This window comes from Phaseolus vulgaris, chromosome 2, assembly GCF_051622355.1.
Source record: "Phaseolus vulgaris cultivar YP4 chromosome 2, ASM5162235v1, whole genome shotgun sequence".
Classification (NCBI taxonomy): domain Eukaryota; kingdom Viridiplantae; phylum Streptophyta; class Magnoliopsida; order Fabales; family Fabaceae; genus Phaseolus; species Phaseolus vulgaris.
The window spans coordinates 19715203-19787291 of NC_143499.1; the positions used below are offsets into that span (position 1 = coordinate 19715203).

Here is a 72089-nt window from a genome sequence, read left to right on the forward strand (position 1 = left end):
ACAATGGAATCTCTGCATCGCTTGACATACTTCCATATCCATGTGCTTCTGCAAAAGACCGAGCTCCCACATCACAAATCATGTCCTCCAATCGATCATCATCTACATCATCATGTACTTCATCATCCATGGTGGACTCTACATATTCTTCAGTTACGGAAACACGTGGTAAATTTAACAATTCATCATGCCATGTCCATGTTTTATACGATCGAAGAAACCCATCACATAGAAGGTGCTCCCTCATTATCTTAACATCTAATATCCTTCCATTTAAACAGTTAACGCACAGACACCTGATCTTTGCTCCATCATGACCACTATTAATCGTGTTACGTTGTGCAAATTGTATAAATTCTTCTACTCCTCTTTCGTACTCATCACTTATGCGAAGAGAATTAATCCAATTTCAATCGATTATATTCTGAAATAGTCATTCAGGTGTTTTCTAATCAGTGTTCTATCTCACACGTTTGCCGAGGGTCGAATACCCCTGGACTCAATACCAACGAGTATCAATTGTCGAGGATGGAACACCCTCAGACTCAATACAAACACGATAATTCTATTCTAAACTAACAACTAACATAATATAAATATAAATTATAAAAAATACTAAGTAATATAAATTTAAAAAAAGTACAAATTATAATACATAAAAAAAAAAACCAAATACATAAAATTAAAAAGAATTCAAAAAATTTAAAACATCACCAACCTTATGTGTGAAGGCAACGTTGGCCAAGAGTGGCACGACAGCGGCAACGGACGCGGCGGTGGACGCGAAAGCAACGAAGGAGCAAACCAGAAACTAAAGAAGAACCCACAAAGGCAATGCAACAATACTTCAAGTGTAACAAACAAAACAAAGTAAGATAAAGGAAAAACATTTATATACATTGGTGAAGAAGAAAGAGAGCTCGAAGAAACTTACAGAGGCATGAAAACAAAATCAATGAAGTTGTAGAAGAAGAGATGAACACTAAGCGCAAATGCGAGCAGGAGTGCAAACGCGAAACACAAAAAGGAGAAAGAAAATAAGAAAGCGTAAGTGGTGCGCTTCAAAAATTAGGGTAAAAATGATTTAAGAATGTGACTATTTGTAATAGCCGCTGATCCTGCCTGTTGACCGGAGCGCTGGAGAATGCCTCGTCAAAGGATCGACGTGCGCGCCGCTTCTCACTTCCGTTCCTCCTCTGGATCTATCTCAAGAACCTGCAAAGAAACGATACGGCGCTGCTGCGGCCGATCGCACTCCGACGCTCAAGTCAGTGACGGTATCACCAAATACTAAGAACTAGAACCGTGCAAAAACTCTCTCTCACAACAGCTCTGTCACCCGCAAGCGTAAAGTGTATGAACTGAACGTGCGTACCTCAGAAAGTCTGTTAAGAACTCTTATATACCTGGTGGTTTTCTCTCTCCTGGCAGTTACAAACTTGGACACGTGGCTCGCATCCAACTGTACACGTGCCATCATCTGGAGGCTCCCTGACTTGGCGCTGCTTCTACTCTTATTTTGGCTAAGTTACTTATGCATGGTACTGCCCAGTGCATAGCTAACTTAGGAGTGCGATCTCTACTGAAACTGGCGAGTTAGGGCCTTCATACACCTTCCCTGTGGTCTCGCCGGCCGCCTTCATAATCTGCTTCTCCTTCGTCTTCGGCGATGTGCTTATTCTGGCGATCTCCGACTGCTTGGTCGCCTGAGTCTACATCTGGCGACTTCATCTTCAACCTGGCGATCGCCTATTCTGGTAAACTGGAAATCGGAACACGCCAACTTAATAATCGGCGACCACGCGTGCCTCCCGACTTCCTTCCTATCTACCAACCTGGCGCCTTGTCAACACGCCTATACTGTAGCAGGATGCCACGTCATCACACCCGTCCACCAGGGTGGTACACAAGCCCCCCAGTCTTAAGCGAGGACTTGTCTAGCGAAAAGACTGAAAGAGCCCTCGTCAACACCGATCTACGTGGCACTGACGCAGAATTCCAAGCGATCGTACTTTCTGCTGCTCTGACGCTCCACCAAACCCTTCACCGATCGCTCGACACGTGGCTTCATCAACGGCTCTCTTCATCTGCCGTTAGCGCTTCCAAAACTTATTTCGAAAACCCTTAAACCCCTTACGCTCCTACTGTTCCATCACTTTCTTCACACTTGCATACGCTCTCAGTTCCTTCTGCGAAAGCTCTCGACGTTCCTCGACGCTCTAGATCACCACCTCCCTTCAACGTTCTCCTGATCATCGAAAGGTAACTACTTTCCTTCATCTGCTGGGTTTCCTTGCATTTTCACCGATTTGCATCATCCTGTAACTGTCTGGTGCATACGCTGTGGGCTGTTTTTCCATTTCTTCTTCTGCGTAACTTAGGGCTTTGTCGATCGTCGCAACGAACTCGCATTCGTTCGTCTTTCACCTTCCTTCTATGATCGAGTCAGCCTTTGTAACCCTCCTGATTATTATTTTTTTCTCTTTCTTCTTCCTTTGCAGTTGCTACCATGACTCGCACCAAGATTACCCCGAACCCCCCTCCATCAGCGCGAAACCCTCCTTCACAAGCACACGACTCGACACAAGTTCGTGGTGCTCCCTCTTCGCAGGCTGTGAGGCCTGCATCTTCCCAAACTGCCCTGGCTCGGGCGACTCCATCTAACGCTGGAGGAGCCCCCATCCCTCTGCCAGACTTCAAGACTTTATACCCATGGGCTAACCCAACCCTCTTAAAGGAGACCTCGTCGGTGAACACTGCGGGAGCGGTTCTGCGATTGACCAATGGGGACGAGGCCCACCAATCGTTTCACAAGGAGCACGATGAGAGAATGATGGTGTTGCCTTGCCCCGCCGCTCTGCCAGTGTGCGCCGATGACAAAGTGAGCGCCGATGGGCCCTTCTGCTTCGTCTACACAACTTTTTTCAAGAAGGTCAAGCTCAGGTTCCCTCTCACTCGATTTGAGAGGGAACTCTTAACCGAGCTCAACATCGCTGCCGCCCAGCTTCACCCCAACAGCTGGGCGTTTGTCCGAGCCTTCGAGATAACGTGCGCCCACCTGGGGTTGCCCGCGTCAGTGGACGTGTTCTTATTCCTGTTTGAGGCCAAACACCCAGGAGATCGCCTGTGGGTAAGCCTGAATGCCATTGCTGGGAGATCCATTTTCACCATCTTCCAGCAGTCGTACAAGGATTGGAAGGGGAAGTTCATCCAGGTTCGCGCAAACGATAAAGACACTTCCCTTCTCGACGGTTTCCCCTTGTACTGGGTGGACAAGGGGAAAAAGGAGTCCAAGAGCTGCTTCAGGAGGCCCAGAAGTCCTGATAGCATGGGAGCTTTGGACCGAGACCTTTGCCTATTCTGGAAGAGGGTGGCAGATGCCAACATAACATTCTTGACCCCCACCCTGATCTCCTTCGAGTTCTTTGAGGACCAGTTGGAATTCCAAATAGGTTAGGACGCTACACTCTTGTCTTGATATTGCTTCTGATACTGTTTCTAGGCGTCTTGTGCGACACGCACAAGACTTTGGTTTTATCTTTTCTGCATATGCCTGTTTTTGCTGTCTCATTGCCTTGTACACTTTTCCTTTTTCCCCTTTGAGATAACTCATGCACTTTCGTTTCACGCAGCTGGAATTGCCCCTTGACCAGCTGAGGCCCTATGGAGGGTGCTTATATGGATTCGCTGGTGACCAGGTGGAGGTCAAGGGGTACATTGAGCTGAGAACCACGTTTACAGATGAGGCTGGGTCGAGGACGGAGAAAATCAAGTACCTCATCGTAAACGCCCCTTCAGCATATAACATCCTGTTGGGAAGGCCCACTCTTAACAGGATAGGTGCCATCCCGTCGACACGGCACATGAAGGTGAAGTTGCCATCGATGGAAGGGGTGGTGATCACGATAAAGTTTGATCAGAAAGAAGCGAAAAGGTGCTATGAGAATAGCCTGAAGAGTAAAAGATGCACTTTGATTTACAAGTGCGGCTATAGGTGAAGCCACATTCGTAAATCAAGCGCTTTGATTTACAAATGCAACTGTTTATGATCAGTTTTAGTCTGTAGTACTCAGAAACCCTATACCTTTTCCTGGGGACTCAAGCCCCTTTTATAGATATCCCTTCAACAACATTCACTAGCGAGAATATAATCTCAACATAAAGCATTTAATCATAACAGAAAAACCACCTGTTCACGTGGACCTCTTATCTTCGGGTGCTAACAACAGGAACATATTTTGTTTTACATGTGCACCATCACTCTCGGGTGCTAACAATTTTATTCCCAACAACTTTGACTTACATTTAATTAAAAACTTATATATTCATTAATGTATATTCAACTAACAACTTTTATATTCACATATATATTTAACTAACAACTTTATATTCACATATATATTTAACTAAAAGATTTATATTCACATATATACTTAACTAACATCTTTATATTCACATATATACTTAACTAACAACTTTATATTGACATATATACTTAACTAACCACTTTATATTCACATATATACTTAACTAACACATGCCTTATAGCCAAACTTAATATTTTCTGCTTTTTTATGAGCTTACCATTAAAACTGGGCTGAGCCCATGTGATGTGAGTTGATTTTTAGATGTTTTCATTTAAGGTGACACTTTACTTTAAGATTGAGATTTTAGAGGTAAAATGGTGATGACCTTAGAAAAATTCCCATTGGACACTAACTTAACCAAGTGGTTATGTAGGTGTGAAGGTGCATTTCACAAAGGCAAAGATAAAAGACATTGTATGGTGAGAATGTATACAAATTGAGGAAATAAAGAAGAAAGCTAGGAAAAATCAATGGAAAGGAAACATGAAGGAAATAGAAGAAGAAACTTATGAAGATGGTGGTGGGTGGTCACGCCACTTGGTGGGTGGAAACCACCAAGATAAGTGTTAGGCCACCACTTGAGAGTTTCATTCTCTTCAAGATAAGACCAAAAGGAAGAAGAGACAATACTCACTCAAACTCTCACAATATTTGTGCATAGTAACTTTTCTATTCAATTTAAACATCTAAAATATAATGGGTAGGCCTCCTATTTATAGGTGAAGGAGCCTTGGAAAACAAGCAAGAAGGGTAGGATGGGAAAAGGGAAAAAATGGGCAGCCTTTGAAAGTTGGGTTTCAACCTTGATGGCAAGGTGAACCAATTTTTGTAAAGATGAATACTCATAAAGTTCCACCACATCTTGGATTTCCCTTCTTAGTCCACTTACAAATCTAGCCATTTTAGATTCCTCACTTTCATGCATATCAATTTTGGTTAAAGTCGTTTCAAGCTCTTTAAAATAATCATCAACACTTTTTGTTCCTTGTTGAAGTCATTGGAGCTTCAACAAGAGTTCCTTCCTATAGTGAGGAGGAACAAACCTAGCACGCATGCATAACTTTAAATCATCCCAAGAGACCACAAATGGCCTTTTGTTAAGTTCAATGTCCATTACAGTTTTATGCCACCACTGCATGGCATAGTCTAAAAATTCTAAGGAGGCTAACTTGACTTTTTGGTCTTCTTGGACCTCATGTACATTAAAAATTTGTTCAACTTTAGTCTCCCATCCTAGGTAAATGTTGGGATCACCTTCCCCACTAAAACTAGAAATTTTTACATATATAAGGCAAAGAAATTTTAGGAGCATGGTGCGGATGTTGGCGCCTCTCCTTAAAGTGGTTCAACCTCCAATCTTCTTCTTCCTCATGGCTACCATATTGAGTTAAACTCCTTGTAGCTCTTCTATGCTCCCATCTCCTTGGTTGTCTTCCATGAGCCAATTCAAGCCTTTGGAGCCTCTCCTCCATTTGTCTCATTTCTTCATCCTTTTGTGTTAGGGACCTTTTTGTCGCTACTAACTTACCCATAAGGAATGCCTTTTGGGGGGATTGCGGTTTTGATGACTCCCCTGAAGAAAGATGAGCCATAATTCACAAGTGAACAAACAATTAGTGAAATAGAAGTTAGAAAATACCCTCTCAAGTTTGCATCACTTTTGGTGAAAAGAAAAATCGAGAGGAGCACACTCAAAAAGAATTTTATCCTCTCACAAAGGTCTATCTTGAGGTTGAAAACTCTCAAATGAAAAAGTTTAAAGCCTTAAACACTTGATCTTAATGGAAACCGCAACAAAACTTAAGGAAGAAATACAAAAGACAATCAAGAAAAGCTTAAGCAAGAAAAGCTAAACCAAATTTGAGAAAGAGAGTATGACAAAACTTGAAAAGGAAGACAAGCAAGAAAAAGACACACAAAAAGACTCTAAGATACTTACTAAACTTTTAACAATGAAACTTTTTCTTTATGAATTGTTAAAGCAAAAGGATAAAATTTCCACAATGGTTGAAATCAATTTGCCAATCAAGTTGAACCCCAAATTTTGAAATGTTTTTCTTTAAGAAAATGGAACCCCAAATTTGCGTTTCACACCTTTTTTTTTATACTAGTTTTTGAATTGTGGAAATGAAATGTCCATTGTTTTGATCATGCATATTTTCCAATAGCTCCAATTTTCACAAAAAAATTTGGGATTCAAAATAATTGATCACTTGAAATCTTTTGTTTGGAACTTAAATCTACTTCTACTAAAACAAGTTTCTAATTACTTCTTAAAATTTCAAAATTAAAAGCAAAGTAAATAGAATCAAAGTAAGGACTCCTAGAACACTAATGAACATATGACTCAAAGCAAAAGGCAAGAACACAATAAGACACAAAATAACAATCCAAAAGCGAAACAAAGCTATGGAAAAGTAAAATGGCCGAATGAAATTGCAAGAAAAATAAAGGGCTGAAAATTAAATTGAAAGAATGTAAAAACAAGAATTTAAAGGTACTTGAATGTAAAGATAAGGAATTAAAGATGCAAGAAAGTAAAGTGCCAATCAACTAAGATAAGCTCAAAAACCAAAGCTCTGAATACCACATGATGTGAGTTGATTTGTAGATGTTTTCATTTAAGGTGACACTTTACTTTAAGATTGAGATTTTAGGGGTTAATTGTGATGACCTTAGGAAAATTCTCACTGGACACTAACTTAATCAAGTGGTTAAGTAGGTGTGAAGGTGCATTTCACAAAGGCAAAGATAAAAGACATAGTATGGTGAGAATGTATGCAAATTGTGAAAATAAAGAAGAAAGCTAGGAAACATCAATGGAAAGGAAACATGAAGGAAATGGAAGAAGAAACTTATGGAGATGGTGGTGGGTGGTCATGCCACTTGGTGGGTGGAAACCACCAAGATAAGTGCTAGGCCGCCACTTGAGAGATTCATTATCTTCAAGATAAGACCAAAAGGAAGAGCAGACAATACTCACTTAAGCTCTCACAATATTTGTGCATAGTAACTTTCTATTCAATTTCAACATCTAAAATAAAATGGGTAGGCCTCCTATTTATAGGTGAAGGAGCCTTGGAAAACAAGCAAGAGGGGTAGGGTGAGAAAAGGGAAAAAATGGGTAGCCTTAGGGTTTGACTAAGTCAAACCCGCATCCTACGCTTGTCCTTTTAGAAACTAGGTCAAATTTCCTTAGCTAAACTGATACCTACACCCCTATTATGCTAAAGGCACCTTATTCTAGCCTATCTTTGCTATTTGGACCCTAAAGTGAGCCTAATTTATTTACAACTTGTTTTATTCTTTAAGAAAACTAACATGAAAAACATTAGATGCTCTGGTTTGTGTCAATTTCTTCCTCTGGTGAGGTCTGCTAAATCTTTGGTGAGGTCTTCACTTTGTTGAACCAAGTGGTGTTCAATATTTTTGAAGAATCCAAATCCTTTGAAGGATGTTGAAGCCTCTGCTTTGCTTGATGTTGCTGTGCTGGTTTAAGCTTTGTTCTGGGGTAGTTATATGTTGTAATCCACCCTTTGATTAAATCTCAAGCAATTAGCATCTCAATCTTTATGAAAGTAAAATGTTTTTTCAAACTAAGTTGAAACAACCGATTGTTTTGTTGAAACAACCGATTGTTTATACTTAGGTGTTTTGAGAAAGATTGAAAACTGTTTTTGAATGGTTGAAACTGTTAAGTACCAAAACAACCGATTGATTCGAGGAAAAAACCGATTGTTTATTTTGGAATCATAACAAAAAAATTGTTTTATGTTTGACTGAGCTTTAAATGCTTTAACTGTATACGCTCCAGTCATTAAATGTTTTGACCAATCTTTTAATGCAATTTAAGAGTTTGTTAAGATTTGATAACAAACTACATCTTTGAATATATTAAGAAAAACAGATTTGAGAATTAAGAATCTTTTGACAAAATTTTGTAAAGAGTTTTTCAAAGAGCTGAGATTGCTAAGAGTTTGTGATTGATCAAGGTGCTGGAATAGGATTCTACTTGTATTGATTTCAGATATTCATCTGTAACAAGTGTAATCTTTGTACTCTGTTGAACAATTTTGTTTCCGTGTTTGCTGAGATTGGCTGTGTGTTCTTGAGGTGTTCAAGATAAGCAATCTTAGTGTTGGCCAAGGAGAGCGTGTTTCTTGAGGTGTTCAAGGTCATTCTCTTGGTTGTTGTGTAAGTGATCAAGGTGTGGTTGCTTAGTGGATATCCTCAAGGTTTCTGAGAAGACTGGATGTAGCTCTGGTTTGGAGTGAACCAGTATAAACAACTGTGTACAATCTCTCTATCTCTAACTCTTTAAATTCAGTTTATTTGTTGTTTGCTGGTATAAACAACCGATTGTTTCTACGAAACAACCGATTGTTTTTCTGGTACTACAACTTTTGCTTGCTGTTTTGGCTAACTAAATTGTTGAATCAATTGGTTTCTAAGATAAATTCATTCTAGTTTTTGAAAAGTTTGCGAAAACCCTTTTAAACTATTCACCCCCCTCTAGTTTAAAGCCATCTTTTCTAACACACTTGATTGTTGAGATGACTTCTCATAGTGTGCATCCTTTGTCATCTCCTTGTTGTCTTGGTTTGCATCACCATCACCCGCTTTTAGGCCCAAAGTCGACCTAACCACAGCCAAAAGCTTGGATCGAGGTCTCGAGCATTCCTGTTAAGTACAACTACCTACTACTTTTATCTCGCTTCTTACTATTCTTGGAAGGTCCAGTGCTAGTATTCCGGTGTTGTTGGTTTCAATCACAACTTCAACCCGAGAGATAGGTTCAACAAGTTCAATCTTTGTTTCGTGTTGAACTTCCCTTTCAAGTTGAGGGGTCAAACCACCAATTTTGGTGAATAGTTTTGAAAAGTAAGCTCGCCCTTTCGGATTGGTAGCAGCCATCAAACCTAAAACCCTACAAAAAATTTAGCAAAGTTAAATTTCTCTTGCTTGAAAAAGAAAAAACTCAAAAAAAGCACACACTGATAAAATCCTTTTGTGGTTTACGAGAGGTGTATAATCGTAGAAAAATGCGAGTAGGAATTTTTCGGGATAAGTGATCAAGCACCGAAAGAACATGTCAGTCTTCTACACTCATTGAATGATATGACCATGAGTTAAACTTCAAAGGGGATCGCGTATGGAAATTTTGGGATGTCGCCATCATAGAAATAATTTTTTTCGACTTTTTCAATAAGAATTTTGACAAAACCGTAGGAGAAAGAAGACAAGTTTTTGACTGACTAATCAAAGAAAACCAACTTGGTCGCTTACCGAGCCGAGAACTATAAAATTAAAGAAAAACTCCCGGACTAGGAGACAATGAAAATAATTTACATAAAATACTAAAAGCTTGCATAGAAGCCCAACTATTAGGGTGAAGTTGAGTAGGGGCAACATTGAGAAGGCGAAGAACACCCATTTGAAATTCATCTAATGGAAACCGAATATGAATGTCTGTAGAAAGACATTCATAAAAATATAAGAAATCACAAGTCTCGCCTTCAAGACCATGACAAACATTGTCAATAGCTCGGACTCGCCGAAAATAAACGATTTCTTCAGTGGTATCAGGAGAATGATTTTAAGTTTTAGAAAGAAAACTACGAAGGGATGAAGAATAGAGATACCGAGAGAAGTATTCTCGAACTTTAGGGTTAACCCAATCATAGCTAAGACAAAGATGCCTGTTCTCTTCTTCTCTCTCGGTTCTTTCTTCAACCTCAAGGTCAACTTCTCTAGTTAAAGTACAAATTTTATTTTTCACAAAAGAAATGGTAGCAGATGAAGCAGACGAATGAATATCTTTATTGGTCTCAATCACTCTCCAGTAGCCTCGTTACTCGCGCTCGAAAACCCCAAAAATTCGTCAGAAATGAAACAGAGCTTGAGGAAGACATAATACCTTCTAAGAATATTTGTCTAAATCTCTCAGATGCAAGAATACAAAAGTAGCAAAAGCAGTAGGGTTTACCATTTGAAACCAAATATTTATAGTGTTCCTAAAATCATTACACGTGAAACGTCATAACATCGTGATCGTTGAATTGAAATACATCCAAAGATCGAGGATTAATGAGCTTTCACATCAAACGGCACAATAAAAGTGACACACGTGAAACGATGCAATCTATTCGTACGAAAACGCATTTAATATGCAAAATCTCATCAATGTCAAAATCAAAGTCATTTCCAAAAAATCTCTAGTGTCTAGGCGGAAAGGTTGACCAAAAGGTTGACCGGAAGGTGAAAATCAAATAAAAGATAAGAAACGAATAAATAAATAGTTACGGTAGCAAAGCCCATTAAAGGGTCCAAAACATAAAGAGTGTGTTTAAAGAAGATTAGTTGCAAAGAGTAAAGCCCAACTGGGTTGAAGGCCCAATAACAAAGTGGTATAAATAGGTGATCAACCCAAGAGGTAAGGAGAGTGAATTTTATCTGATCATTAATTAAAACCAATTCTAACTTTATCATCGAAGCTCCTTGCAAGTACACACAACCATTCGTGAGAGGACATTGAGATAAAAAACTAAGAGATTAAGTTGACCAGTCCAGTGAGCAAGAGTCTACAAACCAAACCCAAGCCCAAATCAAAGAAATAACAAACCCAAAACCTAAACTGAAAAAAAAATCGAGAAATCGATAGGTTCAGAAGAAGAAAGAAAAAGTTTATTTCTGAACCCTAAGAATAATAAGAAAATCCATATAAACAATTTAGTAAATATGTGTTCAAAATTTTAAAACTAAAGATAAAAAGGAATCCATTTTCTTTAGAATTAAATAAAATATAAAAAAGAACACACGGAATAAAAAAAATAGTATAATGAATCATGTTCCACAAATTTCTAATCAGATTACTAATCATTAGTCGTTTTTTACGTACTCATAATCAATCAATCATTCTTTATGAACACATCACATTCACAAATCTTTAGTAGAGCATTATGAACCCATACTTTTGATGGAATACTTTATCTTCTGAATTTCTAAGCTAAGCCCAGTTTTTTCAAAATAATTCAACTCATATATCTTAGCACACATATAACCTGAGAATAAAATCCTTCAAAAGAGTGACAAGAAATTATACATTTTATTTCGAGGTTAGGGACTTGTCAAACACCGTTATGTAATTCTATATGTAAGGCAAATTTTTAAAAATTATTTATATTTGTTTATGTTCTCGCCAGCTGATCTTGGTCGGACTTGGAAAAGGCTGAAGTGACTTTGCTTGATGTGTTGTCGAGATGAAAATGCTTTGTGACGAAGGGGGCTCCACCGTTAGAGCATTCAAACTATAAATTTATATTAGTGTAGGGTTCAAAAAAGCTTATCTTTACTCAAGATTTTAAACCCCTTTTATAGACATTCCTTCAATAATTTTCACCAACTAGAATATTATTTTAACAACAAGAATATAATTTCAACAACAAAAATATAATTTCAAGAGTATGAATATTTTGTTAATGTGTATTTTTATATTTCAGGTACAATACCACATCATTCCTAACAACTTTTATTTGTATTTAAAATATATATACACTTTCATTAATTCAACTACTTCCATTTGATTTTACTTTTAATAATTTGTTTCCTATGGACTGCCAAATATTTGAATCGACCTTGTGACACGACATTGGATCCATACCTGTCCCAGGTCAAACTAGGTATTTCTCACATGACTCGTCTAACTGAGCTACTACACTTAAATGTTTGGAATGAGAATCCAAACACGTCCGACTAGTAGAATTTTTTTATTTTTAAATAAAATTTTATGTTATATATATATATATATATATATATATATATTACACTATACTTAATTACTTTACAATAAATACTATATTAAAGTAAAATAAATTATTTTTTCTTTTATAAGAAACCGGACTAACACATATTAACTAATTAGGTGAAAAACAATCGACTGAAAATGGTAAAGTCACGGGTGTTAATAAATTTAAATATATATTCTCTTAAATATTTATATCGAAAGTAGAATATGGCACTGTAATAAATGATTGACTCTTAAACACTATTAAACATTAATCAAATAAAAAATGTAAGAATGACCATATAATGCATGAGTTGAAATCAATATTTAATTTTTTTTAATAATATTTGTTACATGACAGATATGTTAATTGACGGTTTCCTAACAACAATCCAATTTTTAATATCGAGTTTTTGACTTCTTATGAGATCTTTTTCTAAGAACATATGTCTAACAGATCAAACTTCCATATATTTTATACAACTTGACTTTGTAGACCGAGTGATGCAACACCAATTAAACAAATTAATTTTGAAATAATATTCACCTAAATCATTGAACCAATGAAGATCACTGACTCTCTGACTATATATATATATATATATATATACTGTTGCTATTAATTCCTCCCAGAATTTCTATCTTCCTACTTTTGTATACGTTTTCTTCTCTCTTAAAGCAAGCTCTGTGTTTTTATTTATTTATTTTTCTTGAAAATCATTGGCACATTCCATTACTTGTCCTAGTTGTTCATCAGATGTGATTTTAAATATTTTTTTATTTCAATGTCAAAACTTTCAACAACTAAAAAATAACCCACCTTCGTACTTGGAAATAATATGGAAAGTTCACATAAACAAACAATTCAGTAGAAAATATCTGACAAAAGATACAAAATCACTGCAAGAATTAACATGCATAAAATAATTTACTTTACGGAGCTTTTCACGAAACACTACATCAAGTTGTGCATCAAGAGTATTGTCGCACAGAATCTTTCCATTATTATGAGAAGCCAACATCACCCCCCACCAGAATAATAAATATATAAGCAACAACACAACTACTTATAAAAATAAATTTAACATATCTTGTAGAAAATTTTGACTCCGATTAAGTGAGTTACTGCGATTTGTTTTTCTCCTAGAAGGAGCAGCGTTGCTAACGGATTACCGACTGTTTTGAGTAACCTCTGGAAGATCATTTTGGATACGAGGGGTTTTGAAAACTCCCGGTATTGTTAGGGGTTTTCAAAACCCCCGCTATTTTTAGGGGTTTTCAAAACCTCCGGTATGGTTAGAGTTTAGAAACTAAAGTATTATCCGGAGTTTTTTAACCTCCAGTATTTATAAAAATCTTGGTAAATATTTTCTATCCTTTCTACATTAGATTTTGTACTTAGTTATGTCTATGCAGCAATGCCATTGGGACACTGCATATTAGGTGGCTTTTTATAATGAAGAACAAGATCATTCGCCTTCACATTTAAAGTTTTTCTTGTTAATCTTTGCAAAAGATAAAGCCCAAGCCCAAGAAGGCCAAAGCCCACAAAAGTCCAAAGACCATCCCATGAAGGGCAAAGCCAAGTTTTAAATAAATATTGTTTAGAAAGGTGCTTAGAGGGAAACATTAGAAACCTCTATTGTTAAAACATCTTTTAGTCTTTAGTTAAGAGTCTTAGGGGGGGGGGGGGTGTTAGTAGATAGGTGTAGGAGTAAATAAGGAGGTGCCAAAGTGAGAGAAGGGATCACACCTTCCTCATGCTTTGTTTTAGGCGCAAATTCTAGAAGCTTTTTAGGAGGGAGTTTTTTTTAAATTTGTGTAGCTTACTTTTCAGCACCTTAGGCTATAAATAGAGGTGCTCTCTTTGTAAAAATTCAGATTGGAATTAATCTAAGAAAACTCTACTCAAATTTTGAGTGACCTTTGGAGAGCTTTTGGAGCCTTCTTCTCTAGTCTTATCTTGATGGATCAATGGAGTCCTCAAGTGGCGGCATCACTCTCATCTAGGAGCATTCCACACTTCTAGTGGCGAGATCATCCATCCTCCTTCCATCTTCATGAGCATTCTCTTCTCCTTCCTTTCTTCTTCTTCAATTGTTCATGTTGCTTTGTGTTCTTGAGTTTTTCAGTTTCGGTTTTTCTATTTTCCAGCACTTGTTCTGTTTTGTTGTTTAATTCTGTTCGGTCATTCCAGTTTTCATATCTTTGTTGATTCAATTTGACAATATTTGGTTCATCCAAATGAGTTTGGGATTTGGTGCTAGTTATTGGTGAGTTCTTGTCTTAGAACCATGATCCAACTCTAAGAAAAGTGCCTCTATATTTTCCAGCTCAAGGTGATTCCTAAAAATGTCAAGAATCTTGTTCTATGTGGCTATTGGAATCACATCAACAAGTGTAGTAAAAAAAAATTTTAACATTTAATTTTTCAATCATAAGTAATTAAGGTAAAGAAGATTCATAGTAATGCTTCTTTCTTATAGTGAAATTAAATGATGGAAAAACTTAATTCAATTTGTCTCTTCCATAAGGTAGCTTGTGTGTAGGAATAATGTAAAAGTTAAGAAAGGGTTGAAATTAATATCTTCATGAATGACAAATGGAGTAATAGTTTAAATATAAGTTAAAATTAATATACTTTTAATTTATTTTTAAATTTTTTCTAAAAAAATAAGGTTTTGTTTTCCTAAGAAAAGCCTGTTCCAAACAATGCATCATTTATAACCATTCAAATTCAACATTTCTAAAGGCATGCATTAACTCAATTGGATAAAACTCTTGACCTCCTCTTAAAACACCTTTAATATTCCCCTATTCGTTTTTAAATGTCATTTAAGATTATCTTTAGAAAATAAAAATCAAGAAATACAATACTTTTTATTTTAATATTTTTTTTTCATTTCTACATCATCGTAAGTAAACTAATTATATATCAGGTAAAAATACAATGATGTAAATAATAGAAGAGTAACTAATTGCATTTGCAGTAATCAAGTATGCCTAGTTACTATTCTTAGAAGATATATAAAAAGGCCAACTAATCAGAAATTAGGTAACTATAATCAACAAACTTTACATAAACTCATTATAAATTTATTCAAAAATATGGAAAACATGCTAGTTGCATATTCATACCAATAATTTATAATCATCATCATGGAAATATTGTAACAACCAAAAAATAAGCATTTTAATGGTTAAACAAAGGAGTCAAAATTTAGATATATCACAATTCAAAAGAAAGATGCATATATAGAGGTTATAAAATACATAACAAACTCCGACAACAAATAGAATAATAATAGTCAAACAAACTATAGTATATTTGAAATCAAATCCTACCTTAGATATCTAGAGGGCATATTTTTTACCTATCATTATATGACTTCCAATCATTCTTTGCCACAGTAACAAAATAAGCATCAAAAGTTATTTTAAAAATAAACTATATTACTTGCAATGTTAAAACACTAGAATGGTTCTTAATCTGGATCATTTGTTTCATCATTAGGAACACTTCCTTGATCAGATGCCTAATATATAAAAAATAGTCATAATTAGTAGCATTTCAATTATAATATAAAATATATATTAATTTAATCAAGATTTAAATATTATCGGTGATGTGTGAAACATAACAAAATCACAACCAATTCTCCTTGATAGTTTTGCACCAAAACAAATCATCATTGCCTTCATTTCATTAACTTGTGATGTTAATGAAGAAACCTAGTTTAGAACACAAACTTCATTTCATTAACATATTTAATAAGAATTAAAATAAGTTCTAAATATAAAGTTTAAACATAAATAATATATGGATACACAATTAAACAAGTAAAAACAATATGATAAAGTAAAAGTAAAAAATTATTAACCAGATTTTGTAAATGTGTATAGGAAGGAAAACTTGAAGATGTTCCACTATATGAATGAGCACCGTAACCAAACACTTTAGGTGGGCAAGGACCCAAACCTAAACCCCTAACACGTCCACAATGTTCTCGGCTTCCGAAAACATAAACTAAGGAATCAATATTTGATATTTCTTTTGATGTGAATGGTGATGAGGTTAATTCATATGCTTGAACTTTTTACTAGAAAGAGCACAAGAAGAAACTACTTAATATTACATTAAATGTGGTTGAAAATTATATAATTTATTATAATTGAACTTACACCAATTTCCCTTGCTTCATCACTCACAAATGCTCCATTAGCATGTTTATGTGTAGCTATCCATACATCTCCTCTACTAACCTTGTGGCCACACTCTTTTTCCTATTAAAAGGAAGAAAAATTATGACACAATGTAAGAGAGATTAAAACATAAATTTGACATGAACATTGTCCCGATCAGGGAAAGCTGCATGCATGGCACATGAATGCTTAGGGAACCCACAAAGCATATGGCGCTAGAGATTAGGTGCACAAGTTGGTACCCAAGCGACCACTCTGTTATTCGTTGCACTCCAGTTAAGGGAAGTTCATGTGCCAGATACGCTAAGATTATGTAAATAGCGGCGCAAGGACATTCCCCAAGGAACCCTAGATAAGGGTAACAACACAAAGGTAAACCCTAGTTTCAACCTATATAAAGGGTCCAAGAACCCTAGCAAGGTACATAGTTTCTAAGATTGAAGTTAATATACACTCTTGGTGTTTCTTTGCCCTTATACTGACTTGAGCGTCAGAGTGCAAACGACCATCAAGGTGCCCCTTTATCATTGTAGGTGAGAGCTTCTTTGATAAAGGAAGTACGATTCTCAGGCGGAGATAGAAGGGCCAAAAGCTCTTGTTCGAGTGAACCGGCGAAGCGAGTCAATCGACAAGAACATTTGGCGCCCACCATGGGGCCCGTTAAAGAAAGGTCCCACTCACAATCGTGTTAGGAATCTTTACGTGTTAAGAATCTTTACCAGCAATATGAGGAGTACGAGGCAAGGACATACTGCACCCACAGGAGTTGTACCCCGTGGAGGGGACAACGTTACTACACAACAAATCTTGGAGACTATGAGTGCCCTCCAAGCAGAGGTGGTGGCATCCAGGGTTGTAATTGTCGCATCACGAGTGAACAACGAAGAACTGCATAGAGCCAATGAGGAACTGCGCAGGGATTTGCAACAAGTAGGGGAACGCGCGGTGGACGAACGTGCCCCACCTGTGCCACTCAGGGCACGTCCCATGCTGTTCTCATAGGCGATCATGGATACAGCGTTACCGACCACGTCTCTGGGCCCGAAGGTCACCTTCACAGGAGTAGAGTACCCAGATGCCCACACACAGATGATGCTTACAGGAAGATCTGACGTTGTGTACTGCAAGTTGTTCATGAGCACGTTGGCAGGCGCGGCGTTGGAATGGTTCGTTAGCCTTCCCAACGAACATATCACCACCACCTTTGACCAGTTTGCGACGCTGTTCAGGGAACAGTACCTTGTCAACAAAGCCCCCACTCGGCTTTCTTATGATTTCTTCGATATTAAACAATATTAGGGGGAGTCCATGAAGGACTACTTGAACAGATTTGAGGTCCAGGAGGTGAGGTTGAAACCCACGGATGAGGCCATGACGGTGCATGCCTTTGTCAAGGGAATCTTTCCAGGAGCTTTCAGCGAATCGCTGCTAAGGTTATACCCGAAGACGTTCACCGAAATCAGACGTCGAGCGTTGGCACACATCGCTGCAGATGATCGAGTAACGGAGAAACAGGGTTTGGTCGGTCCTATCCGACCTCGAGCAGCAGGACGACCTCAGCCCATGAGGGTGCATGAGGCGACCAAGAGAAGAAGGGAGCAGGAAAACCCTACAAACGGTTCCAGGCGAGGACGCGCACACGGAGGGACCCGCCCCCGAAGCATAATTTTCGAGTGGAGCTCAAGGAGTTCATCACTATCCCAAATATAGCAGCAAGGCTTTAGGTGCCCGCATAGAATATATGGCCTTAAACGAGAGAGGGGTGAATTGTTTAAGAAGAATTTTCGTAAACTTTTAAGCCTAGAATGAAAAATACTTCAAGAAAACCTTGATTAAGAATTCACTTTTTCAAAACATAAAGCAAAAGCACAATATTGCAAAAACAATCGGTTGTTTTACCGAAAGAATCGGTTGTTTATACCAGTTTTTAATTGACAAAACTGAATTTAAAGAGATAGGGATAGAGAAATTGTACACAGTTGTTTATACTGGTTCACTCCAAATCCAGAGCTACATCCAGTCTTCTCAAAAACCCTGAGGATATCCACTGAGCAATCACCACTTGATCACTTACACAACAACCAAGAGAATTACCTTGAACACTTCAAGAAACACACTCTCCTTGGCCAACATTAAGATTGCTGATCTTGAACACCTCAAGAACACACAACCAATCTTAGTAAACACAGAAACGAAATTGTTCAACAGAGTACAGGGATTACACTTGTTACAGAAGATAATCTGAAATCAATACAAGCAGAATCCTATTCCAGCACTTTGATCAATCACAAACAACTTAGCAATCTCAACACTTTGAAAAAATCTCTTATAAAAACTTTGTCAAAGATTCTTAATTCTTCAATCTGTTTTTCTGAATATATTCAAAGATGTAGTTTGTTATCAAATCTTAACAAACTCTTAAATTGCATTAAAAGAGTGGTCAAAGCATTTAATGACTGGAGCGTAAGCAGTTAAATCATTTAAAGCTCAATCAAAGAAAACAGTTTTTATGTTATGGTCCCAAAACAAACAATCGGTTGTTTTCTCGAATCAATCGGTTTTTTTGGTACTTAATAGTTTAACCATTCAAAACAGTTTTCAAACTTTTTCTCAAAACACCTAAGTACAAACAATTGGTTGTTTCGACAAAACAATCGGTTGTTTTTACTTAGTTTGAAATTATTTTATTTTCACAAAGTTTGAGAATGCTAATGCTTTAGATTTAATCATAGGGTGGATTACAACATATAAACTACCCCAGAACAAAGCTTAAACCAACACAGCAACATCAAGCACAATAAAGGCTTCAACATCCTTCAAAGGATTTGGATTCTTCAAAGCTTGAACACCACTTGGTTCAACAAGTTTCACTGAGCAAATGGCCACAACATACACAATTGCTTGGTCCATCTTCCTATCGGTTCTTAAAGAACGGGTTCTTAAAGGATTATCTTCAAGAGCCACAGAACGATCAAGCGTTGGTAATTGCAGGGGCAGACCAGGGGCACGAGGTGCCCATTCACGAGGAGATCAACACGATCTCAGGAGGATTTTCAGGAGGAGAGTGCACCGCCTCCCAGCGAAAGAAGTATGCGTGAGAGGTAATGGCGGTGGAGTTGCAGTAGGTAGATCAAACTCCTGACGTCGACCTCGTCTTCACCAAGGCTGACCTCCAGGATGTTATACCTCATGACAATGGCCCGGTAGTGATTTCGCTAGTCACAGCAGGAAGGAAGGTGCACCGCGTCCTCGTGGATCAAGGAAGTTCGGCCGATGTGATGTTCTGGTCGACCTTCAACAAGTTACAGCTATCCCCAGACCAGTTAAGGCCCTATACCAGATGTTTGTATGGTTTCGCTAGAGACCAGGTGGAGGTGCGTGGGCATATAGAGCTGAAGAGAATCTTCACGGATGGCGCGACTTCACGCACTACCAACATCAGGTATCTCGTTGTTAATTCTCCGTTGGCCTACAATATACTGTTAGGTAGACCAGCTTTAAACAGGATTGGAGCAGTTGCCTCCACGAGGCATATGAAGATGAAGCTTCCTTCCCTTGAGGGTATGGTGATAACCATCAAGTTTGACCAAAAAGAGGCTAAGAGTGCTACGAAAATAGCCTCAAGACAAAGAGAGGGTTGTTCGCTGTTACAACCCAGCCTCCAAGGGAAGAAGGGATCACACGTGCAGAGATCGCCCAGGAGAAACAACCCGAACCCGCCAGAAACGTAGTAGAAAGAAAGATCGGTGGGAAGATGTTTAAGCTTGGCCAATCTTTGAGCCAAGAGTTGCAGGATCATGTTGCCGAGGTCATAGCGTGGCACCTTCACGCCTTCGCGTGGTCTGCCTCTGACATGCCTGGCATAGACTCTGACTCCCTTTGTCATCGCCTCACCATGGACCCTTCGGTCTGACCTGTTTGCCAGAGAAGACGAAAGTTCAACGAGGAGAGGCGTCAGGTTGTTCGCGAAGAAACAGAGAAATTGCTAAAGGCTGGCCACATAAGGGAGATTCAGTACCCCGAATGGCTAGCCAATGTGGTGTTAGTGAAGAAGGCTAGCGAGAAGTGGAGGATGTGCATTGACTTCACAGATCTCAACAAGGTCTGTCCGAAGGACTCGTACCCGCTGCCCAGTATTGATGCCTTGGTGGACAACGCGTCTGGGTGCAGATTACTCAGCTTCCTGGGTGCCTTCTTTGGCTACAACCAGATCATGATGCACCCACGGACAAGTCCAAGACAACATTTATGATAGAGATGTCTTGTTATTGCTACAAGGTAATGCCCTTTGGACTAAAGAACGCAGGTGCCACCTACCAGAGGTTGATGGACAGAGTGCTAGCGCCCATGTTAGGGCGAAATGTCCAAGCATATGTGGATGACATGGTGGTCACCTCCTGGCAGAAGGAGCAGCACGTAGTAGACCCGGAAGAGCTATTCACCATGATAGCAAAGTACAGGTTGAAGCTGAACCCAGAGAAGTGCGTGTTCGGGGTTGATACAGGCAAGTTCTTAGGTTTCCTACTCACTGAACGTGGGACAAAGGTGAATCCTGATAAATGTGCTGCGATAATAGCCATGAGGAGCCCGATCTTGGTGAAAGAGGTGTAGCAGTTGACAGGGCGCATGGCCGCTCTGTCCAGATTCGTATCGGTAGGAGGAGACAAGGGGCACCCTTATTTCCAGTGCTTGGAGAGAAACAACAGGTTTGTATGGACCCGGGAGTGCGAAGAGGCGTTTGTGAATCTAAAGGAGTACCTAGCTAGTCCACCAATGTTGTGCAAGCCAAAATTAGGTACCCCACTCCACCTATACTTCGCAGTTACAGAAAAGGCGATTAGTACGGTTCTGCTCCAAGAACAAGACCAAGTGCAGAAGGCGACCTACTTCATCAGCAAAGTACTGCAAGGGCCAGAGGTGAGATACCAGGCCCTAGAGAAAGCAGCTCTGGCGTTAGTATTCTCAGCGCGAAGGCTTCGCCACTACTTCCAGAGCTTCACCGTGATAGTAATGACCGACTTTCCAATTTGCAAGGTCTTACAAAAGACAAATGTGGCAGGGAGAATGGTAAGGTGGGCAGTAGAGCTGTCCAAGTTTTGCGTACAGTATGAGCCTAGAGGTCCCATTAAAGGTTAGGTTTACGCTGACTTCGTAGTAGAGCTCTCTTCGGTAGCCACGCACCAAGAAGGAGCATGTTTCAGATGGGTGCTCTCTATGGATGGTTCCTCAAACCAACAAGGCAGCGAGGCTGGTGTCATCTTGGAAGGACCAGATGGGTTGCTCATTGAGCAGGTCCTACGGTTCGCTTTCAAGGCCAGTAACAACCAAGCAGAATATGAGGTCGTAATCGCTGGAATGCTGCTGGCCAAGGAGATGGGATCGAAAGGTTTGCTGGCAAAGAGTGATTCTTTGTTAGTCACAGGTCAGGTCACGGGGGAATACCAAGTTAAGGATCCTCAAATGGCTGCATAACAAGAGTACGTCCAAGTTCTGAAGGAAACGTTTAAGGTGTTCGAGTTAGTCCACGTACCCAGAAAACAGAATGCCCGAGCAGACTTGCTAGCAAAGCTCGCCAGTTTGGGCAAGGGGGGGCAAGCAGATGACAGTGATTCAGGAGACCCCAAAGACACCTCGAACTACCGCGGAAAACTTGGCAGAAGTCCAACAAATTAGCACATTGGAAGGGGTGAGGAAGAGTCATCAGTCGTTAACATAGGAGACGGTGAAAACGCACAGAATAAGCATGTACCCGGTTGTTGGGGAGATGTCGTCGCAAGTTTACCAAGTTGAATCAGGAGAAACTTGGATGACACCCTACCAACGCTATTTGGCTGATGAAGTACTCCCACTAGAACACACAGAAGCCAGAAAAATCAAGAAAAAATCAAACAAGTACACCTTGATCTACGGGAAGTTATTCAGGCACGGGTTCACCCACCCTATCCTGGTGTGTGTAAGTGGCGAGCAATGCACGCGCATTATGGCAGAACTACATGAGGGGATATGCGGTAGCCATGAAGGCCATTCGTGCAGGGTATTACTGGCCAATCATGAGAGAAGATTGCACGAGGTACGCCCAGCGGTGTAAACAATGCCAACAACATGCTGACTGGCACAAGGCTCCTCCAGAGGAGCTGAGGTCGATCTACAACCCATGACCATTTCATACTTGGGGGATCAACATTTTGGGGCCCTTCCCTTTGGCAGTACGACAGATGAAGTACCTCGTGGTTGCCATAGAATATTTAACAAATTGGATCGAGGTTGAGCCAGTGGCACAGATCACAGCCCATAAGGTCTAGTACTTCGTGTGGAAGAACATAGTGTGCCGCTTTGGAATTCCGAAGAGGTTGGTATCTGACAACAGTACCCAGTTTGCAAGCCAGCAATTGGGTAAGTTATGTACAGAGCTGGGAGTGAAACAGGTGTTCGCGTCAGTAGAATACCCCTAGACAAACGGGCAGGTCGAGTCTGCCAACCGAGTTCTGCTCAGAGGTCTGAAGAGAAGGCTAGACAAAGCCAAGGGAACCTAGGCGGAAGAAGTTCCTAGAATTGTGTGGGCCTACCACACTACTCCCCAGTCCACAACTAGGGAAATACCCTTCAGCTTGGTGTATGGTTCGGACACCATGATTCCAGTAGAAATCCAAGAGAACTCGTCGCGTTTCCAGAACTTCGTGGTCGAGGAGTCCAATGAAGAGAGAAAGGTGAACCTGGACCTACTAGATGAAGTAAGGGAGGAAGCAAGGATTAAGGCTGAAGCCTTGAAAAGGAGGGTGAAGTATAAGTACAGCTCCAAGCTGAGACCTCAGCAGTTCCAGGTCACCGACCTGGTGATGCGGAAGGCCCACCCGTACCAGTTGGAAAACAAGCTATCTCCTAAGTGGACCAGCCCTTTCAGAGTAACGGAGGCCCTTGGGAATGGAGCATACAGACTCGAAACGTTAGAGGGTGGAGCGATCCCTCGTACTTGGAACGCGACCAATCTTAAGTTTTATTTTAGTTAAAAATATTTTTCATTGTACACGTTTTAAGGGGACACTCTTTTTCCCTCATAAGGGTTTTTTTAACGAGGTCACCCAAATAAAATTTCAGTTATTCAGTTGAGAAATATGTGTGCATTGTAGTTAATGAACCTCTCCCTTGAAGTGATACACTAAGAGCAGAGGTAGTGTGGTTTCCCCAATAAGCCCATCTTGTGTAAGTTCACCAAGGTGAAGAATAGTATGGTTCTCCAGTTATTGAACCTCCCCCTTGAAGTAATGCGCCAAGATCGGGAATAGTATGGTTCGATGGTGAACCTCCCTCTTGCACAAGTTTACCAAGGCTGAGAACAGTATTGTTCAAACGTTAAAGGCTTGCCCCTTGACTTTTTATAGCAAGGTCTTGGTCAGTTATTCAGACTTGTCCCTTGACTTTGTACAGCAAGGATGAGGTCGCTAAGAGTCGTTCACTCGAGTTAGAAACACCAAGATGAGGGAAGTGTGGTTCCTTAGGGGGGCCTCCCTCTTGCGTAGTAACTCCAGGGTCGAATAGCATGGCTCACTAGTTAAGGTCACCCCTGCCTTCGCATTGCAAGACCAAGATCAAAAGGAAATGCTTCCCCCTTGTTTACAAGCCAAGGTTTTAGGCGGTATGGTTCCCCAGTATTACCAGCAAGACATTCCCGTCAATCTAAGGAAGGTAGGGACGGGATCAACAAAGTCGCCTTACTTCACAAGAAGAAGATCAAGAACAGCGAGAGGAGTTTACCCTCAGACAAAGATCGAGTCAGTTAAGGGATTCGCGCACACATGATAAAGCATACGAAGTTAAAACGTGCTACCAAAAGGGCGAACCTAGGTCGAAAGCGTTGTTAGTAGAAGTCAAGGCAGAAAAACGCAAGCTAAAGCAGCTAAAACAAACAGTTAAACAAAAGATAAATATTCATAAAGTTATATGTACAAGGGGTAAATTGTCCTTCAAAAAGACAGAGTTACAGAATGGTCACTCTCGCAACATGAGTTGCTCATCAACGACGCACTTAGACTAACTGAAAGGGGAAAGATCCACCTCAGAATGCACACAGGCAAACTGAGCGATGACATCTTGGAACCCCTCATCGTAAGTATCAGCAACATCTTTGGTGAGCTCCCCCTCCGTCTTCTTGAAGAGCTCAACCCTTTCGTCCAGCTCCCCTTCAACCTTCCTCAGCAGGACCTCGCATTGGGTGGCCCTCTCTTCCAGCTTGGCCATCTTCGCTTTCATCTCCTCGACCTTCTTCTCCAGGTCGACCACGTTGTTGCGAAGAGGCAAGATCCGCTTCCAGTTGGACGGCCTCGTGGCTCTTGTCAAGACGTGGTTGGCAAAGGCCTTGGTCTTGAGGGATAGTTCTTCCTCCAGCTCCGCCATCCTGGCCTTGAGTTCTTCTGCTTCTTGGGCCCTACTTAGCGCAAGGCTGAATGCGATTAGGAAGTCCCCGAGGCCGTGGGCCACATGATCATCGAAGAGATTACCGCTCAAGCTCTCCAATACTTCCTTGACTTGGAAGCACTTGAGGATTTGCTGAAGCAGCATGGGGAGCTCGGGAGTGGAAGGCATTTGCTGACCTTCAGGGGCGCTCTCCCGCTCACCTTCGTGAATAATAAGGTGGTGCGGGGAGGAGGCGCTCAGAGGATTATCTCTGAAAGCTGGAGTTAGCCCACTAGATGCAGAGGGAGAAGGCACCACGACTTCGCCCACCCTCTTCCTTTTGAAGACAAAGCCCGTGCACGTGTCCTTGTCGTCCGAGTCAATGACCACCACCCCTTTCTACCTATCGTCGACAGGGGCTGGTACGTTTGTGTTGGGGGCAGAGGTAGCTGAAGTTGGAGGAGTTCTGGGCGTTGAAGTGCCCACACCGATAGCGGCCGCTTTGCGCTTGGCAAGCAGGTCAGCCAATTTCTTCTTCTTATCCTTGTTAAAGCCCATATATGCATGAAAACAACAAGTCAACATAGGTAATAATGATAAGGCAAGTCAAGTGCAGGAAAGGGTAAGAAAGGAATGAGAAGAGTACCAATGTATTTCTTAAGGTTCTTGGGGTTGAACTCATGTTTGAGCAGCTCCTGCGGAAGAAGGTTCTCGAGACTCCGGGGCCTCTGGAGGTTGGGTTTCTCCGCCCAATATAGGAGGAACCCATCAAAAAGGGCGGGATCCCTCCGGTTGCTTCATACCTTGAAGAAGTTCTTCTTGAACCCCTTGTAGGATTGCTGGAAGAGCGTTAGAAGCACCCTCTCAGTGACGTTGTTGAAGCTAACCCACAACTTCTTGTCGGGACTTTTCGCTTCGAAGAAGAAGAGGAAAACATCCACCGATGGCATATGACCAAGACAGTGGCATAGGATGGAAAAGGCACTTACGAACGCCCAACTGTCGGGGTGCAGTTGGGCGGGGGCGACATTCACCTTTGTTAGGAGCGCTCCCTCGAAGGGGGTGATGGGTAGTCGAAGCCCAAGCCTTCGATAAACGGTGGAGTAAATAAAGCAGAAGGGGCTTTCGGGGTCCGAGGATTTGTCAGCGCACACCGACTTTCCTTCCCGACAAGTCACTCTCCTCACAAACTTGTCGTGGTCTTTGCCAAAGACGCGCGATTTATGAAAGCTTTGTTTTTTTTCCTATAAGCGGCTATGCTCTCGAGGGAGGTAAAACTAGAAGTCTCCTCTAGAAGAGCAGTCGACGCCCAGCGGTACAAGGACCTATAGAAGGAGGCGGAAGGAGGAAGGATCGGTGACGTAGATGGAACAGGGGATGAAGACAAAACAGAGTTAGAATCTGAAGGAAGAGCTGAAGTGGGTTCTTGTTGGGTCATCTTAGATAAAGAAGCTAAAAAAGAGAAACTTTAGAGGAAGAAGATGGCGCAACTCGACAGAACTAGGAAAAACCAGAAAATAGAGACTCAAAGCGTAAAACAGAGAAAATGAATGCACAGAGAAATGCAGAAATCATAAACAGTCTCAGACAGTTATAAGCATGTTACAAGCAGTTGAATCATAAATCGCGAAGCAATCGGTGAATAAAAATCATACCTTTGAATATTGAGGTTCGAAGGTTTGGAGTTTTAGAAGAGAGAAGAGAAAGCGTTTTCGCATATATGCTCAAGAGAAAGTTCGCATAAGTGAAAGTAATGAAACAATGAAGGAGAGCGTAAAGGGTTAAAGGTTTGAACAGTGCACGAAGAAGTTCGAGCGCCAACAAGTCCCCATCGTTGACCTTGCCACGTGTACACTGATTTGAAAAAGTTGGTGAGACGTCGCTTTGGCGTACTGTTCACGACCCGCTACCTAGTGCCACGTAGGTCGCCCAACGCAATCACTTAGTCCTTTCACTGGAACAAGTTACAACTCGAGACTGGGGGGCTTGTGTCCCGACCAATCCTCGGTCATCGACCCAGTGACTGACCTCAGACATCACACACCGGTGCTTGGTAATGGAAGGGGGGCACGTAAGGTGGGCCCTAGACGCACCTACCAGAGGATTGGTTAGTCTTCAGACATTGGTATCATAGACCTCGATGTTGGAGATGGATATCGGACATCGACGGACTGAACAATGTAGTAGGCCACGTAAGGTGGGTCCTAGAGTTATGCTAAGTTAACAGTTAAGACATGAGATATGTGGGAAGCCTAAATCACGAAGGATCCATGCACGTGGTGTGTATAACGCATGCAGGCGCGACACGAGAGAATAATCCTGGGAGGCGCTAAGGCCCATTAGGGTTAGGGTTTCCAGAAAAAGCTGCATGCATGGCACGTGAATGCTTAGGGCACCCACAAAGAAGATGGCGCAAGAGATTAGGTGCACAAGTTGGTACCCAAGCGACCACTCTGTTATTCGTTGCACTCCAGTTAAGGGAAGTTCATATGCCAGATACGCTAAGATTATGTAAATAGCGACGCAAGGACGTTCCCCAAGGAACCCTAGATAAGGGTAACAACATAAAGGTAAACCCTAGTTTCAACCTATATAAAGGGTGCCAAGAACCCTAACAAGGTACACAGTTTCTAAGACTGAAGCTAATATACACTCTTGGTGTTTCTTTGCCCATATACTGACTTTAGCGTCGGAGTGCAAACGGCCGTCAAGGCGCCCCTTTGTCTTTGCAGGTGAGAGCTTCTTTGATCATGGAAGTAGATTCTCAGGCGGAGATAGAAGGGCCAAAAGCTGACGTTCGAGTGAACCGACAAGAACAAACATATGTATAGATATCACCATTTCATCTCTTTTCCTTGAAATGCTCTTAGATCCACCTGTGTGAGCAATGGTTTGCTTTGTCCTATTCTCTTTATTTTTTAGGGAATTTTCCTAATCATCAACATATAAAAATTAATAAGTTTGAATGTAAATGTCTAAAAAATATTTCAGTTATACCTTTTTTTTAATTTAGACGATAATCCACAAAAGAAGCCCAATGATCTCTATTTATTCCTTCTAAAGCCATTTCAATCAATTCAACTCTTGTACATGTTCCATCATTCCTTTGTTCCCACAATTCTTGTCGGTAGTTTCTCCATTTTGTGTTAAGTGATTTAAGGACATGATTTATATGAACATCAGAACGAACATCAAATTTAGCCTTCAAAATAGTCAACAATTAAAATTAACAATAATTATAATATATTTAAATTATAAATTAAATTATAGTATAGTTTTGGATATGATTACCTGAATAGTGTGTTTAAGTATATCTTCTTTATAAACTTTAGGAACCTTCCTCTAGCTAGAATAACTAATAGGAAATACATTATAGTTTCTTGCCATACTACCTAAGAACCTATTCAATAATGCTCCACCATCTACAATTGGTTGACCCTTATTATTCCATTGCACAACAATCCTTTCATTTGGAGGTAGATGCCAAACATCATTGGTTCTTAGCTGTTTTGTGTTTCTCTTTCCTTCCTCATCTGTGAAATAATACAAACATTTGTCTTAAGGGATATAGGACTAAACCAAAAAATAATATTGCTTATATAACTATATATAACATTGTATGCTTTTAACAAATTGATAGTGGATTTATACAAATTTCCATTTTGAACTTGATATATAGTGGCTTACCAATGACATCAACAAGCCATGCTCTTTTGCAGGCTGTAGGCCTTTGTTGATGTGTTTTCAACTCAGTTTCCTCATTTTCTTCCTCTTCATTTTCCGAATATACATTTGATGTACCAGGTATTGTTGGTCCAGGTACATGTTCAAATTGATTTGGTGGCTCAGAATTACATTGAGGTGCAATTGGGGGTTGAACAATGAATGTAGGAGCAAAGTTGGTATGACTAGTTGAACGTATCCTCACTTTCAAAGTTCCTGAAAATAAATCAGCATAATAAAAAAAAAACAATTATGTCTAATGATGTGAGGGTTAATAAATTTGAAAAAGAAGTGAACACAAATTACTTGGTTGAGGTGCCGTTGGAGGTGCAGGGAGAGCATGTTTAGTACCTTCTTGTGGTGCAGATGGAGGTGGATGGGGAAAGGTAGATGAAATACCTCTAGGATTACTCGTTTCAGGATGAAATTCTCTATGAACCCTCTTGTCTATCCAAAGGATGATCGTGTCCGACTTCTAAGTTGTCTTCGTAGAGTGTCTCTAAATTCCCTATGTGAAACATATAAAATATATAAATTATATTAAAGAGAAAACCAATTATAAAAAAACTAAGGTTTATAAAATTACTGCATAAATGGATCAACTATGGTGTAGTTAGTTAGTACATGACGATGTGCTTGCAACTTTTCCTTTGCAGATAGAGTGCAATTAGTAAAACCCCTAACTGGTTTTTCGACTGGCGGGAACAATGTATTTTCATTAGAAGGCACTGTAGCAGGCTCATCATTAACATGTGCAATCGGTTGAATACAATTTCAATTCCATCTAAATATCTCAAATAAAAAGTTAAAGCCTCTTCAGCCAAGTATCCTTCCGTTATTGACCCTTCTGCTTGTGCCTTATTACGTACATAGGACTTTAATTTCCCTAGATATCTCCCAATGGGATACATCCATCAATATTGGACAGGTCCTCCAAGCTTGGCATCTTCTACTAGATGCACAATTAAATGAACCATGACAGTAAAAAAAGGAGGAAATAACATCTCCATGTGACACAATGTGAGGACCACTCTACTTTGTAGCTGATCAAGTTCATCCATTTTAAAACTTTATTACACAATTTTTTGAAAAACAAACCTAAATCAATCAAAACAAAGTAAACTTCTTTAGGGAGTGTCTTTCTCATTGTCAAAGGTAGAAGCTGCTCCATCAAAATATGTGAGTCATGACTTTTCAATCATCCAAACTTATGTTGCTTGACATCAATGCATCTACTAATGTTACTAGAGTAACCATCTGGAACAATTATGTTTTTCAAAATTTTGAGAAAGATATCTTTATTTACATTTGTCAATGTATATATAGCATGGAGATATCTACCATTTTCATCAGGCCAAAGATCAGGTCTAATACTCCAAAGTTGTAAATCCTTTTGTGCCTTTAGAATGTATTTGCATTTATTTGAACTATCATTCAACAATGTAAACACCACATTATCACATACATTTTTTTTTCAATGTGCATAACATTCAAATTGTGGGCGATAAGTTCTCTACCCAATAAGGAAGTTCAAAAAATATACTATTTTTTCGCCATTGTTGAGTGTCTAACTTTGCATGATTAACTCTCCGTTGTCTTTTGCCAGTTCTTAAAGTACCGGTTCTTTCCCAAATTCAACATTAAAATTCTGAACTTTTTGTAAGACATCATATCCTGAGATTGCCAAAGGTGGATTCCTATTTTCAATAGTTCCATCAAATCTCATGCGAGCTAGTCTCAATTTATGCCTTCCATCTAACCAACGTTGATGACTCATGAAACAAAATGTACCACCTTTAATAAGCTTCATAGGAGTTGTATGAAAATTACATCTAGGACATGCCAACCCAATATGTGTGTTCCATCCAGATAGGGTTCCAAGACCTGGAAAATCACTAATAGTCCACAATATGGATGCATGCATATCAAACACTTCATTTCCATATGAATCAAAAGTTTTGATGCCAGTGTTCGATAAATCTTTCAACTCTTCTATTAGTGGTTGTAAACATACATCAATATCGTTTCCTGGAGCTCGCTTTCCAGGAATGATCATGGAGAGAATGAATGAACTTTGTTTGATACACATCCAAGGAGGAAGGTTGTACGGTATGAGTACAACTAACCAAATACTATGACTAATGCTTAAATTGCCATATGGATTAAACTCATCAGTAACCAAGCCAATTCGTACATTTCGAGGGTGTGAGGAAAATTGAAGATGTTTAAAGTCAAATGTCTTCCATGATTTAGAATCTCTTGACATAAACTCTTGGAGTCTGGAGTCAAAAGTCAAACTTTTATCCGAACAAGGTTTTTATTAACAAATTTTCAAGAAATATAAAAAGAAACATGGAGTAAAAGAAGCAAAGTAAATAAGAGTTTTTGTCTTCTTCTTGTTTGCTCCCCTTAATCAACCATCATCTTTTAGCTCTAAGGAATTTTCAACTTAGTTCCCCTTAGGTTAAGTTTCCTTTCTTTCTTTCTTTTTTATATTATCTCATCCTTTCATCTTGTTTTCGTCTTCTCTCCCTTAAACATCACCAACAAAGGGGTTGCAGGCTCTTATATTTCTTCTTCTCTTTAGAATTTGTCTCGAGGTTCTCTCATCTTTTCTCCTTTGAAATTTGTAAACTTTTCTCCTTTCTAGAGTTTACCTCTTCAACATATTTCAAACTTTATATATTCCCCTTTAAGGACCATCAAAAGATGACCTTTTACCAAGGGAGGGTGCTTTCTCACCTTTAATTACAAATAACTTTTTTCTGGGTGTGATGATTATCTTTTCTTCCATTTGAACAAAACTTGTTTTTTACGAGACTATCGTCTTATCATACACATGAATCTTCATGTTCATGTTCAGTACTTCAGGTAAATTTACTTACTAGTTGTGAGCAAGTGCATGAACTTAATGGCGACCAAATCCTGAGCAATCGGAGGAACACGATGGTCGGGATACGTAAAGGCTCTTACGGTTTTGTTATCTCTCGTCAATGGCGGACACTTCGTTTTTCTTTACTAACTTCCCCGAACATTTCATGGAGAGAGATCTTTGGAAGGTTTTTCAAAGGTGGGGAAGGGTTATGGATGTCTTTGTTTCATGAAAGCTCAATGCAAGGAACAGGAAGTTTGGTTTCGTAAGGTTCCAGGGTGTGAAGGATGTTCTTTCTCTGGAAAGAGAGTTGAGTGCAATCTGGATTGGCACTTGGAAGATGCAGGTGAACCTTCCCAAATATCAGAAGAAGGATGGACCAAGGAAGCAAAGGAATGAAGGGTCAAGTTTAGGGCGGAACCCAAAGCTGAGCACAACGAGTGGGAAGGGGAAGCAAACAGAGCAGGTTTCGTTCGCTCAAGTTGTCTCAGGGGGGGCAGGCAAGCTCAGAACAAGCGAGAATGCGGGTAGCTCTTTGGGGGGTGAAGTCGATTTTCAGGTTACAGTGGAGGTAGAACATGATGATTGGTTAGAAGGAAGCTGTGTTGGTAATCTGAAAGAGCTTCCAAGCATGCAAGTGATTCAGGAGAGCTTTGTGCTGGGAGGTTTCAGCCAAGTCAAAGTAAGATATCTTGGTGGTAGGTTCGTTCTGCTTTCATGCGATGTTGGAGGGAGTCTGCAGAAGATCATAGCAGACAACAGGTCATGGTTCAACGAAGTGTTCTCGGCGGTTACCCGCTGGGATGGTTCTTTCGAACTAAAAGAACGTTTTGCATGGATACGATGCAGTGGAATCCCGTTACAGTTCTGGTGCAATCACAGCTTTTCCAAAATAGGGGCCGTGGTGGGAGAGGTGATGGAGGTTGACGAAGCAACTGAGAGAAGAGAAACAGTGGAGTTTGCTCGGTTTAGAGTTAAAACAACGGTCAGGTCAGCCGTCAATATGGAGAAGGAGTTGTGTATCAATGGCAGGTCGTGTAAGGTCGCCTTTGTTGAAGAGTTGTGCGTCCCGAAGTGGAGTCTTGGCAAGTGGAATGGCGGAGCTTCAGAGGTAGACACCGAAGCTAGCTCTGATGACGAAAGCGTAGAGGCTAGTTTGTGCGATTCAGTGGGGTCGGAGCTTGGGATGGCCGGAGATGGAGGTGTGGACGCCGTCGGGGAAGGAGGAATGGTGATGGAAGAGACGGTGCAGGGCAAGGTGGTCCCGGGTTGTCTTGGTAAGGGGCGTGAGGGAAGGGTTCAAGATCATTTAAGAGGGCCATTGAATGTGCACGATAATTCCTTGAGAGAGAGAGTGGCTTTAGTGGGTGGGCACGGTTCTCTTAGCTTTTCAAAGAAAGAGAAAGTGGATTCCTACGTGGAGGTGGCTAGTTCCAAGGAGTCCAAGTCAGCAGATGAAAAGGCAAGGAGTAATGGTGGTGTAGGAGTGAGTAGGTGCACGTTGAGTGGTTCTGTGAGGGTAGGAGCGTCTTTTCAAGCGCCACCTCAAGAGCCTTTTCTAGAAGTAGGAGTGCAGGAAATTAATGATGGTGGGACCGCTTCTTTAAAGGTGTGTTCCCCTATGATTAGGTGCGTGGAAAATGGTGTTTTAAGTGTGAAAGGAGTGGTGGGGGATTTAAAGTGTCAAAGTGCACTTATGAAGCCGTGCAACATTATTTTGAGCGCTCAGGATGGTTGTCACGAAGAAGAAGAAGTTGAAGTCGGGACTGTTTCAAGACAGACGAGTTTGGTGAGTAGGGTCGCTGACTTGGTCGCTGACTCGGTAGGGATAAGACCTTCTTTGCACGATTTGGAACAGTCTGGGACCAGTGTGATTAAAGATGGAGTTGTCGGGAGTTCGTTAGTCGTAATGGACATCCCAAAGTCTCCAGTAGTCCAAGGTTTGACTGATAGTGGCTCGGCTGACCCTGGAAAGCCAGATGATGCAGAGGAGGCAAGGAGATCAGAGACGTCAAAGCCGAGAGACGGTGGGTGCGCCTCCCCTCCAGGAGGACAATCAGAGGTTTTAGGGGCGGGTTTGGAAGACGAAGTGGAAGGTGGGGGCAACAACGGTGATATGGAGGGCAGGGTGCCGGGTTTGGATGGAGAAGTCGTGGGAAGATAGTCCTCAGTGGATCAAGTGTTTTTGGTTCACCAAACAGGCAGCTCGTCGAATTCACTATTCACTTCTGATAGTGCAATTGAGAATTGTAACAGGATTTTTTGGGTGAAGACAGATAAGAATTTGGCTGCAAGTGTCTGGGGAGTAGGGAAAGAAGTTGGGTTTTCGCTCGCTGATCGAGAAGAGGTAGTTTTAGATGGTATTTATTCGTTATCTAATCAAGGCGAGGTGACTACGAGGAGAATGTGGAAAGAGAGGAGCAAGTTTGTTAATGAAGATTCTTAGTCTGAATATCAGAGGGATAGGCGGGGCGGTAAAAAAGAATTATGTCAGGGATATGATTAGTAGGGAGCTGGTGGACATGGTATGTTTACAAGAGACAAAGTGTTCGGATTTTAGTAGAGAAAAGGTGTATCTTATTTGGGGAACCAACGAAGTGGATTGGGTGGAAAACAAAGCAGTTAATAGTGCAGGTGGGGTGATTACGATGTGGAGCAATAAGGTTTTTCAGCTGTCCAGTTTCAAGAATGGTAGGAACTTTTCAGTGTTAGAAGGGGTTTGGAAGAGGGGTTTTGGAATCCACGTCACCATTGTGAACATTTATTGTTCAGGATCTTTTCGGGAAAAGAAGGAGATGTGGAATGAGATCAGTGGTATCAGACAGGGTCAGCTATTGAAGGCTTGGTGCATCATTGGAGACTTTAATTATATAAGAAGGCAGGAGGAAAGGAAGAGTTTGGTGTCGTGCTCTGATTACTCTAGAGAAATAAAGGGGTTTAATGATTTCATTGAAAGCTTTGAGTTGGTTGATATTCCGCTGGTGGGCAGGAAGTTTACTTGGTTCAAACCCAATGGTTTGGTGAAAAGCAGGATTGACAGGGTGCTGGTATCCAAGGAGTGGTTGGAGTTGTGGCCAAACAGCCAACAATTTGTCTTCAATAGATCAATCTTGGACCATTGCGCTGTTATTCTGAAGGAAGTTTCAGTGGATTGGGGTCCGAAGCCGTTTAGGTTTTTGAATGTTTGGCTGAAGGATAGTAGGTTTAAGGAGTTTGTGAGTTCGAGCTGGTCTGCTTACAAGATTACAGGAGGGGGAATTTTTGTGTTTAAAGAGAAGCTGAAAAAGTTAAAAGCAGACCTCAAGGTGTGGGATAGGGAAGTATTCGGAGATGTGAATCAGGCTAGTAAGGAAATCCAAAAAAAGGTTAGACGAGTTAGATTCTCGTGACGACGAAGACGGGTTGATGGAGTCCGAAAGGGAAGAAAGAAAGTCTCTCTTTGCTCAACTATCTGAGTCCAAATCCAAACAGGAGGCGATCTTATTCTAGAAAGCAAGGCAGAATTGGATAAAGCAGGGGGATCACAATACAAAGTTCTTTCATTCCGCGGTTAAGTGGAGGAGGGCAAGGAACCAGTTACATGGTTTTTTTGACAATAATAAATGGTGTGATGATAAGGAGGAGGTAAAGGATAAGGTTAGTAAGTACTTCGAAGAAAGGTTTGCCCGGAACGATGTTTGTCAGGTCACTTTGGATAATGTCAGGTTCAATACCATATCGGAAGCTGATAACGCTATGTTAGTCAGCGTCTTCTCAGAAGAAGAGGTAAGAGATGCGATTTGGGGGTGCGATAGTTCAAAAAGTCCTGGTCCCGACGGGTTTAACTTTGGTTTTATAAAATCTTGTTGGGACATCTTGAAGAAGGATGTGATGAACGCAGTAAAGGATTTTGCTGAGTTTGGATGTTGGCCAAGAGGATCAAACGCATAGTTTCTTTTTTTGATTCCAAAAGTTGAAAATTCTCAACAGCTGGGGGAGTTCAGACCTATCTCATTAGTAGGTTGCCTGTATAAGATCATCTCAAAGGCGCTCTCCTTGCGCCTGAAAAAGGTGATTGGAAAAATCATTGACATTAGACAGACGGCTTTTATAGAAGGAAGAGGTTTGTTGGATAGTGTGCTTATTGCAAATGAGGTTCTTGAGGATTACAAGAGAAAGAGAAAACAATGTATCTTCTTTAAAGTCGACTACGAGAAGGCATACGATTCGGTGAAATGGGAATTTTTATATTATATGCTAAGGAGGTTGGGTTTCTGTGCTCGGTGGATTCGTTGGATCAAGGGATGCTTGGAGTCAGCTTCGGTGTCGGTCCTTGTAAACGGAAGCCCAACTAGGGAGTTCTTTCCTAGAAAGGGTCTTCGTCAAGGTGATCCGCTTGCCCCTTTTCTCTTCCTTATTGTGGCGGAGGGGTTAGCTGGGGTGACAAGGGTAGCAGAGGAAAAGAAGTTGATTGACAGTTTGGAGGTTGGGAAGAATAAAGTAAAGGTAAATATGTTACAGTATGCGGATGACACTTTGTTCTTTTATGAAGCAAATACCAAAAGTGTCTTCAACATCAGGGCGATCCTGCAGTGTTTTGAGCTATCTTCTGGGTTAAGGGTTAATTTTGCGAAGAGTAGGATTGGAGGGACGGGGATGGATCAGGTCACACTTCGGAGATTTGCAGCGATTCTTTGTTGCGATACGATGGTTCCTCCGTTCATTTACTTGGGTCTGCCAGTCGGAGGGAGTCACAAGCGCGATGCGTTTTGGAACGGGGTGATTGAGAAAGTGCAGGCTAGATTAAGCAGGTGAAAGGGAAGAAGTTTGTCGATGGCTGGGAGGATTTGTCTGATTAGGTTTGTGCTTTCTTCTATTCCGTTATTTTTTATGTCTTTGTTCAGATTGCCTGCTGGGGTGGCAAAGAAGTTGATCAAGTTGCAAAGGGATTTTCTTTGGGGCTGGGGTGCAGAAGGGAGGAAGATCGCTTGGGCTTCCTGGAACCTGGTTTGTAAACCTCGTGAGTTTGGGGGGCTTGGAATAATAGATCTGAGATTGTTTAATTTGGCTCTGTTGGGAAAGTGGATATGGAGGTTGGGCTCGGTTGAGGTAGGTCTTTGGAAGGACATCATTTTTTCTAAGTACGGTGGGTGGAGAGATCTGGGAGAGGCAAGTAATGGTAAGAGTTGTTCTCTTTGGTGGAAGGATTTGAAGGAAGTTTGGTATTCGAAGGGGTGGGGGAGATGTTTCGAAGATAGTTTTGAGTGGAAGGTTGGGAATGGGACGGACATTTGTTTCTGGAAGGATAGTTGGTTGATGGGTGAGGCGTTGAAGAATGTTTTTCCACGACTTTTCTCAGTTAGCTCTAACAAAAATGCAAAACTGCCGGAACTTGGGACTTGGTCTAATGGGAGATGGGTTTGGGGTCTTGTTTGGAGAAGGCCTTTTTTCGAATGGGAGAAGCCGGCGACGGATCGATTGAGTCAGCTCCTGCTTGGGGTTGAGGTTGTTCTTGAAGAGACTGATAGTTGGGTTTGGAAGGGTGGGGGTTCTCAGTCATATACGGTTAGCTCAGCTTACAACCTTTTCAGGAAGGATAATGAGGCGATTTCCTCGCAGGAGCTTAGAAAGTTGTGGAGGAGTAAGGCAATTCCTTCTGCAATGGTTTTGGCTTGGAGGGTGTTGGAAAACAAGCTTGCTACCAGGGTCAATCTTAGTAGAAGAGGGGTTCTTTTAAAAAGCTTGAGGTGTGTGTTATGCGGGAAGGAGGAGGAGTCGAGTAGCCATTTGTTCTTTGGTTGTTCGTTTGCTTGGCGAGTTTGGTGTTTATGTTTTAAGTGGCTAGGAATCCTGTTTGTGACTCATATTGATCCAAGGAGCAATTTCGATCAATTTAGATTGAGCTTTCCTTAGGAGACGGGCCTGGTTGTTTGGAACACGATCTGGGTAGGGGTGATTAGTGAGATTTGGAGTCACAGGAATCGTATAATTTTTAATAGTGGAGTGGCAGACGAGAAAGAGGTCTTTGCTTTGGCACAGGTAAAGACTTGGTCTTGGCTCTCAACAAATTCCCGGTTAGTTTCGTTCTCTTATTCTGATTGGTGTTTGGCTCCTTTGGAGTGTACGAGGTTAGTTTCTTGAGGTTTTTTGCTTGGTTTAGTAAGGGGTAGAAGTGTTGGGTTGGTTTTTAGAAGGAGATAGCTGGAATTGGTTTAGTGTTTTATGTATAAGGGTTGAACCACCTCTGAAGTAGTTCTATTTTATTTTATTTATTTTTTATTGCCGATAAAAAAAAACGACTATCGTCTTATGAATATATCTTATAGTTTTTAATTGTACAAACCCAACATATACAATGGTATTACGTAGACAATCACATCGTCTAGTCATGTTGCATAGTAAAATCAATCATAAAATCAATAACATTTAATGTTTAAATAAATAAAAAAATAGTATGTGATGTTTCCTTTGTATCTAATCCTTTGACATGATAACTTTGTTTGTGTTGACTTTGACATGTAGATATGCACAAAAGAAACTCTTGTAGATATGCACAAAAGATACAAGCATCCATTGTCTAAGATCAATCTTCATTTATTTCCTCTTCCTATACAACATATCTACAACATAAATTATGATCTATTTTGGTAGTGCACTTTCTTGGGTCTTTTCTTCTTAGTTCTAGATGATTGCCTTTTGAGTTTGCATCTAACACTAGGGTATACAAACTTACCACAATGATTACAGATAGCCTTAACATGAATTTTAACGTTGTTTTTTTTTTCTTTTTAGGTTAAGACCAAATCCGTCTTATGCATGTTTGGCGTTAGAAAATATGAGTTTTAGAGATTTTAAGCTCTCAACAGAATTTTCAAAATCACGCCTACATTGTGTTATTTTTTCCTCCATATGTTTTATTTTAAAGCATTATGTGCAAGGATTTGTTCAAGGCATGATGTCTTTTCTTTATATGTAATTAGGTCTTGTTTGAGTATTTCATTTTCTATAAACAAAACTTGAATTTTAATTTTAAATACTGCTCGAAGATCTTATTGCATATAGTAAGAAGCTCTTCATAAGATAGATCATCTTTATTAGACAATGAATATGACAAGTCTAATGAGGTTTTGTAAAATACGGGTTAAGGTTAGAAGTTACCTCATTATCTAAGTATGGCATGAAATATAGATTTGAAGTCTCTGCGTCTAACCTAGAGCTTAAGTTTGAGTCTTTCCACGAAGACATCAAATTTCTCCTTTTGAATCTTTCCTTTCTTTTAAGCTTTAGGCACTTCGTCTTCTAGTGTCCTGATTGTCTACATTCATAACAATATGACCTCTTGATTATTTCAATTCCTTTTGTAGGCAAATCATCTACTACCTTGATCTTTTTTTAAGAAGTATGCTTAAACTTTCTTGACATTGCAGAAAACTCCTCTCTTATAAATTTGAGTGATATATGAAATTGTGTTTTTGAAATTCTCAACACACTTCTCCAAGTCTCTCTTTTATAGTACTCATTTGCATTTAGAAACTCAAGAAATATGGTATAACCTACTCCTTGACCATTGTACCTTGTAAACTCACGTCCAAATCCCATAAACCTTCATAGTCACAAACCTTGATAAATTCTTTAAAATATTTGATTTTTTTTAAGAACATATTAATTAATTATTACTTAACATAATTAATTATCATTAGTTAATTAATCCATAATGTTTAGTATCGATCAATTGTCTTGTATATGTTTCGAAACCTCTTTCTGCATTTAATCGATTATATTTAATATAATCGATGGTCACATGTTATTCTTGCTCATTTAATTGATTAAGGTTAATTAATTATATGGTTCCAATTGTGTTTTTATTTAGCTCAATAATTTGATGGATTGCGAATTTCCACGGACCATTTAACCATAACACTTAACAATAAGAAAGGAAGATTATCATATATCCCAATATTAGGTTATTATAAGAACATCTTATTAATTTCACAGTTCAAAATAATAAGAACAATAATTTTGGTTTCACCTTGTGAATGAATCACATTACAAAGTACCATGCCTCTATTTTACATCCCTTCCCTTTCTTTCTTTCACCTTCGTTTTTATTTTTCTAACATTCCTCAAGTGTATTCCATATCTTCTCCAATATTTTAAAAATGGTTAACATAACATGTACCTAAATATTTAAGTACACCCTCAATAAAATTCAATCAAAACATAACAGACATATATTTATTACATGAAGACCAGTCATTTTTATTTATTTATTGTAATTGCTGTACTAAAAGTACATTTTATCCATCAATAATTTAGTGTTTTATTTTACTGATTTCCTATTATTTGAACTGATGTTTTTAATAGTAGTGTTACAATTAGAAATAAAATATTAATTAGTTTTGAGAAGGTATATGAGACTCAAACACTTCTCTTTAAATGACGTATCCGTGTCGGACACATGTATCGGTGTCGACACTCATAGGATACTTATCAATAAAGTGTTCAATTCAAAAAAATATTTGTTGGATTTTTTAAAATTCTAACACGGTTCTAAAACAAATTTAAAAGGTATAAATACAATAATTTTTTAAAAACTCAAATTTATTGTATAAATTTTTATCATGATTATAAAAATAAGGAACAAATTCTTTTGAACTCGTTATGAAAAATATCTTCATGCTCCGAAAAGAATCTCAAACATACTTTTGCACATAAATATTTATTTTCAATTTATATAATTCAAAATTATATAATATATAAATTCGTGTCCCCGTGTCCTACATTTTAGAGATTATACGTATCTCTGTGTCCGTATCTGTGTCGTGTCAGTGTCCGTATCCGTATATGTGGCAACGTGGTGATTTGATTTAGTAGGATCTAATTTATAGTTTCATAAAGAAGGATTTTCTTTTGTGACTATGTTGTCCCATATTTTAGATTGCTTTATTTGTTCATGGGTTTGATTCCTTTTCCTCCCACTTTTTTTTTTTTGGGTATTATTTCATTTAATCATGTTGCATATGAATGATAATGGTTGAAGTATCACCTAGTTGAACTTGTAGTCATTATGGTGAGATATCTTTGCATGTTTTCTGAAGAACAAAAAGTTTTGGAAGAAATGGTACGGATCTAGAGAACTACAGATATATGAAGAAATTAAAATGAAATCAGTATTAAATTTTAATGTATAGTAGTTCTGCATAAAAAAAGCAATATATGCAGTTTTTGTTTTTTCTGTTTTTTCTCAATCATATATGTAAAGCACCTAGTGCATAATAATAAGTATTATGTTTTTTGCTTTTACTTTTTCTTTGTTTTCTCTTTCTCATCCCTTTCTCACGAAAGTGTCTATCACTGGCACCACTTAAGCTTGTGATGATCTAAGCCTTTGTCAATGTCTAGTGTCAGCATGTATACAATATAGTATCATAGTGGGTTAATCCTGTTCTGCTTCCGTTGTTCCTTTCTTCTTTTCATTTTGCATTCTTGATTGTTCTTGTTTCTGTTTTTTTTTTTTTCTTTCTTTTGCTGGTCTATTATGGCTACAGAAAACTATACCAAATCAGAAAATAGAACCAGTTCAAATGATTCCTAGAACCCATCAAGTCCTTACTATTTGCATCTTGGAGAAAACCCAGGAATGATGCTAATCAATATACAACTTGATGGTGGAAATTACCACGCTTGGAGGCGGGGAATGAAAAGAGTGCTTCTTTCGAAGAATAAACACAAGTTTGTTGACAGAAGCATTCTCGTACCTCAATTTGGTTCATCTTTACATAAATTTTGGGAAAGATGCAACTTGATGGTGATATCTTGGATAATGAAGACGGTGAATACTCAAATAGCTCAAAGTATTGTCTACATTGAAAACGCAAGAGAATTGTGGAAAGATTTACGGGAAAGGTTCTCAAAAGGTTATCATTTTAGGATTTCATATCTTTTGCAGGAGTTACATTCTATAAGGCAAGGGGAACGCGACGTTACTAAGTTCTTTACAAAATTAAAAACCTTATGGGAGGAGCTAAAATCCCTAAGACCAATCCGGATTGCGTTTGCAAGATTAAATGTAGTTGTGCTTTGATAAAAAATGTTGTGAAGCATAGAGAATCAAAAATACGTGTTATGTTTTTTGAAGGGTTTGAATGAAAGATATGCTACTGTTGAGACACAGATCTTACTCATGGAGCCACTTCTAAGTGTCAACACGTTTTCTCTCTCGTTATTCAACAGGAAAATCAATTGACTGGGAATGCAATGGTAAATAGAAAAATATTATTAAATACTTTAGGTAGTCAAGGGAGCTGGAAAACGCATCATAATGGAGGATGGAAATCACAAGGTAGAGGAAGAAACTAATACCAAAATAATGGTAAGCAGTGTACTTTCTGTCATAAATTGTATCATACAGTTGATGAGTTACTCCAAACATGGATTCCCTCCAATTGGGCCTTCTTGGACCCAATGCAACTCTAGACCATCTAGGGTGCACAAACAAATTATTGGAGTGCAAATAGAAAACAAGGAGTGGCAAGGAAGGCATGAAGGTCCACATGTCATCTCTTTAATGGAGAGGATTCTCCCCAATTAGGGGAGGACACTTGTCAACCTCTAATTTGAGAGGATTTGCCGATTAGAGAGAGTCTCTTGTCCTTCTATGAATGGAGAGTTTTTAGGGTTAAAGGTTGCACCTTTGCTAGCCTTATTTCTAAGTGTTTTAGCAAGGAACCTCTTAGGAGTTGGCCTAACCTCTCTTAAAATATTATTTTTAGGAATGAGACTAGGTTTGGCTACATTACGAAAAGAAAGATTTCCAAACCAAAGAAAGTCAAAACTCAATCTCAGAGGAGATGGTCCATTCCAGGTCCTTCAACGCATAAATGACAATGCATATAAATTAGACCTCCAAACTGATTATGGAGTTAGCACTACTTTTAATGTTTGTGATTTGATTCCTTTTGTAGGTGGTGCTGACAATGTTGAAGAATTGAATCTGATGACAAATCATTTTCAAGAGGGAGGGTCTGATGGACGACTATTCGGAAGAACACATATTGGGCCTTTAACTAGGGCCATGGCTCGAAGAATGAAGAAGAATAAAAAGGAGTTCAAAAAACTCTATTTTTGTGGAGAATTAATTTTTAACTTTTCATCCAAATTTCCTATTCTTATAAAATTGTACAAAGTAGTATAGGCTTTTATTTTGGGTTTGTATTTCGGTCATTGTTTGGCCCATGTATTGGGCCAATTTTCATGGACCATGTATTGGGCCAATTAGAGTAGTGTGTATATAGAAAAAAAGAAAGAGTCTAGCTAGAGTTACAATTGAGCCTCCTTGGACCCAATACAAATCTAGACCATCTAGGGAGCACAAATAAATTATTAGAGTGCAAATAGAAAGCATGGAGTGGCAAAGAAGACATGAAGGTCCACATGTCATCTCCTTAATGGAAAGGATTCTCTCCAGGTAGAGGAGGACACTTGTCAACCTCTAATTTGAAAGGATTTGCTCCAATTAGAGAAAGTCACTAGTCCTTCTATGACTGAACTTTTTAGGATTAAAGTTTGCACCTTGGCTACCCATAGCACTATAAATACAGGTGATAGCCCCCTTGTAAAGGAGCTTTGAATATACTATTGAATTGTTGTCAACAATTTCATACTCTACTAGTCTTTTAACTCACTCTTTGCTAGCCTTATTTCTAAGTGTTTTACCAAGGAATCTCTTAGGAGTTGTCCTAACCTCTCTTAAGCTTCATTTTCATTCTCCATACACCAATACTTCACAATTTATTTCACTCATTTTAGTCATCCAATCCCACCAAATTCCGCATCCCAAAATACAAAACAAAATACTCATAACAATGCAGGCTAGGATTGCATTAGGTTTGTTCTTTCCCAGCCACTCCAACTTACAACTGAAGGGCTTTTGTGATTCGGACTGGGCAACCTGCCCTCAAACTAGAAGACCTACAACTGGATTTTGTGTGTTTCTTGGTTCATCTTTAATTAGTTGGAAATCCAAGAAACAATCCACTGTTTCACGGTCGTCTTATGAGGTTGAATATCGTGCTCTTGCAACTCTTACTTGCGAGATTCAGTGACTAACTTACTTGATCAATGAGTTCAGAATACAAACTGAGACACTTGCAGTTGTTTATTGTGACAACCAGTCTGCAAGGTGTATTGCCTACAACCCAAACTTTCATGAGGGAACTAAACACATAAAAATAAATTGTCATGTTATTCAGGAAAAATTTCAATCCAAAATCCAAACTTTTGCAGTTGCTTCCCATTTCTAGCAATTAACAAGTGACAGATTTTTTACTAAACCTCTTAAACAAGGGATGTTTGCAGCAACAGTTACTTTACTTTTGCAGTTCTTTTACTTTTTTTTCTCTGTTTTCTCTTTTTCATTTCTTTCTCACAAAAGTATCTAGCATCGGCAACGCTTAAGTTTGTGATGATCTAACCCTTTGTCAATGTTTAGGGTCATTATGGATACCATATTTCAATAATTAGCAACTCAAATATTCTAAATGCTGGTTTATAAAAAATCAAGAACTTGAGGAACTCATGTTATTGGAAACCTATAGCCATACTCTATTACAATACAACCACAATTTTCCAAGCATATGAGTTCCACGTTTTGCTGCCATATACCTTTCTTTTTCAAAAATGGCAAGTGCTCCTTTAGTCATTTACCTGCTTTACCAATCTTAGTTGGTTTTCTCCACTTTAGCTAAACTTTTGTTATTCATTCGTTCTCATAATTCCAAGCTGGGCATAGCAAATTAGAGCATCATTTTCTTCAGTTTCTTCTATTTTTGTGTGAGTTTTTATGCTTGGACTTGCTTTGATGTGACTGAGCATCCTTAGGGTTAATCCAATAGTTTGAAATTAATGACATACTACTCAACCTTTGGATGAGAATTTGAGTTGTTGGGATGGAACTATAATGATGATAACCCTTTCCCTTTTTTTTACTTTGACATGTTTGTCTTTTTTAATTCCAACTTTGGCTTTATCCTGAACTTTTTCTTTTGTGAATTCATAGTAACAAAGGCACGCAATACAGTTTGAAAAGAAAAAAAATCTCAGAAAAGAAAATAAAATAGCAAACGTGTGTTGACAGATATATATTCAACGCGTTAGCTCGTGAATATATTACTTTTTTTATTTTAAGTATCAATAATCAATATTTATTAAATTAGTCTATAAAAGACTAAGGTTGTGTTTGGATTTAGGAGTGGAAGTTTGAGGATTTGAGATAGTGAATGTGTGAGGATTTTAGAAGAAAGTGTAAAGAAAATAGTGTTTTGGGTTGGGCTATGTTAGGGAGGATTTGTGAGCAAAGTTAATTAAAGATGTGATTGTTGAGAGAATATTTTTCTTTTTTTAAAGTGTAAAATGTAAGATTACAAATTTATCCCTATCTTTAAAAAATAGAATAATTAGATATTTGGTATTTTTGTCTAAATTTGGGTGAATTAAAATTACTACTAATATAATCCGATATAGTTGAATAATTAATTTTAAAAAAAATACAAGTTAATTACCTGCCAAAAAATAATTTACATGTAAAATTTTGAATATATGTAAAAATTGTACATTGTTATATAAAAATAAATAATTTAAATATTCATAAATTTAAAAATTCTAATTAGAAAACTTTTTTATTAAATATAAATAGTATTATTATATTTATAATCAGTATTATTATTATATAATTTATTTATTATAAATAACTACATATTTTTTATTAAAATTTTATTTTATTATTAATTATTATTATTTATTTTATTAAAATATTTGTGTTAGTTAAATTTATTTAATAACTAATATTTGTAATCAAGTCTACTTTTTATTAATGAAAAATGTAAAGAAATGTGAAATTCTAAAATAAAAAATGGCAAATTTAAAAAAAACTTAATGTTGAGCTGATTTTTCCTTTGATTCTCTTCATTTTAAGGGAAGAAGAGATTGACTATTCACACTTATATTTTCTCCTTCTCTTTTCCACAAAATCATAGATCCAAATAAAAGATATAGTCTCACATCTTTGTTTGTAAAAAATACATATAAATAAATAGATTCTAATATAAACTAATTTGAAATATAAAATAGTTATTAATTAAAATCTTGATAGTTAATGATTAAATATCAATTTAAAATTACTTTATAAATTTTTATTAATAATAGAAATTACTTTTAATATCAATAATTTTTTAATTTATAAAATAATTATTAATTTAGTGTAATGAATTATTTTAATACTAAAGTTCTTTTTTATTTAATAATATTTTTTCATAGTTTTTCTTTCTATAACGTCAACTTATATTTTTTTTATCATATAATGACATATACCATTAATAGCAAGGGTGTTCGCCTGCAATTTAACTCAATTTTATTTAAATCAAACATAAAAAAAAATGTGATTTAGTTTGAAAAGAAAAAATCTAAGACAAACTACACCAATTTATGTGATTTGGTTTAAATAGGTTTTTAAATTTTAATTTTTAATTTTTTATTAAAAAGTTAATATTCTTTTCATCTTTTAAATTAAAATATAATAATAAAAATTTTCATATTTAAAATATGATAAATATATATTAAAATAATAATAAGATTAAATATTTAATATTATTAAAATTTAAAATCAAATAGTTTTGTAGTGTAATAATATCAACAAATGAGAAAAAATTAAAGATAAATTAAAAAATATAAAAATAGAATGAGAGGTCAAGCGAGAAAGTGGAGTTGAAGACGTCATCTTTGAGGACAACTGAAGACATCGACAGTGAATACGAACCAAAAAAATTGCACTCTACAAGTAGATTTAGGTTGAAGTATATAATTAACTATTATTATTGTTTTCATAATAAAAAATATATTAAATTTATATTGTTACTCGCTTTGATTTAGACTAGTTTTTTACAAACTGTACCGAATAGCTCAGTTCTAAGAAAACAAAAATCCAAAACAATAAAAATGTGTATAGTATTATATGTTATCAATTATTTAGATCGATTTTTTTTTTTTTTTTTTTCATTGGTTCGGTTCTAAACACCTTATGATTGAATATTATTCCATCTAAATAAACCAATTAATGATTACAATTTTTATATTATTGTATGATATTTGTATTGAGCATATAATACAATATTATATATATATATATCACCTAGTAAATTATTTGTTTAAAGTATATTTTATAATAAATCTTCAACAAATTATAAATTTGTATTTCAATAATATAAGCTCGAATTTTTTTATTTGAAATATTTTTTTCGTAATATAAAAGACAATTACTCATAAATTAAACAGGCCACCCTCATAGACATAAAATAAATTTTAAATAACAAGTGAAATTATTTTTTAAATTAAATAAATTGTTACAAAATCTGAACCTTAACTTATTTTTTAAAAATGTCTAGCTTGGTACGAGAATATTAAGTCAAGTTATAAATTTTCCATACTTAAAAGGGTTGTCGAACTTTGATGACGAAGACTGAATGGTAATCTACCTACAAAATATTCTTCGACACTCAATTCAGTAACAGCTTAAAGAGCTTAAAGAAATACGATAGTATAAAACTTAGATTTTATGGGCCTCTAGATGAATCTCATCAAATTCTTGTAGTTGTAGTTTCCTCTACTCATCTGCTTGATCATTATTATTATTACAATCCTTGCCCGATGTGTTTTATAATATGAATTTATCTAAAGCAAAGACAATGCTAATTGTTCTATCTCAGTGGTAGTATAATTAACCTAAGTTGCATCTAAAGTTCTAGACGCATAACAAATCACATGAGATATTCCATTAACCTTTTGATATAACACAACTCCCAAAGCGTAATTTGATGCATCACACATGAGCTCAAATGAAATCTTCGAATTAGGTGGTTGAATGATAGGAGGAGTGATAAGAGTGTTGAAGATGGATGAAGCCTCTTCTCTACCTAGTGTTGTGTGTATTTGATGTAGAAAATAGCTAGTTTGCTTTGAAGTTTGTAATAGGTTTAGATGATCTTGTATGTAGGCTTGTAATTGTGTAAGATTGCCTTTTGCTACATGATCTATCCTAGATGCCTAACCAAGCCTAGATCAAGCACATGATGTGGTTAAATGGTTTTTGAAAAGCTTTTAAAAGTGCTCTTAAAAGATTTAAATCAGTACAAAAATAAATCTGTTTTATGGAGAAAGAATCGATTTATTTCTTCTCTGTTAAAAGGCTTTTCTAACATTCTGATTAGGGCATCACAGGTAAAGCTTAGTTCGTTATTTCAGTTAAGCTGAGCTGGCCTATTTGTTATCTTTTAATCTGTTTCTCTGTGAAAGAACAGGTTTATTATTTGGTCAGTTGAAAGGATTTTCGAAAGTTAGTTAGGGCACCAAAGGTACAACTCAGACAGTTATTTCAGTTAGCTGAGTTGGCAGTTTTCACAAAATAAATCTGTTAAGTTTAAAACTGAGTCTGTTGTTTTCATAACAGCTTTTCAACTGTTTTTTGAAAAGAAGTTTGAAACTGTTTTCTATATAAAGAAAAGCCTCTCTCACATGAAAGCATGCTGAGCAATTGCGTTTTTGACAGAGATCAAACACTTTCAATGTGAGAAGAAGGATTGAAAAGATTTTTGAAAGGTTTTCCAAAGGGATTTTCAAGTGTGCTTGTTCTAAGAAACCTTTGATCTTGGTGAAGGTGCTTGTTCTAGCAAATTGAACTACTGGTTTTGAGTTCTTGCATCTTCTTTTCAGGTGTAATCTTTCCTTTATTCTGGTTTGTAAAGGTGTAAGTGTTAGTCACTCCTTGATAGGGTTTCTTGGAGTGCAAGGTGTGCTGAAATAGGGTTTTTCAGCATTGGTTGTATTGTTCTTGTAGTGTTCAAGAACTGCTGTGTTTGTAAGTGATTGGTACTGTTTTTAGTGGATTCCACCTTGGGGTAAGGTGAGACTGGACGTAGCTCTGTATGAGTGAACCGGTATAAAAACTTGCGTGCCTTTTCTTCTCATCCTTGCACTCATTTCTGGTTTTGCTTAATTCTGTCAAGAACTAAATCTATTCTTTTGAAATTGAATCTGTTAATTCTGGGTTTAAGTAAAAACTGTTCTTCCTGATTTGTTAAAGCTCTCCGATCATAAACAAGGCAGTTGTATATGTTGTTTTAATTGATCTGTGAACAAATAGTCTAGTCATTAAAACCTTGGAAAGATTCATTCTCTTTAAAACCTTGTGTTGAATGAATTTGATTGTTTTCTTAGCATAGCTGTATTCTTCATATTCATAAAATCCAACTAATCTGATTCTGTTATAACCCTCTGTTGATTACAATTTTAATTTGAACAAATTCAAATTGTGCTAGACTGCTCTGAAGAATCAATCTGTTTCATGTAAAAACAATCTGTTCTTTTTGCCTCTGAGATACTGTTAAGTGTGTGTTTTTGCGAAAATTTTATAAGATCAATTCACCCCTCCCCTCTTGAACTTAGACACTAATAGACCCAACAAAGAGTTGTCTTAAGGTAGTCAAATGCCTTTCTGCAATTCTCTTCAAATTCAAATGGAACATCCTTTTGCAGTAAGTTGGAAAGGGGAAGAGCAATCTTGCTAAAACTTTTGGATGAATCATCTATAAACCCTGCATGTCCAAGAAAAGATGACTTCTCATATAGAAAAGGGGAACAACAATTGTGATATAACATTCAATTTAGTAGGGTTTATTTGGATTCATTTTCAGAGATTATGTGCCCTTAGGGGTGACAATGCGAGGCGGGCCAGCCCGCGGCTCGCTACCAAAAAGTGCGGGGTGAGCTCACTATTTTAGCCTGCTGACCCGCTTTGCCCCACCCTACATAACCCAAAGCACGCGTGGGCCAACAGGTGGCGGGACGGGTTGGCCCGCTGACCCACGTAAATAAAAAATAATTATTTAATTTTTTATTGTAAAAAAAATCATACCCCAAGTATTAAGAGTGACAATGATTTTAGTTTTAAGTAAAGTTTTATATTTAAAATTTATTAATAAAAAAATAATATAAAGAAGATATTTCAATAGGATAATTAAAAAATTAGTCATCTTCATTAAAATGTTTTGTAACCAAACTTTGATAAGATACTCGTATACATTTACATACCTATATAGGAAAAAATAGATGCAAAGCAAAACTTTAATTTTTTTAATCAAACCTTCTAACAACCCTCATACTTGAATTTATATTTTTTTATCTTAATTAAATGAATTGAAGCACGAATAAAATTTTAATTTTTCAGTAGTAGGAATATTTTTTTTTATAATGAATGAAATTTTAATTTTTGAAAAAAAAAATCTTATGCGGGCTGGCCTGCAAGCCCACGGGTTACTTCTTATGCGGGGCAGGCTAGTGAAATGAGTCTGCACTCCTACCGTGAGACGGGCCAACCTAGCCAGCATTTTACGGGCCAAACGTGGGCGGGCCTATGCGGGACTCCTACCGTATGTGGCCTAAGATGGTGCCTTATGCAACCATAAAAAGGACATTTCTCATTATTTAAAACTAGGTTATTTTCAATGCACCTTAGTAAGATTTACCAGACATTGATCAAAGGAAGAGCCATAAATATTGAAACATCCATGAAAAGTTCTATGCAATGTTCAACAAGTCAAAAAAAATACTCATCATGCACCATTGGATGGTTCTTGGGGCATTTCATAGACCCAAAGGCATCCTCCTATATGCAAAAGTACCCAAGGACATGTAAAGGTGGTCTTGTGATGGCCTTCTAGTGCAATATAAATTTGAAAATAACCAAAAAAACTACTCAAGAAACAGTAGTGGGTCTTACCTGCTAGACACTCAAGCATTTGAATAAGAAAAAGAAAGGGTAAGTGATCATTCCTAGTGTCTTGATTCAAGTTTGTAATCAATATAGGCTCTCTAGTGGGAATGATTTTATCATGCTCGTTCTTCACCAATGTTATCCCAGATTTCTTAGGTACAATTTGAATTGGGCTCACCCAAGTGCTATCAAGTATGGGATAAACGATACTACCTTGTAGCAACTTAGTGACCTTTTTTTCACCACATCAAGAATATGGGGATTAAGTCTACACTGGGTTATCTCATAGTTTCATCGCTTTTTCTAACAAAATTCTATGCATGCATATGGAAGGGATGATACCTAGAATATCTACAAGCATCCAACCAATAGCCTTCTTTTATTGTCCAATCATTTGCAACAACTTTTACTATTGATCAACATAAAGAGTAGTGGAAATAATCATTGGAAGTTATTATCCTTGTTCTAGATAAGCGTATTTGAGGTGGGTAGGAAGTGGTTTCAGTTTAAGTGGTGATGATTGAACGATAGATGGTAAAATAGTCTAATGTTGAGAGTGACTTCAACAACCTACGAAGTTGCAAGATTAGACTCATTTAATGTTATTGCATATGTGCATTCAACAACATTAGCTTCAATATTAGAACCCACATCACAATGATTATTATCGTTTATACCATCAAAAGATATAAACTTGTTTGTCTTAGTGTCTGTCTCTTCAGTTAGATAAAAAAAAATTACATTTCCTTATAACGTTTAACACGCTATCATCTACAATATCATATAAAATGTTGATGAAACCAATATAATTCTCAAAATCATGTTTCGTAGCGTTTTGGATGTTGAACTATACTAAACTGTCTCCAAACTCCATAGTAAGTATGTTTGCATGTACATCAATCTTGATACGCGTTATCTTCATGAAGGGTCTGCCCAAGATTATGATAGCTGCAACAATGTATGAATCTCTTCCACCCATGTCCAAAATGTTAAAATGCAGGAAAAACAAGGTCATTTACTTGGATTAATGATGACTTTCTATGACAAGTGCACCGCATTGTCATAAATAATAATTTGTCCCTAAGGACGAATATCGATCCCACAAGGTACAGTTGAATTATCAAGTATAATACTCACTAAATATAAAATAGAACAATTAAAAGTGTGTTGAAAGTGTTTGTCTTGGCGATGATCAATAACAAAACAGATAAAGAATTGGTTGCTTCAAGTTGGAAAAATAGGGATTTTGTTTCATCTGTCTCACTCTTACGTATTTTGATTAGCATGTTAACATTATGCTCTTTGATTGAAATTGATGCCCGTATAAAAGTAATTTATATTGATTCCTCGCATATAAAATTCTTACGAATGTTCCCTAAATATCGATCCTTCGCATAATTATAAGAACAACTTAGAATTAAACTCATAAGTTAATAGTAATTAACATTTCAAGTCTATTCCTAGCACTCAAATATGTTTAGTATTGTTGTTTAGGTCAGAACCCTAAAAATACTTCTAAGACAGATTTATGATCCTCAAACATGTCTCAAATATTTAAAAGCAAAACAACAATACCAATAATCAATCATGAACATAATATTATATCATAATTAAATATCACCTCAATACATAAGGAATTGAACATATTACTTCCAATCCCAAAGGGTAGAATTAGCCATGCATACTTATAGCACCTTTCATTCTCCCAATTGGTTACAATTCACTCAATGGTGTTTTCCTCTCAATCTGGCACACTAGGGTTGTGCCTATAGCCCCTTATTTAAACTAATTAATTTGCTAGGGTTAGGTGACTTCCTGCGTTGCTCTTTGGACTCGTTCATAAAAACATAAAATTAGCCCAATTAATCTATTGCATTTTTGCTGCTGAGTTGGACTTTTTCTCTCTTTTGTGCGTTTTGAGCCTTCCAGCTTTCTCCTTTTAGCATATATCATTCTTCATTAGTTCAAATCTCCATTATTCCCTAAAAACCTACAATTAACATCAAATTTGGGGATAAAATGCTCTTATTCAATTAAAGATCATAAAAAATGTTAAAAGGTATAAATTCATAAATTAGGAATTATTTTATATGTAAATTAGTAATTAATACTCATAAGTGCCTATATTTTAATATGAAATATTACGGAAATTAGGCATTTATCAATTAACACATTGATGATCATAATTTTATTCACACTTAATAGCTTTAATTATAGATTTTTGGACGGTAATCATCAATAAATCCATTGTTTAAATTATGCTTCTTCTAATTCGTTTTATTTTGGCCTTAACTATTATTTATGTTAATTATGTGTTTTTATCCCAAGTTTCTTCTTTGAATTAAAACAGAAAACGAAATTTGTGGAGAGGAATAAGAGAATGAAATTTACAATATCCCAAAAATAGAATTGGAAGCAAATCTTCTACAAAATACAAGGAAACATAATCAAATAATTTTGTTAAATTGGGAACTGAGAAACTGTTAACAAAATCTAAACCAAAATATTTTCCCGAGATCCTTAGAGCAAAAAAACCTAAAAAAATATACAAGCTTCAAGAAGAAAAAATGAAGCTTCACAGGGTTTTCTTAGTTTCTTTTCTTCTTTGTAATTCTTTCGTTTTGCCTCCGCATGGAAGGCTAAAACCATTTTTAGATTCATTCTCTTATAATTTCCCATTGAGTTCTCAGGTTTTGAACAATACAAAATTCATTTCCAATTCTTTAGTAGTTATTTTAATCTTGTGATCTCTTGGAAAACTAGTTTTTGTGAGAGGTTGTACTTGAACGTATGATTGAGAGTCTTTCGTGTTTTAAACTTTTAGATAGGCTTTCCCTAAGAGAGCGTATGTCAGAGATATTTACCTCATTATCAGGCTTCGATGTTTCGAAAGCATCCTCATGTGTGTTCATTTCATCTTATGAGTAGCATGTATGGTCGCTCTTTGATTTTGAGGATATATGGTCCTTTTTTAAATCATCAACAGGTTTTGCAAGGATTCCCATATGTCCTTGGCACTTATCATAGTGGTCACTCTGGATGTTTCCTCTTCAAATAATGCACATAAGAGAATGCTCTTGGCATTGGCATTCAGCTTATATAACATCTTTTGCTAATCATTTCAGGCTTCTTCTGGAAGTAGCTTTCTAACAATGTCAAGCAGAGGAGATATACCTTTCTCAATAGTCTCCATTAGATCTAAGTCAATGTACTCCAAGAATGCGTCCATCCTGATTTTCTATACAGATATTTCTCTTCATTGAATTGTGGTGTTGTCAATCAGTTGACCTAGAGATTCCATTGAGTTCCCCTTTTGATCGTTGCCTCAAGTTCTGTAGAGAACTAACCCCTAAGATTAGCTCACCAATTGTAGGTACAATTTGGTTCTTCTAGAAGAGAGGTTGAATGTAGCCTGAATTAATTCGCTTATTTCAAACACAAATTATAATAACCAAGGAATAGAAAAAAAAATATGTATCGATTTACTAACAAATATTCTACACTTCTCCAAATAAGAAATATTTTACACTTCTCCCCGATAACAATTATTCTAGAACTCTCCTCCGGTTAACAAGTTTTAACCTCCCCGTGAAACTAAAAGCTCTCGACAAATGAAAAACTCTAAGGCAACAATATAATCAACAATGAAAGTGGAGAGGGTTATCTTCACACACTAAAGAGTTTTACAATGTATGGCTCATTCCCAAAATATGAATCCTCAAATATGAAATATAAACTCTGAGTGTAAGACTATTGCACAGTGAAGAATTTCGATTACGTTGTATACTCGTGTTCCATCCGTCTGTCTTATAAGTGGGTTTGACTCATCAACAACAACAACCTAGCCACAGACTGGCCAAACACTCATGGAGCCCTGCTTCTTCATCATACTCTCTCTCTCCGTTTGCGTCCTAATAAGACGCTTCTTCTCCCTTCACAACAAACCCACCACTCCTCTTGGCCCTTCACACATCCCAATCATCTCAAACATCCTTTGGCTAACAAAGTCCTTTCAAATCGAACCAATTCTCCCAACCCTCCACACCAAATACGGTCCCATTCTCACTCTCTACATTGCTACTACTCCCGTCGTCTTCATACGCGACCGCTTTCTCGCCCACCAAGCCCTCGTCCAAAATGCTTCTCTTTTCTCCGATCGCCCCAAAGCTCTCGCCGCCGCCAAAATCATAACCACCCACCAACACAACATTAGCTCCGCCTCCTATGGCGCCACCTGGCGCATTCTCCGCCGCAACCTAACCTCTCATATGCTCCACCACTCCCGCGTCAAGTCCTTCTCTGGGATCCGCAACTGGGTCCTCCACACCCTCCTCAAGCACCTCAAATCCCATTCCGAAACCAACAATTCTGTCAGAATCATCGACCATTTCCGATACTCCATGTTCTGCTTGCTCGTCTTCATGTGTTTCGGGGAACAACTCGATGATGGCAAAGTCCGAGACATCGAGCGCGTGCAGCGCCAGATGCTTCTGCGCGTTAAATCCTTCAACATCCTCAATTTCTGGCCCAGAGTCACGCGCGTTTTGTTCCGCAAACTCTGGGAGGAGTTGCTGAGGCTTCGGACGGAGCAAGAGGATGTTTTGGTTCCGCTTATAAGAGCCAGGAAGCAAAAGCAAAAGCAAGGCAAGGAGGAAGGTGTTGCTTCTTATATTGATACTTTGTTGGATTTGCAGTTGCCTGAGGAGAAACGCAAGCTCAACGAAGAGGAACTTGTGACGCTGTGTAATGAATTTTTAAACGCGGGCACGGACACGACTTCCACGGCGTTGCAGTGGATCATGGCGAATTTGGTGAAGTACCCGCATGTGCAAGAGAGGTTGGTGGATGAGATAAGGGAGGTATTGGGTGAGAGAGAAGAGAGAGAAGTGAAAGAAGAAGACTTGCAGAAACTTGGTTATCTGAAGTGTGTGATTTTGGAGGGTTTGAGGCGTCACCCACCTGGTCACTTTGTGTTGCCTCATGCAGTAACTGAGGATGTGGTTTTTAATGATTACTTGGTCCCTAAGAATGGGACAGTGAATTTCATGGTGGCAGAGATGGGGTGGGACCCTAAGGTATGGGAGGATCCCTTGGCGTTTAAGCCAGAGAGGTTTATGAATGATGAGAGCTTTGATATTACTGGGAGTAAAGAGATCAAGATGATGCCCTTTGGTGCTGGGAGAAGGATTTGCCCTGGCTATAATCTCGCCCTTCTTCATTTGGAGTACTTCGTCGCTAATTTAGTTTGGAATTTTGAGTGGAAGGTTCCTGATGGAGGAGATGTGGATTTGTCAGAGAAACAAGAGTTCACTGTGGTCATGAAAAATGCATTGCATGTTCATCTTTCTCCTAGAATCTAGACTCTGCAATGTACACATTTCTCACTATATTGTATAAATAATTTGATGATGCATAATAGATAAGAGCGGTGCTTATGCTGTGTGTATGTATTTTCAATATTATTATAAAAAGATTGTAAATTTGTTTATATAAAAGAAGAGTTGTGAAAATATAATCTTTTTAGGAAGTTGTGATTTGCAGTTGTAAGTTGGGCAGTTTCTTATATGATTTTCGGTGGTATACAGAGATGGAAAAGTTAGAACATCCGAGGAGAAGTTTCCATTATTTCTAACCATCCTAGAGAGAAAATTACCATCTTTCTAAATACGTTGTTACTATTCTTACTGTTGTTGCTATTCTTAGAGGGTCTAAGATTATTTTAAAAAAATTCTACATCACTCCTCTCATAAAATTTATCATTCTATTATCAATGGGTGCTTGTACTTAATGATGAGAAAATAAATATATAATAAATTAATAATTTTAATATATATTTTCTTTAATGAGTCCTAATCAATTAAAGTATTTTCATGTGTTTAAGCTAATCATCACATCTCATTAGTCCATCTAAAACATTATCCTATGTCTGAGTTGAAGAGAGTCCTGAAAATAAATCTTTTGTGGTGAACGCAAAAGTGATGGAATGTGACTTTATGGCCGAGTTATTTTTTTTTAATTTTGGAGAGGATTGGCGGAAGTTTCATAGGGCATTCACCCTCACATTTGAAGTTTTTCCTTCCAATCTTCTCAAAATTAAAAGAAGACATAAAATAAAGAGAGGATCAAGCCTAAAGCCAAAGAAGTCTACAAGCTTTCAAGAATAGACTTCAATTAAATATCTCTCTTTATAGTTTCTTTTAAATTGTAAATAATATAGAATAGTGTTTAGAAAGATGCTTAGAGGGAAACATTAGACACCTCTTTTGTAAAAACATCTCTAGGCTTTAGTTTAGAAAATTCTAGAAGCTTGGGGAGTGAGCTTAGTAAGGGGGGCGTAAGCTTAGGAGCATTTTGGGTAGCTTAGGGAATAAGCTATGTAAATGACCAGCCATTCCTCCTATAAAAGGAGGGCTTAGGTCCTTCATAATTCAGATTTGAATTTTGAATTAGAGAAACTCTACTCAATTTGAGAGAGAATTGGAGAGCTTTGTGCCTTCCTCACTTAGTCTTATCTTGAGTGTTCTTGGTTACCTCAAGTGGCGGCATAGCACACTCATCTTGGAGTCTCCATCCTCTAAGTGGCGTGATCATCCAACCAATCCTCCATCTTCATGAGCTTTCTCTTCTCCTTCCTTCCTTCTCTTTTTATGTTCATGTCTTAGCTTGGTTCTTTGCTTTTTCAGTTTGGCATTTCAATTCCTTTGTGTTTTGCTTCGGTTCATTTCACTTTTGTTGTTCAGCTTTGCTTCTTCTTCTTTTCTAGTTGTTGTTTTTGGTTCAATTTGACAATATATGGAACTTCCATATGAGTTTGGGTTTTGGTACTAGTCTTGGTGAGTTCTTTAACATAGAACCTTGATCCAATTCTATGAAAAAGTGCCTACCTCATATCCAACCCAAGTTGATTCCTAAGAATGTCAAGAATCATTCATATTGTGCTATTGGAATCATATCACGTGGTATCTAGAGTTTAGGTTTGTTCTTCTTTAATTTTTGAGTTGTGTTGCACTTTAATTCAAGAACTCTATAATTCTTGTTGTTTATCTTTTTGTTTTTAGGCTTATTTTGTTTTCTTAATTGTGCCTATCATGTGTTTGTGTCTTTTCCTTTTTGAATCTATACAAGTTTTGTCATAGTCATGTTTTTCCAACAATGTCATCACTTCTTGTAGTACTTTTATTGAATTTTTTGTTTCTTGCTTTGGTGTATTACAGTTTATGAGTTTCATACTTGATCCTTTGTGCATTTTCTGTTTTAGTATTGAGTTCATACTTGTATTTTAGATCTATACAAGTTCCTATACATCATTTCCATTATGTCTTTGCTAGTTCTTAATTCTGTTTTTCATTCCTGTTAGGATTCCTCTATTTTTCTGAAAACGTACTTACTGTTTCGATTTATTGCAATTGATTTACTAGCTGGAAATTTCTGAAATTTTGGATTTGTGTTCTTCAAAGTGTTGTAAAACAATAGAAAAAAGAAGTACTTCAAAATTCAAAGTACAAAAAAAATGATAAATCAAAAACAAAAAGTGTGCAATTCTGCCGAAAAAAATACGGTAATCAGGCAGTGATTTTGAAAAATTTATCTCAATTAATTGGCTTACTGTTTTTGAGTAATTCCAGTGTCAGTGCTGAGCTAAGATCTTGAACTTTCTGTGGTTAAAATTTCATAATCCAGTTCGCTTTATATCGTTCCAGTTAAATCAGTGAACATCAAGCACAGTTTGCATAAAAAATATTTTCCAGTAGCTCTGTTTTTGTTTTCTTCATCTACTCTAGTGCTTTTCTTTAGGTATCTTTTGTGTGCCTTCTTTTTCATTGAGTACCTTATTTTCTTGCTTGTCTTTTGTTCATTAATCTTTGAGTTTGTCATACATCTAGTATTCCTTTTGTTATAGCCTTTTATTGCTTATACCTTTTCTTGCTTGTCTTTCATTATTCATTGGTTTTGTGGTGAAGTGCTTTGAAGATTGTGTGCTCTTGCTTTGACATATTTCATTTGAGGTTACTAAAGGCCTCAATATCAGCTTGGTCAAGGGAGTATTCTTTCTTTGGAGTGATTTAAGTGACACTTCACTTCGGCAGTTTGGTTCCAATTTATTTTTGCTAACTTTGTTTTCTTAACTTTGTTTGTTGTTTTGTTGTTTGCTGTTTTCTTTTACCAATGGCTTCATATTCCAGCAGTGGTTCTTCCAAACAGCATTATTCTAGCAAAGCTTCTGCTCTTGATGAATTAAAAAAGGCAAAACGAACCATTAATCTCCAAGATGAAGCTATAAGAAAGTTGGAGGAAAGAATACAAAGAGTTGAAATGAAGCACACTAGGTCCTCTAAATCAATCAATGGAGAACGTCATTCTCATACACCTTCATCTAGAGGCTCTTCCAATGATCATGGACGTGAAGAAGAACATAGAAGAAGGAGACCTCAATCCCACTTTCATGGATATAGACCTCATGCTCATGAAGATAAACGTGAAGATCGCTACTACCGAGATTCAAAGGCCAAGCTCCCTTCGGTCAAAATTCCTAGTTTCAATGGGGATAGTGATCCTAATGTGTATCTAGATTGGGAGGCTAAATGTGAACATATTTTTGACCTCCATGAGATCCTAGATGAGCACAAATATAAGCTAGCCACCTTAGAATTTAGTGATTATGCCATGAAATGGTGGCATGGTATTGTAATGGACATTATATATCGCAAGAAACCTCCCGTGGTTTCTTGGAATGCTTTGAAAGAGTGTATGCGCGCGAGGTTTGTTCCTCCTTCTAGGAAGGAACATTTGTTGAAGTTCCAAAGGCTTCCTCAAGGACATAGGATGGTAGATGAATACTTTAAAGATTTTGAAACAACTTTGACTAAAATGAATATGCATGCTAATGAAGAGTCAAAGATAAAATGGTTTATACGTGGTTTGAGAAGCGATATTAGAGAATTTATAGAATTAAATGAGTACTCTTCTTTAAAGCAAGTGCTTCACATAGCCATCAAGATGGAATTATATCTTTTGAAAACCACTTCTCCAAAAAAAGTTTCTACTACAAATCCTTCTACTCCTAAGTCACCTACCAAAACTTCAAATATCAAATGTTTTAAATGTTTAGGTTTTGGGCACATAGCTCTTCATTGTCCACAAAAGCAAACCTTAATGATAAACAAGGTAAAACAAGACCTAACTCACCCACCTACCACAAGTAAATATGAAAAAGACAAAGAAGGCCAAGTTGACATGGGTCTTATCCTTTCACCTCCAAGGTGTTTTCCTTCCTTATCTTTTTCATTACCCAAGGTTCCTATTTCAACACCATCTTGGTTAAAAAATGTTAGGGATGATTTTATACTTCCTAATGGTTTTCACCATTTAAGAGGTCTTTTTTCAAAACATATCATCATTCCCAAACAAATTTTTCCAACTTGGTCGATTTCTAGAACCTCCTTTTCTGAAATTCCTTTGTTTCCAAATGCTAAGTCATATTTATCTTTTTCTTCCACTTTTAAATGTAAAAATAAACTGACTTTGTTATATGCAGGGATTCAAAATTCCAGGACGAATTCTCTCCAACTCGAGGAGTATGATGAGAATCAAATAAAGGAGGCTTTTATTAATGAAGGAAGAGGGCATTCACCCTCACATTTGAAGTTCTTCCTTCTAGTCTTCTCAAAATTAAAAGAAGACATAAAATAAAGAGAGGATCAAGCCTAAAGCCAAAGAAGTCTACAAGCTTTCAAGAATGGGCTTCAATTAAATATCTCTCTTTATAGTTTTTTTTAAATTGTAAATAATATAGAATAGTGTTTAGAAAGATGCTTAGAGGGAAACATTAGACACCTCTTTTGTAAAAATATCTCTAGGCTTTAGTTTAGAAAATTCTAGAAGCTTGGGGAGTGAGCTTAGTAAGGGGGGCGTAAGCTTAGGAGCATTTTGGGTAGCTTAGGGAATAAGCTATGTAAATGACCAGCCATTCCTCCTATAAAAGGAGGGCTTAGGTCCTTCATAATTCAGATTTGAATTTTGAATTAGAGAAACTCTACTCAATTTGAGAGAGAATTGGAGAGCTTTGTGCCCTCCTCACTTAGTCTTATCTTGAGTGTTCTTGGTTACCTCAAGTGGTGGCATAGCACACTCATCTTGGAGTCTCCATCCTCTAAGTGGCGTGATCATCCAACCAATCCTCCATCTTCATGAGCTTTCTCTTCTCCTTCCTTCCTTCTCTTTTTATGTTCATGTCTTAGCTTGGTTCTTTGCTTTTTCAGTTTGGCATTTCAATTCCTTTGTGTTTTGCTTCGGTTCATTTCACTTTTGCTGTTCAGCTTTGCTTCTTCTTCTTTTCTAGTTGCTGTTTTTGGTTCAATTTGACAATATATGGAACTTCCATATGAGTTTGGGTTTTGGTACTAGTCTTGGTGAGTTCTGGAACATAGAACCTTGATCCAATTCTATAAAAAAGTGCCTACCTCATATCCAACTCAAGTTGATTCCTAAGAATGTCAAGAATCATTCATATTGTGCTATTGGAATCATATATCAGAATACATCACCAAATTCTTTTAAAAGCTTTTTCACTTGAGGAGGTAACTCACAAATTTCAAAAAATGTGGCAGTGCATGCAAGTGTTCATTGACAAAGAATGAGACCTGAAGGTTGTTCAGATATAAGTATCTTTTCAATTTTATTTTCAAACTTTTCTTCTTTCTGAATGACACTGTGGGAACGAACACTCTTCTCTCACGCCTCAGCTTTTGCCCTAAGGGTTTTTTCTTGCCTTTTTTTTTCTTTTTTTCATTTTCTCTTTTTTGTTTCATTTGTACTTGGTCCTTTACCACTTGTGAGCGTGTTAAAGGATAAAGTACAACTTTTTTTTCCCTACGAGTGAAAGTAATCTCGTTGGTAAGACCATTATGCATAGTTTTCTTATCAAATTGCCATGGTCTTCCCAATAAGATATGACAAGCTTCCATGGGAACTACATCACATAAAATTTCATCTTTATAGTTTCCCATGGAAAGTTTGACTTTCACTCGCTTCTCTACAGTTAATTCCCCATCTTCATTTATCCATTGAAGTTTGTAAGGTTTAGGATGAGGTATTAATTGTAGATTAAGCTTCTCAACCATCCTAGTGCTATACAATTGCAGCAAGAGTCACTATCCACAATGAGAGAACAAACATTTTCTAAAACTTTACATCTTGTGTGGAAAATGTTCTCTATTTGTGTTTCATGGTCAACACTAGGGTGATTGTTGAGGGTTCTTCTAATCATCATTAATTCTCCCTTACAAGGATATGCCCCCTCACTACCTTCTTTCTCCTTTCTCCCACTAGACTCATCTTCTTTGTTCCTATACTCATCCTTCCCTCTTAAGCTCATAGTTCTCTTATTTGGACATTGAGATGCTATATGACATCTAGCAAGACACTTAAAGTATTGGATGTCTCTACTGCGAGGTTGTGAGTTGGACACATCTTTTCCTACACTTTTGGGATTTTCTTTAGGTTTATCTTTTAAAATAGTATCATCCCTTTATCTTCTATGCTTTCTCTTAGGATAAGAGTTAAAGTAAGAACTCTCCTTATGACTTGATCCTTTTCTCAAATTTTTTTCTCAACTTTTATGCAAAGTTGGACCAAGTCATTCAAGTCCACGTAGGGCAAGAGTTCCACTTTATCTCTAATTTCAAGATTGAGACCACTTAGAAACCTAGCTATGGAGGTGGTTTCTTCCTCCCTAATAGAGGTTCTCATCATGTATAGCTCCATTTTCTGCCTATATCCTCTACATTCATGCTCTTTTGTTGGAGTCTTTAGAGCTTGTCCATTAACTCCCTATTGTAATATGAGGGAATATGGCGGCGCCTCAAGGCTCCCCTAAGATCATTAAAATACTCAATGGAAGGGTCCTTATGGAGTCGTCTCTCTCTCTCAAGGGCAATCCACCAATACGTAGCATTTCCTTGAAAACTTAAGGTGGCTAAGGGTACTTTTCTTTCCTCACTCACATGGTGACATGCAAAAAGTTGTTCTACCTTCATTTCCCAATCTAGATATCTTTTAACATTTTCTTTTCCATAGAATGAGGTAAATCTACCCTAGTTTCCTTTGGGTTTTCCTTTTTAGTTCTCCTAGGATGAGGTCGATAGTATTCATTCATTCAAAGACTTTCCTCAGCATATGAGCCACTCAACCTAGAACTAGATGCATGGGAAGATCTTTTTTGTTTTTCTTGTGTATTCATCATTTTCTTTTAACAATTTTCCACTTCTCTTCTAAAATAGCAAGATGAGCATCCCTTTCTTTTTATCTTCTATGATTTGGGCCACATGTTGCAATTGTCTATGTGATAGTGATTGAAAGTCTTTGGCTAATTGTTTTAAAAGAGATTTTATAGACTTTCTACTACTTTCACTTGGACTAGAAGAATGAGAAGACTTGTTTAAAGTTATGTGTTAAAATCAATTTACCAAAAGAAAGATAGGTGGAGTACCGTAGGTAGATTCCAAGGAAAGGGAGGTGGATCACTTGGATCACTTAAGTACCAAACTTTTCCTAGCCACATTCTATCCCACAACACTTTCACAAACCCTTCTCTAAGTAATTCACTTAGAGCACAATCAAAGATGAAAACAAAGTTTTATGCAAGAAAACACAATGCAAAGCAATAAAACACTTGAAAGAAAATTGTTAACTAGAAAGCTTTAAACTAGGCGAATTCCTAAGGTGAGGCTTCTTGACACTTAGAACCTTGAAGAAACACTCACCGTCTAAGACGAAATTAATCCACTAATTAATCAAGGTTTTGAAAAATAAAACTCAAAGAAATACAAAAAAAATTAGATCAACAAATTTTGAGGCACAAAATTTTAAGACCTATTCTATGCACTCATTCACTTTGTAGCTCCTTTGTGTATATATTTTCTTTTAATGCTAGCTTGTTGTTGTCCCTTGTTATACCTCCTTAGGATATTCAACTTTGAATGTTCAAATCTGCACCTCTTTAGTGATATAGCTCTCACCAAAAATTTCAGCTCCACTACTCACCAAAGCACTTTTTAAGTTGCTTCCACAAAAAAAGGTCAAACAAGTTTAAAGCAACAAAACTCAATTTAAAAAAAAAAAATAGGACCACAATAAAGGAAGTTGATATATGACAAGACTTGAAAGAGTTTCAATAAAATTGACAAACAAAAAATTAAGGTACACAAGAAAAGGTAGTACTTAAATTGAAACCTAGAGAATGGTACTAGAATTGGATAAAAAAAAATCAAAAACAACAAATTTGAATGTGAAATTTGAACCACAAAAAACTCAATGCCTTAGATCAAATTAGGGGCTGCAAATTTACCAAAGCAGTACGACAATTAATTGTGATAATTTTTTTTTCAAATCATTGTCGCTTCACTTTTTTTTCAGAGTAAGAATTTTGAACTATGTTCGTTTTTCATTTATCATTTTTTTAGTTTTGCTATACTTCTTTTTTTCACTTTTTTTTAACACCTCAAACTATTCAAATATGGAGTCTCAAAATTTTTCACCAACGAAAATAATTTTCATAAATGCTTTTAGCCAGCACAAAATTAATAAAACAGAGGAAACCGACACTAGAATTAAAAACATAATTGAAAACTTCAAACACATAATGGAATTGATGTAAATGAACTTGTATGGAACTAACACACAAGTATGAACTCAAATCTGTAAAAATAAAATGCACCAAAGCTCAAATTCAGAAATATAAAACTACACTCAAATTAAAATCAAGCAACCAAATCAAAAACAATAAGCACCACTTGGAATTGATGACATTGTACGATAAACATGACTTAACAAAACTGAAATGGATTCAAAAATTTAAAATGACTCAAACCAAACAGATTACACCGATTAAAAACATCAATAAGACTCAAATAAAGCAAAAACAGAATAACACACACAATTAAGGAAAAAATGATGAACAACATGGAATTAAGAATAACACAAAAAAGGCATTTATCTCTTGAGGTACCTTGGCTCTAGATACCAAATGATGGAATGTGCCTCAATAACCGAATTCTTTTCTTGAATTTTGGAGAGGATTGGAGGAAACTTCAATGGAAGAGATGAACAAGGATGGCTCATATAGAGCTATGGTTTCCTTGAAGGTGCATGATAGGTAGGGAAAGTGATTGGTTAGGCCATATCACTTTAGCTAAGTGTTTATCCTATAGAGGCATGACAAGGAAGTGAGAAAGGCTAGCAACTTTGACAACAATTTCACTCATTCATTAATCTTCCAAAATCATGAGCCAAACACCTCTACTTATAGGTTTAGAGGTCCGGTCATGCATTACAAAATAGATGGGAAATTCAAATATTAAAAGGTTTGAATTAGGCGCCTACTTTGAGCTCACATGGGAGGTGTGACACAGTGTGGTTCATGTGTCTCAAATTAGGTCTAAAGGACCGACCATGGGTAAATTAGGAGTCTCTAGAAACCCTAATTAATCCTAGGTTGGTTTTTAAATGCCTAAATTCAACCTAATTACATTTAGAAAAAAGTACAAGCAAATTTCCTATGCTCTAGTTGACAAAATTTAAATTCTACTCTACAAATTTACACTAGGGTCTTGCCATATTTGAACATGTAGAGAAATGTTTCTCTGCCATCAATAGCAGAGTCCCAATCTTCCTAAATCTTCTTTGCCATATACCTAGTTGTTGGGCCTAAGCTTGGCCTTCTTCCATAAAAAAAGTTCAAACCAAAAAATATTGAGGGACTATAATGTTATAAGCATTCAATGTGTGTCATATTAGTAATCTGATTAGTCTGTCTAAGACATTAGCCAATATCTGAGTTGAAGAGAGTCTTAACAAAGCAATGTCTAAGTGGTAAAACCAAACAGACTAACGTAATGCAAGTATTGAATTAAAGTCTTCATAAATAGTTTTCTTCATAATAGTTCTTAACCCTTAACAACTAATTTTAAATCAACCTCAGCCATATAACCTTAACCATGTCCAACCATTTCACTTGCACAATACTCTATGCATAATTAGAGTTGTATGTCGACGACTACGACATGTTTCCATTTGCCACCTTCCTAAAGACCTATTCTCTAGTTAATGTCCTCGCTGTTCCGGGATGAGTTTAGTGTCACCAAGCATTTGGATCAACTTCTCATTGAAGAAAATCTACATAATTGAACTAGTCTCATATTTTTGCATAACTCCTCTCCTTCTTGCTAAAAATGTTTACCTTTACAAACTTCAGTACTTTTCTAATGAAATTCCACACTGTAATGTAGCCATAGATATTGAGAGACTCTAAGTTAGAAGCATTCAATGTGTGTCATTTGTAGTGGTGGTGTAGAGGTCTATTTATAAACTTAAAAAAGATTAATATTCACTCTTTTTAAAGGTAGTGGGTCTTAAGTGTCAAGACATGTAAGTCTAGGGTTGGGCCCTAAACCACCTTCGTGGAGATAGTTTCACAAAGATAGACATGTTTTCTGCGAAAATTAAGATCCAAATTGTCATGTACACCAACCACAACATCGATTATAGTCTGATTAGTTCGTCTAAGTCATCATCCAATATTCGAGTTGAAGAAAGTCTCAATGGTACAATTGATGATCACAAAATATAAAAAATGAGAATAACATAATACAAGAAAAAAAAAACAAAACACATAAATAGAAGAAAAAATAGTTTGTCTACAAATTAATGAGTCAAAATGGATGATTACAAAAAGTTGTTATTATGAAGCCAAAGTATATGTCATTGGATGAGACAATTAAGGAGGATATATGGTTGAAGAGTCTAATGGTTGATTTGGGGTTTGATTATGAGAAGATAGTGATCTTCTACAATAGTCTAAGTGTTATATTTGGCCAAAGATCATGTGTAACATGGTAGGACAAAACATATTAATATCGAATATCACTTTGTCATACTAAGGAGAGGATCAAGGTGAAGAAGATGATGTTTTAACAATCTTATGTTTTGTATAATTATTTAATACAATTCTTTAGAAGTTATTAAGTGTTTCTCACTAACTCATAATAATCTTGTAAGTGCTCTAGAGTTGTTATTTTGTTGATAGCAAGGAAATGAACTTTTGCACCATATGATAATAATATGAGAGACAACTTCATCTTTCTATCTTGTTAAATGTTTGTTGAATCAAATGTGTTCAAGCTTTGAAGAATCCAAACCCTTTGAAGGTTGATGAAAGGTTGGATGTGTTTGTTGTTGCTGAGCTGTCTTTAGATAGGATCTGGGGTAGATTTTATGTGTAAATCCACTCTTAATTGAATCAAAAGCATAAGCATTCTCAAACCTTTTAATTGAAAAGTGTTTTTCAAACTAAGTGAAAAACAACCTGTTCTTTTGTCAAAACAACCGATTATTTTATACTTAGGTGTTTTCAGAATGGTTGAAAACTGTTTTTGATGGTTGAAAACTGTTTTTTGATGGTTGACTTGCTGTCAAACCAAAACAACCGATTGATTCGAGCATTCAACCGGTTGTTTGTTTTGGGACCATAACAGAAAACTGTTTTGTGCTTTGACTGAGAATTAAATGATTTTATAACTGAATATGCTCTAGTTTTAAATGCTTTGACCAAGCTTTGATTGCAATAAATAGTTTGTTAAGATTATGTAACAAACAACAACTGAGTTTTAATAAAAGAAAAACAGATTTTGAGTTTTTCACTGATTTTGCTTTTAAAAAGGGTTAGAGATTGCCTTTGAGATTGCTTGGATCAAAGAGAGTGTGATATATGATTTCCATCTTGTATTGATTTCAGATCTTTTCTGTAACAAGTGTAATCCTCTGTACTTTGAAGAAACTGTGTGTGTGAAGCTGAGAAGTGTTGTGTGTTCTTGAGGTTGTCAAGATCAGTCTTCTTAGTGGTGTTGTGCTGAACCAAAGGAAGTGTGTGTCTTGAGGGGATCAAGGTCACTTCTTTGGTGGTGTTGTAAGTAATCTAGGGTTGATTGCTTAGTGGATTCCCCATTGGTTTCTGGGAAGACTGGATGTAGCTCTTGGTTAAGAGTGAACCAGTATAAACCTCTGTGTTCAATCTCTCTATCCCTTAAACTCTTTAATTTCAATTTGTATTTGTAAACTGGTATAAACAACCGATTGTTTATGCGAAACAACCAATTGTTTTTCTGGTGCTGTGCTTATTTGCTTTATGTTTTGGCAAACTGATTTCTTAATCAAGTTTTTCTCGAAGTAATTTCATTCTAGACTTAAAAGTTTGCGAAAACCCTCTTTAAACCATTCACCTCCCCTCTAGTTTAAAGCCATACATTCTAACAATGTTCTCATCGAAAAATAGTATTATCTTTTGCAAGTCGAAAGAGTAATATCCAAGTTTTATCTTTTATGATATAGACAGTGAACAATTGATGAAGATTGATGAAATATCCACTTGTAAAAAAAAATCGATAGTTAAGTTAGTAAAAACTATTGAAAATATTAAGTATAGGTAGGGGTGGCAATGCGGGCTGGTACGCCCCGAATAGGCCCGCTCCGCGTTTGGCCTGCAAAATGCGAGTCGGGTTGGTCTGCCCCGCGCTAGGAGTGCATACTCATTTCACTGGCCACCTCGCATAAGAAGTAACCTGTGGGTCTGCGGGCCAGCCCGCATAAGAATTTTTTTTCAAAAATTAAAATTTTATTAATTATAAAAAAACTTATTCCTACTACTGCAAAATTAAAATTTTATCTGTGTTTCAATTCATTTAATTAAGATAAAAATATAAATTCAAGTATGAGGGTTGTTAGAAGGCTTGATTAAAAATAATTAAAGTTTTGTTTTGCATCTATTTTTTCCTATATATGTATGTAAATATATAGAAGTATCTTATCAAAGTTTAGTTACAAAATATTTTAATGAAGATGACTAATTTTTTAACTATCCTATTGAAATCTCTTCTTTATATTATTTTTTTATTAACAAATTTTAAATATAAGACTTTACTTAAAACTAAATTCACTCTCACTCTTAATACTAACTCCCTTAGATGATTAAAATAAAACATTTCTCTTTTTAGTACATTAAATTCAATTTTTTAAATAAAATAAAATAAAGATCACACTGAAATAATGAGTGAATGAAATATGTTTTTTTTTAAATTAAATAATTATTGTTTTATTTACGCGGGACATCAGACCAATCCGTCCCGTCCCACGGTTGGCCCGACACAGGCTGCGAGTTATGCGGGACGGACCAAAGTAAGTCAGCGGACTAGATTATGAGCCTACTTCACTTTTTGGTAACGGGCCACACGCCAATCCATATAACCCGCCTCACACTGCTACCTAAGTACCCCTAAGTATAGATGAGTATTGTGGACATAATTAAGTGAATACTTCCAATTCCAATGATATTATTATGTGTTTGTAGATTTTTAAATCTCCAAAATAAACATGTAAATAACAAAAAAATATAGTTAATTATTTGCTACTTGAACAATATCGTGTGTATTTTCCCCTAACACTCATCTAGTTATAACTAAATTATGCTATTGATTATTTATAAAAAATCCAAAATATTTTGATACTGGATAAATATATTGTTAATTAAACATAGTTATAATCATATCTCCAAGTTTCTCAAAAGATGAAAGGGTAAAATAGAGAAACTATCTAAGAAAACTTATAGAGATAAGTTAGAAATAATTTATAAATATATTAAAAATTATTTTCATAATTTCGTTCCAAACTTATATCATAAAAATAAAGATCTATAAAGAAAAAAAATCATAAAAACAAAATCGAATAGGCTAAAAACAATTTCTCCCCCGAATTATAGTAATTAAAAATGGATAAATAATTGAATGATAGTAGAGGATTCTGGAATTAAGCTAGGTGTTATTTAATTAATATTTATTTAGTCTTGATAAGAGCTACTCTCCTCCACCAAACCAATGATTTAAAAATCCATAGCCCAGTGATTGATTACATCTTCCGATCCAATTTCATTTTTCTCCCATGGCGGCCACTCCTCAATTTTCATGTTTCATTAATAAATAAATAAAAAATATTAGAAAGAGGAATCTGAATATAGGGTTATTGTGTTCTATGTAAATGTAGTGGTGTGTGTGTGCAATGAATGGTGTAATTGGATTGAATGGTATAATTGGATAAAGATAGGCGTATTTATTGAAATTATGCGTACATTTAGCAGGTTGAAAAAATTGAAGATGCCGTACCCGAAAAACGTGAACGAAGAAGCCAAAGCCAAAGCCAGAAAACCCAAACCCAGTTTCATTTCCGGTATCACCACCACTACCCAGACATTCTGCTCCGCCATGACCCGAAAACCTCTTCTCAAGCAAACCCTAGCTACGCTCTTCCTCCTCTTCGTCCTCTACGCAATCTTCAACGCCTTCTTCCTCCCCACCGATTCCTCCGCCTTCGACTCCACCTTCTCCTTCAACTCCGCCTCCTCCGTCCTCCTCGCTGCTGGCGCCCCCAAAATCCCCACCGTAAATGTCTTCCTTTACGATCTCCCCAGCAGATTCACCCATGGCGTTATCCGCCACCACGCCCTCGCGCGTGGCGCACGCTTTCCCCAAGAAGAACACGATGACGTCTCCTCGCTCAAGTACCCCGGCCACCAGCACATGTCCGAGTGGTACCTCTTCTCTGATCTCTCCCGAACCGATTCCGGACGATCAGGCTCGCCCGTGGTTCGCGTCACGGATCCCGAGGAGGCCGATTTCTTCTTCGTGCCGTTCTTCTCTTCGCTGAGCCTGATCGTGAACCCGGCTCGACCTCCCGGCTCGGGTGCTAGTTTGGAGAAACCGATCTACAGCGACGAGGAGAATCAGGAGGCGCTGATGGAGTGGCTGGAGGAGCAGGAGTATTGGAAGAAGAACAACGGGAGAGACCACGTGATCGTGGCCTCGGATCCGAATGCGATGTACCGGGTCATCGACCGGATCAAAAATTGCGTGCTGCTTGTCTCAGATTTCGGGCGGTTGCGACCCGACCAGGGATCGCTGGTGAAGGATGTCGTTGTACCCTACTCGCACCGCATTAGAACGTACGCTGGTGATGTCGGTGTCGCCGAACGCAACACCTTGTTGTTTTTCATGGGAAATCGGTATCGCAAAGAGGTATTGTATTGTCTTCTGTTGTCATTGAGACTTTGGATTTCAATTTTAAGATAATGATTTGTTTATGTGTAATTTGATATTATATAGCTCTACCTAATGTTTTGAATTCGTTGTGGTCCATGACATTGGGGGACTTCGTCAAAAAAGTGCTGTTGTGGCTGCAATTGCGGTTGCTTAGAACCCTAAAATATTGACATCGCTTCCAAATTCATGGTTGTGGACTATTTTTTAAAACCTTAATTCTACCTGGAATGGGAAAAATTAATTTAGCTTGTGAAGTTAGAATCAATGGTGGAGTGAACGTGCTGCTGGAGAGCAAATGAATTTTGATCTAGTTGGGAGAGTTCGCGCTATGAACTTTTGAAAATGTCTTTTAGTTATGAATGTAGTTTTAAGCAGCAAATTGAAGGATGACGAATGCAATTCAATCTTAGTATTTTATTTAGGTAATAGTCGAGGAGCCTCCTCCCTGGTGATCTTCGATACATGCCTTACGTTTGTCTGGCTCGGGCATTTTTAGTTTCATAGGCATTAAATTTTCCTCTATTCTGACTGTTTGCAGAACGATACTCGCTTTTGTTGTTTGTTACCCATATTGTATATAATTGATTTTACAGTCTTTAAAATCTAACAAGTTTGATTTAGCAAAAGTGACTAATTTTCTAAGACCTGACGATCCCAAGGTTAGGAATCTCGTCAAGATAGGTGTTGTTCGCATTTTGTGTCTTAATCAATGCCTCAAATAGGATTGTCTTCGAAGAACGATAGTACCGTAGGGATACCAAAACAAAAATAAATAAAAAATACCATCTTTAAATTGTATGTGTTCTTTGCTTGGGGGTAATGTCGTTCTTTTTAGTGGTCTGGTTTTCTGTGTAGTATCAATAGCACTATGTATCTACATTAGGTTTCCTCATTGTGTTTTCATTTAAATATTCTAGCATGATGCTGTAATAGTGTTGTTTTCCTTGTATGTGCTTAAATAATCAGAACATCGCCGCTGATTTGAATGGTTTATTCTTCTTGTATTGATTCTTTCTTCTTCAAATCTGTTTTACAGGGAGGGAAAATCCGTGATACACTCTTTCAAATTCTTGAAAATGAGAAGGATGTCATAATAAAGCATGGAGCACAATCCAGAGAGAGTCGGCGGGCAGCCTCGCAAGGAATGCATACATCAAAGTTCTGTTTACATCCTGCAGGAGATACTCCTTCAGCCTGCCGACTGTTTGATGCCATAGTTAGCTTGTGCATTCCAGTCATTGTCAGTGATAGTATTGAGTTGCCTTTTGAAGATACTATAGACTACAGAAAATTTGCTGTGTTTGTAGAAACTACTTCAGCTATAAAGCCAGGATATTTGGTGTCAAAATTGAGAGCTCTGTCCCTAGAAAGAGTCTTAAAATACCAAAAAGAACTAAAGGAGGTTAGTAGTGCATCATAATTTATTTTTGCTATAATGTTTTTGGGTGCTATAACTACATTTTTCTTTCACTCCACCTGTTGCAGTTTTTAATCTCTTGTAAAGTATGACAGAATCAGTACATAGAAAGATATGTGGTGAACTTTGATTGATATTGCAACTTATAGTTATTGCATTATCTTTTCCTGATTCTCTCATTCTTTATTTATTTTTGTGCACTCGTATACAGTGATGATGTATTGATCGGAAGACAAGTTCCCTCGTTATGGTTATTTAACTGAACTAATTAATTATTACCTTTTCATCAGTAAGAGGGTGCTAATTTCTCATTGTTTTTCTGCTATGGTACTTATAACTTTAGTATGCGAAGTTTGATTAAGAGCTTTCATTTTAGCTTGATTATATTTTGAAGAT

General features: G+C 37.3%; 3 protein-coding genes and 1 pseudogene across 3 annotated transcripts in view; 3 read left to right on the top strand and 1 right to left on the bottom strand.

Annotated features, from left to right (window-relative positions):
- Positions 1-15635: 15635 nt before the first annotated feature.
- LOC150029041 (uncharacterized) lies at positions 15636-30733 on the bottom strand (annotated as a pseudogene).
- Positions 30734-33861: 3128 nt separating this feature from the next.
- LOC137809172 (uncharacterized) lies at positions 33862-37865 on the top strand. Its single transcript, XM_090297899.1, has 5 exons — positions 33862-34704; positions 34958-35104; positions 35309-36129; positions 36223-37065; positions 37841-37865. Exons 1-5 carry the CDS (start codon positions 33862-33864, stop codon positions 37863-37865), a joined length of 2679 nt encoding a protein of 892 aa, XP_090154025.1.
- A 15742-nt stretch (positions 37866-53607) lies between these two features.
- Positions 53608-55636, top strand: LOC137810877 (cytochrome P450 89A2). The gene has a single exon (XM_068612360.2). The coding sequence runs from the start codon at positions 54005-54007 to the stop codon at positions 55496-55498; it is 1494 nt and encodes a 497-aa protein (XP_068468461.1). The 5' UTR covers positions 53608-54004; the 3' UTR covers positions 55499-55636.
- A 13365-nt stretch (positions 55637-69001) lies between these two features.
- The window catches only part of ARAD1 (Exostosin family protein), a 3789-nt gene continuing 701 nt past the window's right edge, over positions 69002-72089 (top strand). Inside the window, exons 1-2 of the mRNA XM_068612359.2 lie at positions 69002-70252; positions 71313-71678. Of these exons, the coding sequence (XP_068468460.1) occupies positions 69302-70252; positions 71313-71678 (1317 nt within the window). The 5' untranslated portion in view covers positions 69002-69301. The remainder of the gene's footprint in view (positions 70253-71312; positions 71679-72089) is intronic.

Bases quoted from the DNA above. Each gene is read 5' to 3' on its own strand.
- LOC137809172 (XM_090297899.1), top strand. From the start codon at position 33,862: ATGGTATGTTTACAAGAGACAAAGTGTTCGGATTTTAGTAGAGAAAAG. The intron at 34,705-34,957 runs GTTAGACGAGTT...TGTGATGATAAG, and splicing joins GTAAGGAAATCCAAAAAAAG to GAGGAGGTAAAGGATAAGGT. The intron at 35,105-35,308 runs GTAAGAGATGCG...AATTCTCAACAG, and splicing joins GCGTCTTCTCAGAAGAAGAG to CTGGGGGAGTTCAGACCTAT.
- LOC137810877 (XM_068612360.2), top strand. From the start codon at position 54,005: ATGGAGCCCTGCTTCTTCATCATACTCTCTCTCTCCGTTTGCGTCCTA.